The 62263-nt window shown below is 42.7% G+C and overlaps 1 protein-coding gene across 1 annotated transcript; it reads right to left on the minus strand.

The window, feature by feature from the left end:
- Positions 1 to 3989: 3989 nt before the first annotated feature.
- Positions 3990 to 38551, minus strand: LOC139226732 (cAMP-dependent protein kinase type I-alpha regulatory subunit). The gene is made up of 10 exons (XM_070857704.1): positions 38090 to 38551; positions 21861 to 22034; positions 20973 to 21064; positions 17127 to 17188; positions 15809 to 15855; positions 13747 to 13905; positions 11419 to 11479; positions 10708 to 10829; positions 8834 to 8915; positions 3990 to 8411 (listed from the first exon to the last, which is right to left on the minus strand). The coding sequence occupies exons 1-10, from the start codon at positions 38258 to 38260 to the stop codon at positions 8239 to 8241; spliced, it is 1143 nt and encodes a 380-aa protein (XP_070713805.1). The 5' UTR covers positions 38261 to 38551; the 3' UTR covers positions 3990 to 8238.
- Between the last annotated feature and the right edge of the window lie 23712 nt (positions 38552 to 62263).

A 62263-nucleotide genomic window follows, 5' to 3' on the forward strand; every position in this document is an offset into this window, starting at 1 on the left:
ATCTTTTAGTGTTCCAAATGCATTACTATGTATAAGCCTACATGACTGTTTTAAAACTATTAGAAAAGTCCTCATTCATTTATTCTGTACATTAGCGCACCCCCAATTCTAGCCTCTTGTGCATCCCTGATTTTCATTGTTCCACCATTGCGGCCGTGCCTTAAGCTGCCTGGGTCCTAGGACTCTGAAATTTCCTCCCTAGGCCTCTCCGCTTCCTTTAAGATGCTACTTAAAACCCAACTCTTTGACCAAGCTTTTGGTCACCTATCCTAGTATCTTATGTAGTTCGGTGTCAAATTTTGATTGATAACACTCCTGTAAAGTGGCTTGGGACGTTTTAACATGTTAAAGGTGCTATATATATGCAAGTTGTTGTTGTTGACATATTTTACAACTGTACCATGAAACAAAGATTGCAAAATTCTTAAGTCACAACCAACAGATCTAGTGTGTTTCCAACCATCATAGGACAAAGATGTGATCTATACATAAGACCTGCATTGGGGAGACAAGATTACAGCTAGCTGAAGGTGATTGTAACACCGAAACAGATGCCCGAATGGTCTGTGCGGATATGCTGCAGCCAGAATCCAAGTATTTGCCTCCTATCTGTAGTTGCAATTGGTTGTCTCTCTCCACCCCTGTTGTCTAATAAGCAATCTATTTGGATGGAAGGGTGGTAACACCATCACAAATAGCAGAATGGGGATCAAATATACCTGCAATGCTCTAACCAAGACATTCTGATTAAAAAGATATATCTAAGTTGTTCATCACCATATTAGCAAACACAAGGGAAAAAATATACTTGAGAACATTCATCTCGACAGTCTGGACCCAACCATAGACGTTTATTTGATTTATACTGTTTTTCAACTCGGCAGAATTCTTGAGCAACATCTTGCCAGAAAAGAACACTTTCTGAACAGTTTGGCTTGCAAGGAATTTTTTTTTGTTGTCGTAGCAATGGCTCCATTTCAGTTTGCTGATTCAACTAAAAGATAAATCATGGCCCATTCACATTTCTTACCAGCCAAATGTTTTTTCCCCCTCAATAGTGAGAAATGAAGCCAATGGAATGCATATATATCCACAGTACCAAATACAAATCAAGCCCAGACATAATTTAAAGTATGCGCGCGTGCAAAATTCTATTATATTCCAGTAGGTCCTGTTGTAATTCCAGCTCCTAACATATGCTTTATCTCCCACACTACACCACCTCCATCCCCTTATGAACCAGAGCATGACATTATGCACAATGATGTATTTGTGAGTGTAGCATGCTGGTAGTGAACAATAAATCCCTCAAGTGATACACTAACTGGAAATAGTATAAGCCTCATACTCTCTTGGTCTCTCCGACCCATAGAGAAATAACCGAGACCAAATATATTAAGTTATAAAGTAAGAAAATGAGCTGAAGCAAAAGTCAAACAACAAAGAGGAATTACAAGAGCAGCAATCTCACGTCCAAGTTGCACACCATCCAGATTTCAACATATTTTGCTATTCCATCATCGTCATTGGGCAATTATCATGAAATTTCCTAACACCACTGTGGAAGCAGCACCACCACATGCAATGCAAAGGTTCATTTCAGCAGCCAAATTACGCCTTCCCAACACAGCTAGGGTTGGGCAATAAATACGGCCATGCAAATGTTGTTCACACCCAAAACAAATAAAAAGCTTTTGCTTAACTTACAAAATCTGCTTCAAACTTGCATAATTCTCATTTGGAACACAATGAGAAACAGTTTATGCATGAAATCAGATAGTGTTTCCAATCAGATCAGCTAAAGTAATTGGCAGAGCCTTGATATGGGACTTCCAATTAGACCATTTTATGGCTTTTAAGGCCAAATTCTGAAATAATGATCAGAAATGCTTTTACAATTGACAAAGTTTTTGATCAACACAAGGCTCAAAGGTAACAATTAGCCTTACCAGATTTCCTGATACAATGTTTATACCCATGAAACAAAGCAACTCTAGAGCAAGGTCGAATTTTTCTACCCTGATGGGCTGGTGATCCAAATAATGAGCTGTCTTTTCACAGCCATATCACTAACATTATGCTTCTGCCATCTATGTGGATTTCGCAATTAACACTCAGTCCACTCAGACAGTGACTCCTCAACATCAAGTTCAGGATACTTTGGGCAGTTTTCTCTCCAGAAAAATCTTGCCTAAAAGAACCTAGTTTCCCTAAGGAATCCTGTGTTGAGTTGTAAGTTGGTAGGCAGACAAATATTAATTATAAAGAGAGATGGGAAGTCGTTTTAGAGATCCAAGCAACAGACAATACATTAGTCATGTCTGGTTATTCAGAAAAACACTTTATACCTTGGTGTTAGAAACCATTTTGTTGATGTCTGTGGGGTCCAAGACAAAGGCTTTTATAGTCGAGCAGCACAATCTCCCTGCGTAGGGAATAGGACAGTGTAGGGAGATTGTGCTTTAAAATTGAGTTTAGACAGCCCACACCTGTTCTTTATTTTTGTAACAGAACGTGAATAAAAATTGTACCAAATCTATCAAGCAACTCTTACTAGTATTGTTGTTTTACCTACTGTAGAATAAAGCAGATTATGGTATAAGTTTAAAGGGGGTGTAGGAACAAAATGACCTTGGGTTCACATATACAAATCTTTGAAGGGAGTAGGACAAGTTGTTAAGGCTGTTGAAAGTGTACAAGGATCCATGGCTTTATAGAGGCAGAGTATAAAAGCAAGGTAGTAAACCTTTATAAATGCTTTTTACTTCAGATTTCCAGCATCCACAGTATGTGGTCACTCGTTCGGCCTCAGTGAGAGTATTGTGTCCAATTCTGGGCATCACATTTTAGGATGTCAAGGCCTTGGAGAAAGTGCAGATTTCCTAGAATGGTACCAGGCATGAGAGACTTCAGTTATGTGGAGATACTAGAGAAGCTGGGATTGCTCTCCTTATCGCAGAGAAGGAGAAGAAGGGGAGATTTAACAGTGTTCAAAATTATATGGGGTATTAGGAGTAGATAGGGAGAAACAGTTTCCACTGGCCGCAGGGTCGGTAACCACAGGACACAGATTCAAGATAATTGGCAAAAAATCCAGGGAGGGGAAATTGGACAAATATTTTTACACGGCAAATTTATGATCTGGTGTTCACTACCTGAAAAGGTGGTGGAAACTAATTAAATAGTAACTTTCAAAAGGGAATAGGATATATACTTGAAAAATAAATTTGCAGGGCACTGAGAAAGTGATGGGGAGTGAGGCTAATTGGATAGCTCTTTCAAAAAGCCAGTACAGAGTTAACGTTTCGGGTCTGTGACCCTTTGTCAGAACCGAAATGTTAACTCTGGTCACAGACCCAAAATGTTAACTGTTTCTCTCCACAGATGCTGTCTGATCTGCTGAGATTGCCAGCATTTTCTGTTTTTATTTCAGATTCCAGCATCCGCAGTATTTTGCTTCTGGAAGGATTACTCCAAACTACCCGATTTTTTTCTGGAGTTAGTCCATCTAGTAATGTGGCCAAGTAGGATCAACTCACAGTGGATGGAGCACCTAAGAAAAAAATTGCAATAGATGGGACATGGCTCCACGTCAGGTTTTGACAAAATACATAAGAAATGCCAGGAATGTACGTTAAGAGCCAAGTTCAAAACACTGATTGTAACTGCAACCTGGTTTCAAACAAAAAATACTTTGACAGTCAGAGACAAGCTAATTAACAGGAAAAAGCATCAATAGCATCCAGGAGAACCTTTTATTTGGCAAACCTTGATAGGTTGAATGACCCCCTTCCTGTTCAATTTTTATTAAATTCTCATGATACCCCAGCATTTACCTTGGGAGGAGCTTGCATTTATGATGACTTATTACATCAGTTTATCCTAGCAGAATGTAAAGAGACTTTACTGTAATATATTTATATTCGCAAGATCAGTGCTTTAGTTGTGTACCTGCGTCATCAGTTCAGATTGAATAAATAGGGAAACAGTTTTCTTTTTAAGAATTAACTTTTATTGCTTGACCTGTCATTAGGACACTATAACAAAAGGATTATTTTAGCACATACAGTAAATCTGATCTCATACAGTCATTGGGAACAATACAAAAAATGGTCCTTGGATAATCTACATATCACGCTGTATTCTCACTTTGCAATTTTTTTTGTAGGTGAGCTAGCCGAGAATGTCTCTAATCCCCATACAAGATAGCTAAGGCAAACTACATCAAACCGTGGTCGTTTGTACGTACAGTTCTGATTGCACACAATAGGTAAAGCTTCAACTGCATCAGATTATTCAATAAACTCATCAGCTGCTTTATAATAAAATCATTTAGGTAAATAAAAACCTTAAGAATGTGCAGCAAGCCAAAGCCAATCTGCTAGGTGCTAGGATTGCCACAGTTGGATTTTTCTTTTAATATGAAAATGGTTTCAAAATCTCTCAATTTATTACTGGAATACATTAATCTCACTCTTACTGGTAATCTAAGGTACTCGTAAACTCTATCCTGGAATGACCTTCACCTATTTTCTGTCAATTTGTCCAATTATCAAGATAACAGAAAAATTAAATAACAAAGTACCAGATTTCACTTGCACAACAGTTATATCTAGAGAGGACACCTCCCATAAGAAGCAGCTGACTTAATTTTGTCCATACCAGGAATATCAAAACAAATTAGACCAATACATCTCAACCTTACTCTCGACTCAATTTTTCATGGAATTTAAATTGATGAAACAGGAATTGGCAATTGGCTCTCATTAGGAAGTAAATTCAATTCAACAACAGGCATGAAAAGCTACTCATAATAGAAGACTGTAAATTGGACTATAAAAAAAGCTCAACAGATGCAATTCATTGCCACAACCTGGAGAATTGGACATGACATTCCATGATTGCCATACCATGATTACTCAAGAAGCATTACTTAGATCCCAAGCAAAAAAGCTAATGAGAAAATTCTTTAGCAACACCTCAACTGTTCAATAAAATAGATAATTGGCCATTGTCGACATCAACTCCTACTCAACTGAAAGTCATCATGCTCTCAACACATAACTAGTCTTTCTTCATGGATTTTTATGCAAGCATTTTCTTTGCCCTATACAGCATCTTAAGGGAAGTGCACTGACAAACTGATAAAAACATGCAAGTTACATCTAAAAGTTTGTACTGTGCGCATCATATAGAGATAGCTGAAGTGGTTTTGCAAGTTTTCATCAGGTAAATCACTTAGAACAGTATTTAGTACATAATAAATCTGGTTTAATTCTCTATGGAAATGAAATACTGGCAGAGCAAAATCTACAGGAAGCCTATGCCCAACCCAACTCTCCAAGCAATTTTGTTTTAGCTTGCTGTACAATCCAAACAATAATTCTAGTCTAAGTCATTCTATATAGAATAATGGATATAATTTCATCTAATTACAGCAGTGTGGAATTTGTAAAATGTGTGTGTAATGGATGCACATATAACACAAAGCTGTGAAATACTGAAATGCCATTAAGACTCAGCAATGAGATTCCCCCTTTCTTGAAAGCCTCAAAATAAAATTGCATGTCATACCTTACCAAAAAACTGTTGTAGTACATTTCAGAATGCCGACGCATCGGCTAGTCAGGGATCAATCGTCCAATTTTTGGTTTCTACCTTTTACTAGTGTGTCTGGGTGCACATCTGTTTAATACCAGCTGAGCTCTGGTGTATGCCAAGAATGGAACCACAGCGCCAGCTACTGGGAGCTGCAGGTACGTGCACTACAATCAAACCCAAAATAACATGGGCACTAGAGCACTGCACTAACTTAAATATCAACTATTAATCTTCAATTAAATAGATATCACATTGCACCACCCTAGTCTAGTGTGGGACACTTATTTAATACCTATACATGTTCAATGTGATTAGTATAGAACCAGAAAACAATGGATAGTTTATAAACTGGGTCAGGACTGCAGTGGATTTAGTGATGCCATCGCTCAACCTTGTGCTGCCAGTGCTGGTCAAGTACTAGAGCACAGAGTACCTGCTACTAAAAGGAATGTTTACTTTTTTGGCCCTTGGAATGAAATTACATCTGGTTAATATATAAGGTTTCATTTTGCAACCCTTTCACTAGCTCTGTGTCGGCAACAGATTGAAAGCCATGTAAGGTTGGGGAGTAAATCCACAGATTATCTAGTCTGCGCTAACTAGTTCTCGTGTTCACTAGCAGGGTTACTTTGCTGCAATTGCTGTAGAAAAGTCATGTTAAAATCAGCTAGCAGTGTCAATATATTACCCACATCTACAAAAGAATACATTATATTTCCAACTTTTTCATGATGTGATTGTTACTGGCTGAAGTTGATATTTCAAATTATGTTTCTCCAGCAAATAGCACCAACTGACATGGAGTTTGCAGTCCCACTTCAAGAAAGGTCAATAACTTTTATAATAATCACAAACAAGGGTGACTGAACTGAAAAAAATACTTTACCTCTACTTCATGTCAGTAAATTTCAAATTTGTGCCTGGGGTAAACATAAGCCTTTCAAACGAATTTGCTACATTCATTGCCTGGCGCAGAGCAGACCAGACCAATATATCAGGCTCTGTTTCTCCCTCTCTACAGCATTCAACACTTGGTATCCTTCTCAATTTAGGCTGCAGAAGTTTCCACAGCTTATGCCAATATAGCTCCACAATTGGCCACCAGGAAGCACAGTTCAAGTGTAGCAAGACTATTTTAATTTTCCTGCTGCCCGAGATGGAATGACACACTACACCTCCATGCAGTGTTCCATCAGAACTGACAAAATTTACCCAAGGAAAGCAAACTCAAGCGACACATAGCTCAGAGATTCAGAACTGGTAATATTCTGGCTACAAGTCAAATACACCCAAGGCTATTGGTACTCAGCAACAGTTATGTTAGGAAGGGAGGCTAATGAGAAAGGACTTTACTAATTCTCAGTTCACAAAAGCACATTTTGATATAGGCTCAGAACTTGATATTGCAGAAATCTTGCATACATACAAAATCTCTACCATTAGCAAAGCCTGTGCCCACAAGAATAAGATCTGATCATCAATGGCATTTCTGGTTGCCAAAACAAGCTGACCCTTTAGCTAAACCCCATCAACTAAAGCATCACTGAGTCATAATGATGCTGCAATACTGTTGTTTTGTTTGAATCCAAATAAACCAATTTGTATTATATATTCGGTACATAAAAAATCATGACTAAAGTGTACACTAACTAATCTTTCCTCCAGAAAAAATTTGGGCTCCTTACCCACTGCAGAGATAAGCAGTTATTCAGTGATATTCGGGAAACGACTAAATAAGAGTCAGACATTGCTGACAAAAATTAAAATGGGCTTTTATTTTATGGATTTTGTTTTTTTTTTAAAAAAGGTCCAAATGTAACTTCATGTGCAAATGGAGTATATATTAATTTGGCAAAACCACAAAAGCCAATAGGATCCCTCACTAAGCAAGGCCTAAAACTATTTTTTTAAAATCTAGATTTTAAATAGTTTTTCAAACTGCTTCCAAAAAAAATTAAAAGGTAACATTTATCTCAAAACCTAAATGTATGTGACCTACAAAAAGTCGAACTCAATTTGGTTGTTAGGTGCAAACCGTACACAGAAATGATATTTTCAGAGCATGTTTACATATAAGCTTTTTCAATCCTAGCCACGTTAAAATAAACACATATTTTGTGGTAATCTGCACATACTGTGGGGTTTGAAGAGTCCTCAAAATAATTTTGAAGTTGCCCACCCCAGCCTAAAACCCAAGATTTCCTATTGGTACACATTCATGGGATTCAAGACTCACAAATGCACTACAACATACCTTGAAACAGAGCAAGCTAAAGGGTTCAAAAATCCTCTGCTCATTTAACCAAACTAAAGCTTAATTATCTGGGTATTAATCACACTGTTTAATTAAAACAGCAGCGTTTTAATTTTTAGAAACAAAAAACAATGGGAAGAATTCTACACGGAAGCATCAAAGCAAAAAAAAAATCTTTAACTGAAGCTGGATTGACTGTAGAAAGCTGGTGCAGTGTGAGAAAGATGCAAAGCAAATGAGGCATTGAATGCTACAAAGGGAATGCGTTCTCTGATGGACAGGAAGCTGTGGGACTGGTGGTGGTCTTGCCACAGGAAGCGGCATTTTAGACAGACATGAGGCAGTTCGCTCTGGCGGATGCTGCAGCAGAGGAAAGGAGGATTTCAGACAGACAGCGATACAAAGCTGTTATACTGCTGGATGTTTCGTTTGAGTATGTCTGAACAGGGACCCAGGACACGTTCAAATCGAGGTCTGTCCAGTTTCACACACTTCAACGGACCACGTGCTACCACTGTGGCAGCGCGAGGACGGTTCATCAGAAGAGCAATTTCACCTGAGAGAGAGAAAGAACAAAAAAGAAAAAACATAAAATTTCAAATCCATCGAGTCTTGAAAAAATGAAACCTATGTAATGCAGAACTAAGCCCGCATTCTTGATGGCTTAGCAGGTAAATGTACCTCATTTATAATATAACATTAAACTTTACAGACAAATTTCCAGGTTTGAGTCCAGTTATTTGACATTAATCAATCTAAGTTGCAGTGAAACTACAATCACTTCAATATCCTACTGTTAATACGAAGGCGATCATATTTTAGCAACCAACTTTCAACTCCTGTACAATTGAGGAGCTTCATGGTCAAAAATCCATCAATTAACTTTCCAGTTACCTTTACTTTTAACAACTTCAAGTATGAAAAGGAATTTTACTTACTGCATTAAATCTTAAGATTTCTAAGCCATGACAAACTCACCAAAATAATCCGATGGCCCCAGTCTTCCAACTTCTACGAACTCTTCATTTTCTGACCTGCGCTGTAACACAGCTGCTGTACCCTACAACACAAATTTCCATATAAAGTACATTTGAAGCAATGTTACCAATAAGTCCTGTATATTCCTAGAATATTCTCAGTTTTGATTTTGACCACTAGAAACACAGTTCAAAACACATCTAGCAATACAGTGCTTGGTAATGGGGTCACTTATGACAAGTGAAAATATTTAGATTCATGTATATCTGTAGTGCTCTTAATTATACTAATAGCAGTAAAGACATCTATGCAGTTGAATCTACATTCAATCTAAGGAAAGCATTGGCAGAAAAAAAATTGGTCAAACAGCCTCTAAAATTGGAAACTTGGAATTATTAGGTTAAAAGTTCAAATGACATCTAAAAATAGCTTGATCCAAGTAAAACACTGCAGATTATGGTGAAGTGTGCCTGGATTAAATTGGACACCACAAAAATGACATGGCTGGAAAGGAGCACACACACATGCAGAATATTCTCCAACGATGTCAAGAATTTAAAAAAAAGGCCTGATCACAAGATCACCTGTACCATTTTTTTTCAAGAAAGGTGGTTGAACAAGTGCAATTGGTCACAAAGTAAATTCTAATTGACTTGTATTTAAGACTTCAAATCAGAAAGTGCAAATAAATATTCCTGAGGAATTTTACAACACTATTCTCCAATTGGCTTTAGATTGGAAGATTTTCCTGACTGCCAGCAAAATAGAGCGATGGTAAGAGGTAAAAGAATTGGTTCCTCTCAGACGTTAAAATATTAATGGAAAGCTTCAAAAGGAAACAGCCTGAATTTAAATGTGTGTGGCTTCTGAACACTCAGATGCCAAAGATGTACAACAGAGAATTAAGCCTTCATTGATGCAAAGCATATTCCTTTTGTTGATTCCAGGAGATTCTAAAGAATTTGGGGGATTCAAAAGCAGAGTTTATCTAAAGAATAGCTTCTTTGACAAACAATTGAATAGTATTCAACAGGCTTCACCCCGCAATATTGTGAATAGCTTTATAAAAGCAACACATTTTTTCCAAAAAAAAAACCATGATCTTGTTTAGCTTGAATGTATTTACTTGAAATAATTAATCTTCTGGAAAGAGAGAAAGTATTTTGAATACTGGTGGTGTACAAGTCTTGGAGGAAGTTGGATTCCCAATGCAAAACAACCTCACATTCAAACCCATGCAAGGTCCTTCTTGCCTAAAGATAAATAGCTGTTGAAGGAGATGTGTAATGTGTTAATCTTTATGCTGACAAATCGTGGTTTCTATAAACTGATGCCAGTCATCACAGCCTGGATTATAGGAGATTTAATTATTTCAACTTTCTCTGGAGTTACTGACAGAATTTAAACAATCTGCACCAAAAACAAATCAGTGGCAGAAGGCAAGATGATCCAAAAAAAAAATCCGTCTTTGTAAAAGGAAGCAGAAATTAGGGTTGCACAACTTAAAAGGGAATGATATTAGAGCTGAGAAATCTCTCGTTTAGTATAGGAAATTAGAATAGATGCTGAAGAGAAAGCTCTTGGGAAGGTCGTATATGTCTGGCGGAATTCTTAAAAGGGATAGACGTCCTCCAGATTTTTGATTTAATCAACTACTTTACCAACAATTTAGGTAGTATACTAAGGATTTACTTCCTGCATGTTGAACAGGCAGTGATTAACAAAATAGTCATAAACTGTTGTTATGCAGCTACTTAGAATTGTGCAGACATGTATGACTTACAGAAACATTCTAGCACAATAAACTAGTTTACTCAGAATATTTTTCCATCCTCAAATGGGTTATTTTCTTTCTATATTTTAACTATTCATACCTCTAAAATAATGAAAAATTCATCGCCTGGTTCGCCTTGCACCACAATCTTCTGTCCATCTTCAAACTGCACTGGCTCCAATGCATCAGCCACAGTCAAACGCTCCCATTTATCCAGAGATTCTACAAGGGAGAATTTTCCTTTACATTTTGAACAGCATAAATTTAAGTTTTGCTCCTCATACACACACCCCATACACAAAATGTTGATCTAATAATCTTTGCAATACAGCATTAATCCCAGTCTTGCTCAAGTTATAGATTTGCCTGACATTAGAATGTGGCTATGCACTATTGACAAATTTTGTTTGTTCTTTGCCAGAGTGGCAGAATGCTCCGTTTCAGGGAGAGACTCGCCCACAGAAATCTTCAGTTCCACAGCAGAAGTAAGCAGGACAAGTGATCTAGTTAGAGACGACCTCAAACTGTCTGTTCAGGTGGATAAAATATTCCATGACACTTTTTCCAAAGAAGAGCAGGAGTTCTTTGTGTGCAGGACAAAGTATCCATCAAAGAGTAATTGTTGTGTACAAATTGGTTGCCATATTTGCCCATTTTTAAAAGTTATTTATAATTTGGGACATCCTGACAATTTCAAAGGCACTATATATAAATCCAGCTTCTTTCTTTAACGTGCTTTAAAATTCTCTCTGCTGGGCAGGCTTTTGCACATAAAGGAGAAAAACAAGTACAGAGCATGTTTTCTGCTTACCTAAAATGGAGACCTTACTGAGGAATTCTTCATACATCTTTCTCTTTCTCAGTGTACTTCCCTATAAAATTAAAAACATTTTAATAATAATCCAGGAGTATAGTTCACATCCAACATTTAACAAAACTCGACACTTTGACAATTTTACTCAGTAAAATACTTAAAATTGCAATTCTTCAACAGATTAACTAGTATATAAAAATCCTTGAAAATATTATTTGCATTTTTAAAGACAAACACTGCATGTTCTCTTTTGCATGCACTAGGTAATGTTGTGTTATACACGGAGTCAAGAGCAAGTGCAGTCTTCAGGTAAAGCAGGGTTGAGGGCAGGGTTGGGTGATAATTTGACCATATTTTTATATTATTTAGAGTGAAATAGCAAAAGTTATAGCAATTTGGAAAGCAAAGAAACAGAGTTGATTCAAGGAATTTCTCTGCAGTCTAGGCTGATCAGCTGAGAGGTGCAAAAATGAGGCAGTACAACTGATGGGAGGGTAGAATTACAGCACAAGTTTACATAGGCAGTTTTCATTATAAATGTGGATACAGGAGTTTAATGGAAAAGTTGACAAAAATGAGAAATACAACAGCAAGTCAGGTTTTTTTTTTAAAAAGACAGGAAATGCAAGAATTTATATATACATATATATATATATATGCACAACACAAATGCAAGTATACGACTTGGACTTCAGCATTCGGAACATAGGGAGGTAGGAAACACGAGACTAGAGATAAAGGAGCATTCTCTGATTAGCGGGATTTGACAAGTGGAACAACAGTTATGAGCAGTAGGCTATCTCTACTACAACCAAGAGAGCTAACAGCCAATTTACATAGAGTGTACAGCACAGAAACAGGCCATTCAGCCCAACTAGTCTATGCCAGCATTTATGCTCCACATGAGCCTACCCCCACCCTACCAGCATGACCTTCTATTCCTTCCTAACTCATGCGATTATCGAAGCAATTTGTGGTCTCCGTATTCTTCCTACCACAATGCACAATCTTACACACTATATTGAAATTCATTTGTCAATTTCAATTGATTATTTGAATTACACTTTACAAATCCTGAATGACCCTGAAATAAAGCAACAATTTCTAGAACAGATCTTAATTCATATAGTTTGTTAGGACAGCTATCTAAAATCCTTGAGATCTGCAATCATTTCAAAGAAATTATTAAGTAAATACAAAATGATTAATCATTCATCAGTTTAGTTTGTACAATAATGAGCTGTTATATTTAAGTCCTCTCTTTCAATTTGCAATGTGGCAAGATATACAAACCTTTTTTTTTAAATCTTGAAGTGGACAACATTGCTCCCGAATGCCAGGGGTTCAATTTTGCCCGTAACTCAGCCGAAGGAAGTCTTTCTGTTCTTGCTGGTTAACCTGGCTTGATACAGCTCTGCCTTCCCTAGCCCATGGCAGGCCAGAATATATCTACCTTACCTTGCACGAAATCCAATAGATAACAAATTATACCCATCTGAGTAGCAACAGGACAGCTGGGAGATCCAGTGGGGACAGTAGAATCATACTTACCAGTTTAAACAAGTTGCAACACTGGTTTGATATCAGCTAAATAAATGGACTCCTCAAAAATGGTGTGAATTTAAATCTCCAAAAGGGAAGGTACACACAATATATTTTTTTTTTTTGGGGGGGGGGGGTGCGGGGAGAGCACAAGAGATTGCAGACTTCACCAATCTGACAGAAGCAATCACTGGAGACCTGAAAATTCAGTAATTTAAGATGTGAATAATTTTAAATATGACAGTTAAGGGTTTTAGAATTATGAAGGTTTTTGATAATGTGAATAGGAAAATACTATTTCCTCTAAATTGAAGTCATGTGATAAGGTGTCATCAAGTTAAGATAGTCAAGAGTGCGAAAGATTAGAAGACATTTATTTACACTGCTACAGGGAATAGCTTAGTCAAAAACCATTGCATCTTTTAAGGGGAAAGTAGATAAGCATTTGAAGTAGAGGGATACAGGACCATGGAGAGACAGCACAGTTAAACCATTAGTTCTAGATTGCTCTAGCCAAGAACCAGTACAGACACAATGCTGGATCGAATGGACTCTGCTGCAAACTTCTATGAATCTTCATTTTGGGATGGATGTATACATATATAGACTGCAGAAATGTCTACAAATGCAGTATTTGTTTTGCAGTCATGCTCTAATTGTCAAACCCAAGTGACTAGCACATGTTGACTAGAAAAGACGTTGGAAGGCCAAAATAATTCAATTCTAAAATGTTATTCACAGTAAGCCAGTTAGTATAAATTTGTGAACTAATCACTCTCTTACCATTAAGATTCTCCTATAGCTGTCTCGGTCAATACCCCACAATTTCACATTGGTCTTTGCTCTGACAGTTGCTGCTCTTGGGGTTCCATAAATCAGTGCGAGTTCTCCAAAACTGCCACCCTCTCCAATACTGGTCACCCATTCATTGTTAACATAAACCTAAAACAGAAGGATTCAGCAAAAATAATTAGAATCAAAACTAGTTTCAACTGTCATCATTTGAAGTTCCACGGTGTGGATTTTTGAGAAGTTATCAGGTATAGTATACAGCAAAATGTAGCTTTAAGTTAACATTTTAAATTCTATTGGGCATGTGGAAAATATGTTAGAAGCACTATCCAGGCAGTAACACCAGTGTTAATAATTCTGCTCACTTCAGAAATTCTACCGCTCGTGTAGAAAATTACAATTTTATTTGGTTAAATCTCAACACGTACAACTAGCTTGCTGAAAAATGTTACACAAGGTCTGGATTTCTATAAAGCTGGGGTGGCAGGAAATAGTTAGCATATTTTTTAAGTTCGTACCAATAATTTTTGGAACTGTATTTCCTCAATTATCAGCTTGGCACCAAAACTGTGACTTACACTATTATCCCAGAAGCATAATCGTTACCAAAGCAATGGAGACGCTACCCGCAGTAAAAGATCCCTACTTCCTCCATAATGACAACACACACAGCCTTAGCACTTGTATTATGCACTTATGACCCCAGAAGGTTACCGCCCCCAAGATGGGAGCCTGTGCGGGGAGGCAGAGGGAAGTTGAGGGGAGACGGGGGCGGGGGATGGAGGGGAGAGTGGTGGAGGTGGGGGGGGGGGCGGAGAAACCCAGGGCAGGGGACAGGAGGGGCCACATTGCAGCGGAGATTTGGGGGAGGCGAAGTATGTTGGAGGGGTGGGCCTGGGGGCTCTGTGCCTCGGTGTGGGGAGTGTTCAGAGTGGGGTGGACGGGTTGACTGCGCAGATGGCAGTTGGTGGATGTGGTGTGGTTGGCATCGCGGGGGCGTGGCTCCAGGGTGGCCGGGGCTGGGGGCTCGACATCCGGGGGTGTTCATCATTTGGGAAGGATTCTGACGGGACTGGGCGGGTTTGGGGGGGGGGGGGGGGGGGGTGTTCCCGGTGTTGGGTGGGTCCAAAGCCGCGGGGGGGGGGGGGGAGGGGGCACGCTTTTGGGATGGGGGGTGGGCTGTTTGGGGCTGGGATGGGAGAGACTTCTTCACTCGGGGGGTTGTTGGCCTGTGGGGCTCCCTGCCACGTAGAGTTGTTGATGCCAGTTCATTGGATGTATTCGGGAAGGAGTTGGATGTGGTCCTTGCGGCTGGGGGGGTCGGGGGGTGTGGAGGGGGCGTAGTGGAGGTGCTGGGGTGGGTGATCAGCCATGATCTTGTTGAATGGCGGTGCAGGCTCGAAGGGCCGAATGGCCTACTCCTGCACCTATTTTCTATGTTTCTATGTACGTGACTTTGTATGACTAGCATACTTCCCAGAGAAAGGAGCACTGGCTTTTTCTTAACTTTGGGGTGTTATTGCACACATATCACTTAGCCAGAAACATTAAGCTTATTTATCAACAGGAGTTTACTCATCTGCTTTTAGGAAAGGGAAAAATGTGTAGTCAATCTTTTAGATATTTAACCAACAGAGCAACGCTTGATGTTTTTTGAGCAGTATATTAGCTCCAACTGTTATACTGGAGTTGTACACTACTACATATAGCACAAATTCAAAAACCCAGTGGCGTTTTGACAGAGTGTAAGCAAGCAGCTATCAAATTTCTGCACTTAAACACCACCAGTTTGATATGGATTTGCAGCTTGGTATCAATTTGACACTAGATTTTAGTACAAGGGCATTTATTTGCCTTGTACTTTGGTGTAAAGCACGTCTCCGAAATGAAGAAATCCAACTTGCACCAAGTTTCATAAACAAGCAGAAATCAAGATGTCACAATAGAGATGCAATGGATGTAACTCTGTACACCCATTTTGAAACCGTAGTGCCAGATAGAAAATATAATCCCACTGTATTGTACTGATTCATTGAACAGCCTGCAAACTTACATCCATCTCTCCTTGATCAATAACATAGAAATTGTCCCCTTCATCACCTACAAGAACAAAAATATACATGGTCAAAATCACTGCACAGTACAATAGTCTAAATGGAAATTCAGAGCTCCAAGTTGTGTTTTTTATTAATTCACCCCCAATATACAATGCCTACCCTCACCCCCCACTAATCAAGTTTACAGCACTCTATCACTCCCCTCACTGAACAAAAGTTTGGATAGCAAACCCCACCTGCCTCCAAACAGGTTTCTGGCTCTCGACCCTCTTCATCCACTGAGCAAGTCAAGTCTCTTCTTTCTTTCTTTCTCCCCCCGCCCTCACAGATGCATTTGCCCTTCCAGCCCACCAACTGGCTGCCAATCCACTCCCCCAAACCATCCACTGGCCATAGCTGCCCCCCCACAGGCTACCCTACCTCGACTCATATCCTCTTTTACAGTAACCCCACCCTAAGGGGCTGTATTTCTCCTTCCCCGATGGCTGGCTGTTCCATGCCTTAATCCATCCTACCACTGGTGGTACCTCAGTAGTTCCTTCCTCTTCCTTCCACTGTCTTCTCCCTCCCCCTTGCCCCCTCCACTTCTCCCACATTTGGTTCCATTACTCCCCACCCTCTAACCCTGCTTATCCTGCAGAGAAATTCAAAATATTCTCAACTATTTGTGTGCAACACCACAGGAGATCAACTAGTAATGAGTGCACTTCAAGTAATGAATGACATGTAGGACTGACTTCTGTAACACTGCATTACGGAGTGTGCATTATATCTGCGCACTTCTTAATATTCTTCATACTGTTAACGCAAGAAACCTGAACTGAAATTCAAATATTAAAACAAAATGGAAGGGGTAAAATGTGATTTTGCTTTGACTATCTATTTGTGGCCATCAAGTGTACCAAGTTACTTTCCCTCAACTGCATCCCTTTATCTTTCCTTATTCCGAGTTTTATACCATTCACATGCTACTTTCCTTGTTATATTTGAATGTTACCTTGAGTAAACACGTTCCAAGATAAACAGTGCTACATGTAATTATGATGGCACCCAATTATGGACAGAACCAGTAGCAATACTGAGCTATTGTATCGCACTCTATAATTTGTTACGGAGAGGGAAGCTCGGAGGTCAGGCCAATAAGAATCCCCTTTCCGGATTCAAGAGAAATTTAAAAATCATAACTATCTTCATTTTGACTCCATCCATTCTTAAGTTTAGAACTACATGAAGTAAAAGTACAAGCTTAAAGGAGGAATTAGACTGTTAATTCAGACATTTACTTCCAATGGTCGCACACAGATGTGTTTTTACCTTGCTGTATGACTGTTTCGCCAGCGATGTATGTGACTGGGAACATAGCATCAAAAATATCACTACAAGAAATAAAAGTAAAGTCATGTCAAAACTTGCTTCTCAACAAAATTATTTTAATAAACATAGCCAAGACATTTGTAGATAGCAGATGTGGGCTCTTAATATGAATTGAAGGTTAAGTTCTGTATCAAAAAAGCCCACCATGTTTTCATCCCATAGGTATCCATTCCCATCAGAAACAATACAGCATATTAGTTCAGAGTATCCACAGAAACTATACACAGGTACGAGTACTTTGGCACAATTTCAAAGCAGCACTTCTGTCCCAAAGAATAATTAATGGGATGAGGGGGAAAGGAGAGAATTTGTGCAGATCAAATCTGCATATCAAGTCCCCAGATGTTAAAAATTTGCATATAACAAACCTTATCCAAATAAACTAATCCATGTGAAAAATGGTTCAGTATTGGAGGCTCTTCAGAAGTCAAGATCAAAGCACATTGTTGGGGCAGTCTCTAATTAGTGATCTACTTGACTTGAAGTGTGTGTGTGTAGGCTCTAAGGCATCAAAAGATTGAACAAATATTATTTTCCTAGAACAGTCTCGCATTGTTGAATCCAAAAATCTGCCCCTCCCAAGGCTGGGAACTCAACTTCCAGGGATATTCAACATTCAGGAAGGATAGACAGAAAGGAAAAGGAGGTGGGGTAGCATTGATGGTTAAAGAGGAAATTAACACAATAGTAAAGAAGGACATTAGCTTACACGATGTGGAATCTGTATGGGTAGAGCTGCGGAATACCAAAGGGCAGAAAACGTTAGTGGAGTTGTGTACAGACCACCAAACATTAGTAGTGAGGTTGGGGACAGCATCAAACAAAATTAGGGATGCGTGCAATAAAGGTACAGCAGTTATCATGGGCAACGCTAATCTACATATAGACTGGGCTAACCAGACTGGTAGCAATATGGTGGAGGAGGATTTCCTGGAGTGTATTAGGGATGGTTTTCTAAACCAATATGTCGAGGAACCAACTAGAGGGCTGGCCATCCTATACTGGGTGATGTGTAATGAGAAAGGACTAATTAGCAATCTTGTTGTGCGAGGCCCCTTGGGGAAGAGGGACCATAATATGGTAGAATTCTTTATCATGATGGAGGGTGACACAGTTAATTCAGAGATTAGGGTCCTGAACTTAAGTAAAGGTAACTTTGATGGTATGAGACATGAATTGGCTAGAATAGACTAGCGAATGATACTTAAAGGGTTGACGGTGGATTGGCAATGGCAAACATTTAAAGATCACATGGATGAATATCAACAATTGTACATCCCTGTCTGGAGTAAAAACAAAACGGGGAAGGTAGCTCAACCGTGGCTAACAAGGGAAATTAAGGATAGTGTTAAATCCAAGGAAGAGGCATATAAATTGGCCAGAAAAAGCAGCAAACATGAGGACTGGGAGAAATTTAGAATTCTGCAGAGGAGGACAAAGGATTTAATTAGGAGGGGGAAAATAGAGTATGACAGGAAGCTTGCTGGGAACATAAAAACTGACTGCAAAAGCTTCCATAGATATGTGAAGAGAAAAAGATTAGTGAAGACAAACGTAGGTCCCTTGCAGTCAGAATCAGGGGAATTTATAATGGGGAACAGAGAAATGGCAGACCAGTTGAACAAATAATTTGGTTCTATCTTCACGAAGGAAGACACAAATAACCTTCCGGAAATACTAGGGGACCGAGGGTCTAGTGAGAAGGAGCAACTGAAGGAAATCCTTATTAGGCAGGAAATTGTGTTGGGGAAATTGATGGGATTGAAGGCCGATAAATCCCCAGGGCCTGATCCCAGAGTAGTTCAGGAAGTGGCCCTAGAAATAGTGGATGCATTGGTGATCATTTTCCAACAGTCTATCGACTCTGGATCAGTTCCTATGGACTGGAGGGTAGCAAATGTAACACCACTTTTTTTAAAAAGGGAAGGAGAGAAAACGGGTAATTATAGATCGGTTAGCCTGACATCAGTAGTGGGGAAAATGTTGGAATCAATTATTAAAGATGAAATAGCAGCGCATTTGGAAAGCAGTGACAGGATCGGTCCAAGTCAGCATGGATTTATGAAAGGGAAATCATGCTTGACAAATCTTCTAGAATTTTTTGAGGATGTAACTAACAAGAGTGGACAAGGGAGAACCAGTGGATGCAGTGTATTTGGACTTTCAAAAGGCTTTTGACAAGGTCCCACACAAGAGATTGGTGTGCAAGATTAAAGCACATGGTATTGGGGGTAATGTACTGACATGCATAGAGAACTGGTTGGCAGACAGGAAGCAGAGAGTCGGGATAAACGGGTCCTTTTCAGAATGGTAGGCAGTGACTAGTGGGATGCTGCAGGGCTCAGTGCTGGGACCCCAGCTATTTACAATATACATCAATGATTTAGATGAAGGAATTGAGTGTAATATCTCCAAGTTTGCAGATGACACTAAGCTGGTTGACAGTGAGAGCTGTGAGGAGGATGCCAAGAGGCTGCAGGGTGACTTGGACAGGTTAGTGAGTGGGCAAATGCATGGCAGATGCAGCATAATGTGGATAAATGTGAGGTTATCCACTTTGGTGGCAAAAATACGAAGGCAGATTATCTGAATGACGGCAGATTAGGAAACAGGGAGGTGCAATGAGACCTGGGTGTCATGTCATTGAAAGTTGGCATGCAGGTACAGCAGGCAAATGATATGTTGGCCTTCATAGCAAGGGGATGTGAGTATAGGAGCAGGGAGGTCTTACTGCAGTTGTACAGGGCCTTGGTTAGGCCTCACCTGGAATAGTGTGTTCAGTTTTGATCTCCTAATCTGAGGGAATGCAGCGAAGGTTCACCAGACTGATTCCCAGGACGGCAGGACTGACATATGAGGAGAGATTGGATCGGCTGGGCCTGCATTCATTGGATTTTAGAAGGATGAGAGGGGATCTCATAGAAACATATAAAATTCTGAGGAGACTGGACAGGTTAGTTGCAGGAAGAATGTTCCTGATGTTGGGGAAGTCCAGAACCAGGGGACACAGTCTAAGGATAAGGATGAGGAGAAACTTCTTCAGAGAGTTGTTAACCTGTGGAGTTCTCTACCGCAGAGAGTTGTTGAATATATCCAACGAACTGGCATCAAGAGGGAGTTAGATATGGCCCTTACGGCTAAAGGGATCAAGGGGTATGGTGAGAAAGCAGGAAAGGGGTGCTGAGGTGAATGATCAGCCATGATCTTATTGAATGGTGGTGCAGGCTCGAAGGGCCGAATGGCCTACTCCTGCACCTATTTTCTACGTTTCTCTCTCCCCCTCCCCCCAAAAGACCTTGCATTTATATAGAATCATATGACATCCCAGGACATCTCAAACCACATTACAATCAAAGAATTATTTCTGAAGCATTATGTAGATGGACATGGAAGTCAATTTGCACACAAAAAGGTCCTACAAACAGTAAATTGGATGAATGGTTCATTAATCTGTGTTGTGCGATGTTGGTTGAAAGAAGAATGTTAGCCAGAACACCAGAACTTCATATCCTTCTTCAAACAGTATTGCGGGATCTTGTACATCCACCTGCAGGCAGAAAGGACTTCAGTTTGACATCTCAGACAATACAACACTCTGCACTATACTGAAGGGTTAATTACATCTGGAGATCTAAAGTGGAACTTGAGCCCACAAATTTCTGATTCAGAAGGGAGTTCGACCAACCGAGTATAGTTGACACTGAAACAAATCAATCGTATAGAAAAGAAAACAAGTTAAATAATCTTAGCAATCAGACGGAACCTCGTAAAGCAGAAACTCCTCACCTTCTTTCATTGTCATCCAAATGTGAGAACAGCACATTCTTTTCAATGGCTTTAGCCAGGGCAGCCATAGTCTTGTAATCCTTTGGAATTACCTATAGAGTTACAAGATAAACAAGTACTGCTTTTAATAGGTAGTTAGCAACAAAAGATTAAAACACTGGGGTAGAGTATCCGCTTTGGGCGTAACTGGGAAATCGCGCTGGTTGGGGGTACAGTTCGAGTTTCTGATAAATTCATTTGCATAATCACAAACGTAGTATCTTCAATGAACCTGTGCAATTAGGCTGCATAATAGAACACAAGTGGTTTTTTTTCCATTAAAAAGTATTCATTGATGTACTTAAGAATGGTAAGCATTTTTAATAAGCGCCCAGTCCTCCACCCAAGAGTAACCAGATTTTAAATCACTGAAAATAATTTTAAAAAACAATACTGAACCATTTAATAGTGTTATTGGTGTACACTAGTCAGTTTCTTTGGCACATTAAAGTATTTAATTTACTAAGAAAATTGAGCACAATTTGAAGAGCCCAATCTCGCAATTTTGACCTGGGGATGTGGCCAGTTTTGTCGGCAGGGCCTGATCCGGTGAACTGAATTTAAACCACGTTTGTGGAAAACACTGATGCAAGTAGTTTTGGGCGCAACTCACTTACATTTAATATCTTCTGATCTTTTGTGCTGGTTTGGCAGAGAACGCCCGGATTACGCCGATAGCTGATACTCTACACCGTTTCCAATCGAATGTCACAGTTAAGAAGTAATTTCACTGCATGACCAGCAAAAACCTGGAGTAACTAGGCACTGGAGAGCTGTCTCCAACACCAGTGAATTACTGGTCAAGAATTATACTAAGCATCCTATAGTCTGGACAGGGTATGTTTCTACCTTTCTCACATATGATGCAGCATCCTCCTCCGTGTAGACCTCAGCACTGATTGCCCCACGCCGTCGTCGCCCCTTCACTACCGGGTTCATGGGTGGTGGTGGAGAGATTTCATCCTCACGAGAGTCAGATCGAGAACCCGATTTCTGCTGATTGTGCATCTGTTTGGCCTCCTCCTGTTTTTTTTTTATATAAATGAAGAGGGTAAAAATAAGAAATTGTATTTTCATTTCCAGCACAGGCATAAGGGGCCAAATGGCCTCCTTCTGTACTGTATCATTTTATGATTCTATAAACAAATAGATAAGTGAAAGCAATCAACTGCCATGGTTTGTGCTAACTCCCTGCCCATTTTTTTTCTAGTACAGTATGACAACTGTACACTCAATGCAACATAAAAATTATAAATCATTTGCAAGATATGAAGCTGGATATAAAAAAAACCTACTCATCCTCAGTTATTTGAAGGAACTGTGCAACAGCCAGTCTGACAATTTTGCACAAAAAAAACACTGGAATGTTTTCAGAATGTGCAATTCAGGATTCTTCCCAATACTTTTGACTTGTGCACAATGCAAAAAGACTGCTTCCATAGGCAAGTCAACGCTTCCCGCAAACCAAGACAAAGGACCTTGGATAACATGACACCATGTGAACCATTAACTTCTTTTACCATTAAAGTATACATTGGAAATGATGCAGGCTGCAACTCTTGATCTCTTTAAACTGATGAAAAACACACAAACTATATAAATTGAGTTAAAGACTATAAATTAGGTTTAGTAAGTAGTAAGATTGTATAGAAGCAATTTAAGACACCCTATTTCCACCTCCATAATATTGCCTATCTCCATCCCTCCCTCAGCCCATCTGCTGCTGAAACCCACATCAATGCTTTAGTTACCTCTAGTCTCGACTATTCCAATGCATTCCTGGCTGGCCACCGATCGTCCACCCTCCATAAACTTGAGCTCATCCAAAACTCTACTGCCCAGATCCGATTTTAAAATTCTCATCCAAGCATTTAAATTCCTCCACGGGCTCGCCCCTACCTTTCTGTAACTCCCCCAGCCCTAGAAACCCCAAGAACTCTGCAATCCTCCACTTCTGCCCTTTTGTGCATCCATGACTTACTGTGTCCCAACCCCAAGCTCTGGAATTCCCTCCGTAAACCTCACTGCCTCTGTCTCCTCCTTGAAGACACTCCTTAAAACCTACCTCCATGACCAAGCTTTTGATCAGCTCCGCTAATGTCTCCTTCTTTGGCTTGGTGTCATTTTTTTTGTCTATTACATTCCTGTGAAGCGCAGGAAGACCTTTTACTACATTAAATGTGCGATATAAACTAAAGTTGTTGTGGATTAAATAGCAATATATTACTTAACTTTCACATGTACATTAATGTATTCACCAAGTCCAATAAAGCAAATAGCCAAGCTCCTTCAGAATGTTCTAATAAGATTATGAGTGACACGCAAGCCGAAGAATGTGGAATTCTGGCTCACACTTGTGTTGGGGAGCTATACTGTTGAAAATGTGATCTAAAGTATTGGCTAGCATTTTTATTCCCAAATTCAGGCAATTTCTGACTAGAGAACTATCAATTAAAATCAGATTAAAGACACAATGGCACCATACATATTCATTGGCAGGGACAACTGTGATGGCCATGAAATACTAACGTTGATAATATATGTGCCTGCCCCACTATACAAATACAGAACCTCCTTACCTGATTAATTACGTGTGTACTTCCAGTATATGGCAAAAAGTTCCTGTGTATGTTAACCTTACTTCCTAAATCATAATTTTACAGCCAAGCATTACATATCAATATTTATATAGTCAACATTCGAGTCTGTTAATTCATAATTCAGTATTTGGCTTTCATATATCTTCTATAATATTAAATATAGATTGGAAAGGTGAAACAAATCAATTCATTCAAAACACATCATCTTATGACATCGAAAATAAGGTTTTCATTAAAACATCAAAAAAGATTCACAAAGAAAAAGATTTGCATTTATATAGGGCCTTTCCCAACCTCAGGACACCCCAAAGCACTTTACAGCCAATGTAATAATTTGTGAAGTGCAGTCACTGTTGTAATGTAGGAAACACAGCAGCCAATTAGCATACAACACAATACATGACTGAATAACGTTTTTAGTGCTGTTGGTCGAGAGACCAATGTTGGCCAGGTCACTAGGAGAACTCCCTTGTTCCCCAAATAGTGCCAAGGAACCTTGAAGTACAAGTGAGCGCAGACAGAGTCTTGATTTAATGTCTCATTCGAAAGAATATACCTCTAACAGTGTAACAGTCCCTCCCACAAACAGCAATTTGATAAGGACCAGATAATCTGTTTCTGGTGGTGTTGGTTGAGGGATAAACATTGGCCAGGATACCGGGGAGAACTACCCTGCTCGTCTTCAAATAGTGTCATGGGATCTTATGTCCACCTGAAAGGGAAGACTGGACCTTGGTTTATTATCTCCTCCAACAGTGCAGTAGAGGCTCCCTCAGTACTGCACTAGGAGTGTCAGCCTAGACTTTGCTCTCAAGTGGGGCTTGAACCCATAACCTTCTGACTCAGAGGCATATGTGCTGCCAACTGAGCCACAGCCCATATCAGCTGATCAGTTTTATACATACACATGATTAAATTTAACCACTGAATGGTCTTTTTTGCATTTAGTTACCTTCACTAAGTTTTTACTTGAAGACATCGGCTTCTCTGAAGAGCATGGATTTGAATGTGATATTTTTGTCCAAAACTGGGACTCCATTTAGAATCACTGAAATTTACAGCACTGAAATAGGCCATTCGGCCCGCAATGTTTGTGCTAGCTCTTCGAAAGAGCCGTCTAATTTAGTCCCAGGCCCTAGCTTTTCCCCCCATAACCCTATAAAGTAGTGCTCAAGTAAATATCCAATTGCCTTTTGAAACATCCGATGGAATCTGCTCCACCACTCTCAGGTAGTGCTTTCCCACATCTTAACAACCCTCAAATAAATTCTCCTCATTTCCCCTCTAATTCTTTTGCCAATTATTTTAATTCTTTGACCTCTGGTTACTGACCCACTTGCTGAATGAAACAGTTTCGCCCTACATGCAAGACCAAAACCACTCATCATTTTGAATACCTCTATTATGTCTCCACTTAACCTTCTCTGTTCCAGTGAGAACAATCCCAACTTCCCCAATCACTCCACATAACTGAAGTCTCCCATCCCTGATATTGAGCCTGGTAAACCTCCTATGTAAACTCTTCAAGGCCATGACCTCCTTCCTAAAGTGTGGTGCCCAGAATTAGACAAAATACTCCAGCTGAGGCCTAACCAGTGATTTGTAAAGGTTTAACATGACTTCCTTGTAGTCAACTGTTTTTGTATTTAATGCCCCCACCCCGCCCATTTACAAAGCCAAGTATCCCATCGTCTTATCAACTTGCCCTGCCACCTTCAAAAGATTTGTGAATATGCACCCCCAGCTCTTGCAACCCCTCAACATAGCACCATTTACATTATACTGCATCTCTATGTTGTTCCTCCCAAAGTGCATCACTTCACACTTACCCACATTAAATTGCAGCTGCCATGTGTCTTCCCATTTCACCAGTCTGTCAATGTACTCCTGAAGTCTGCTGCTATCCACTACGTTGCCAAGTTTTGTATCATCTGCAAACTTTGAAATTGTACTTCCAATACCCAAGTCCAGGTCATTTATATACACAATAAAAGCAATCGTCCCAATACCTGTTGAACCCCACTGCACACTTCTCTCCAGTCAAGTCAGACAAACATCCGTTCACCACTACTCTGCCTCCTATCCCTTAGCTAATTATGTACCCAAGTTACCACCGTCTCTTTAATACTACACTCTTCTAATTTACAAAGAAGTCAGTTATGTAGTACTTTATCAAATGCCTTTTGAAAGTTCAAATATACAACATCTACGACACTTCCTTCATCACCCCTCCCTGTTACTTCATCAAAGAACTCATTCAGGCTAGTCAGACACAATTTGCCTTTAACAAATCCATGCTGGCTGTCCCTTATTAACTCATGCTTCTCCAATTGAGAATTAATGTTGTCCTGGACAATGGTTTCTAGTAGTTTTCCCAGCACTGATGTTAGACTGACTGGCTTGCAGTTACCAGGTTTATCCCTCTCCCTTAAAAAAAAAGGGTGTAACATTTGCAATTCTCTTGTCCTCTAGCACCCCTCCCATATCCAAGGAGGTGGATCTAATTATTTGAAGAAAAGCTAGAGGCCAAATTTGAAATACTTTATTTAGATAAATTTTATATTGGAGCATTTATCAAAACAGGAGAGGATGGGTATGCAAGTGAGAGAACTGAAGAAAGGGATGCAAAAATGAGAAGATAAAACACTGTACCCTGTAATGATCTCGTACTCTCAGCCTGAAATATTAATATTCTATTAGTTTCAGAAACCATATTAAGGTGAGGCAAACAGAAAGCAGTCAGAGTGCCTTTCCTGATTGAGTCCTGTTAGCACCTGTATTATGTTGAGTTGGAAAATTAAAACATTCTAGTTAGTGATGGCTTTATTATATTGTACAAGATCCAAAGGCACAGAAAATACTTGGGAGAAAAATAAAAATCATGGAATCATAAGAGCACAGGAGGCACCCAAATGGCCTATCTGGTCTGTGCCGGCTCTTTGAAAGAGCAATTAGTCCCACTCCCCAACTCTGCCCGTAGCCCTGCAAATTTTCCCTTTCAAGTTAAATCGCTTTTAAAAAAAAAAATTTATAAAAAGACTTTGGATCCTGTTGCACCTAAAATTTTAGGCTCGAATTTACAGCCTACTCAAAACTGACTTGCAAATTCAGGAAATTTGTGATCTACATTTTTGCATGGGGGCAGGGCTATGCTAATGAATGGCAGATGGTTTCAGCAGAGATTGTGTAGAATTAGGTAAAAGATTGAGGGAATTTAGGTGTTAATGATCTATTACACTGAAAATTGGCATTACATTGTTTCGACGCAAGTTTTCAGGAAATTCCAGGCCAATATTCCCTTCAATTGCAGAGACTAAACATAGAATGGTAGCAGAACTGAGAGGCTGTGTACAATTCTGGATGCCATATTATAAAAAGGATAGAGGTGTGCTGAAGAGGTGCAAAAAAGATTTATTCAGATGGTGAGAAAGTACACCCATCAGGAAAAAATGACTAGGCTAGGTCTCTAGTATAGATGCATTTAAGGGGAGGCTAGATAAGCATATGAGGGAGAAGGGAAGAGAGGGTTTTTCTGATAGAGATTGATGTGGAAAGATGACAGGAGGCTCAACTGGAGCATAAATGCCGGCATGGACTGGTTGGGCCGAATGGCCTGTTTCTGTACTGTATATCCTATGTAAAAATAAATGTAACATTCGAATTTCCTGTCCATCACATGAAGTACAAGTTTGACTTCTCTGAAAATAAGTGTCACCTGAGTCTAAAAATGTTTAAGTCATTCTAATAAGCATTTGGTACACAAAAATACGTTTCTCCAGATTAGAGATTGTTATATTACACATAGGAAAGAATTTAAAAAGAACATACTTTGATACAAGCTTTCCTATGGTTGAAAGTCATATAATTTAATTTTTGCACCATAAGAAATAGGAGCAGCAGTAGGCCATTTGGCTCCTTGAGCCTGCTCCGCCATTCAATAAGATCAGGCTGAACTGATCATGGGCTCAGCTCCACTTCCCTGCCCACTCCCCATAACCCTTTACTCCCATAATCGCTCAAAAATCTGTCTATCTCCACCTTAAATATATTCAATGACCCAGCCACCACAGCTCTCTGGGGCAGAGAATTCCACAGATTTACAACCCTCAGAAGAAATTCCTTCTCATCTCAGTTTTAAATGGGCTACCCCTTATTCTGAAACTATGCCCCCTAGATCTAGATTCCCCCACAAGTGGAAACATCCTCCCTGCACCTACCTTGTCGAGCCCCCTCATTATCTTACATGTTTTAATAAGATCACCTCTCATTCTTCTAAATTTCAATGAGAATAGGTCCTACCTACTCAACCTTTCTTCATAAGTCAACCCTTTATCTCAGGAATCAACCTAGTGAACCTTCTCTGAACTGCCTCCAATGCAAGTATATCCCCTCCTTAAATAAAGAGACCAAAATTGCACACAATACTCTAGGTGTGGCCTCACCAATACCCTGTACAGTTGAAGGACTTCTCTGCTCTACTCCCTTGCAATAAAGGCCAACATTAAATTTGCCTTCCTGGTTACTTGCTGTATCTGCATACTAACTTCTTGTGTTGCATCCACAAGGACCCCTAGGTCCCTCCCTACTGCAGCACTTTGCAATTTTTTTTCCATTTAAATAATAATTTGCTTTTTTTTTATTGTGTGCCAGACAGGCACACAAGGACACCACTGCATCTTAAGGGAAGAGTAGATAAACATTTGAAGCAGAGGCAAATACAGCACCAGAGAAAGCAGGGCAGTTGGATTAATTTGGATTGCTCTTGCAAAGAGCTGGTGCAGACATGAGCAGATTGGTCTTCTCGGTACTGTTAAGTTCTGAGAAATGGAGAGCTTACAGTCCCAACCTCTCTTCGGCAGCCACACATTCTTTCACCTCAGTACTTGCAGATAAGCCTTCACCATGCTTTGAAATTCCTTGTTTAACCCTTTCCTTTCTCCAGCTTCCTCTCCTCCTTTAGGATCCTCTTAAAACCCAATTCTTCGACCAAGCTTTTGATCACCCCATCTAATCTTGGATTCTTCTCCCACCACCAATGTTATCACTGACAACGTTTCAGACTGTGAACAGGGAGATGTCCAAACATTCATATAGTGAACACTGCAAATAAGGCTTTAATATCCTAAGCAAACAAAATGTATGGTGCATCAATACAAGAGTCGGCACGGGCTCGGCAGGTCGAATGGCCTTCTTCCGTGCTATAACCATTCTATGATTCTAAGCAGTACTCAGTTTTACTTTCTAGAAAGTTAGACATTTACTGTCAAGCATGTAATAATAATTCCAGAGAATTTTATGTTGATTCAAGACTGTCACACAAACTGAATTGGCTCACATTAAGTTGTAAAAAAAATCTTAAAAGTAAATTGCTTGCCAAAAGTCTGGGAAAGTAGTACATGCATGATACAGAAGTAATCGATTTTTGAGAAGCAATTTACAGGTAAGCTACAAGTTATTAATAATGAAACCTTACAACTTTTAAAAATGCAAAGTTCTTCCAAAATGTAAATTTTTTCCCTAATCAACTAAAGGAAGCAACACTTTTTAAAAAAAAAAAAAAATCCTTGCACCTAAGAGAAGAAATTTCAAATCCTTGTAATAAGAATGGAGCCAGCTGGGGGCTTGCCACATCAGCTTTTCCTGCTGTTAGCCATCACTTGGTGACGCGTGCAGCAGATTTATCTTTGGCCACCTCTAATTGTACTGGCCAGGAATTGGCATTCTTCCTGACTATAGAGCTGCAATTGAATTCATCTGCAATACTTGTATTTACATATCACCTTTCAAATGAAAGCATCTGAAGGCTTAGTACACAACAAATTACTTTTAAAAGGAGTGAGTGTTACATGGCTCACAGCCACCCGATGAATAAACACTCAATTTGGTGGACTCCCTGCTTTCTTCAAATAGTGCCCTGGGATCTTTTATGTACATCTGAACAGATAGATCCCCTATTTAATTTCTCATCCAAATTCATCATCAGGCTAGCACAATAGGTTGCTGAAATCATACCCACTATGTACATGTTATTAGCAGACCTTCTTCACCTGGGAGTCCTTGGCCATACACCGCCCTAAGTGGAGGAAGTGCATTCAGAAGGGCGCTGAGCTCGAGTATCGTCGCCAAGAGCATGCAGAAATCAAGCGGAAGCAGCGGAAGGAGCGTGCGGCAAACCAGGCTCCCAGCTCACCCTTTCCCTCAACGACTATCTGTCCGACCTGTGACAGAGATTGTGGTTCTCGTACTGGACTGTACAGCCACCTAAGAACTCATGCCAAGAGTGGAAGAAAGCCCTCCTCGATTCCAAGGGACTGCCTATGATGATCAATCTAAACCAGACAGTATGAATTACGGGCATGGGTAGCATAGTTGTGTTACTGGACTAGTAATCCAGAGGCTGGGCTAATGATCCAGACAGTTCAAATTGGGGAATTTAAATTCAATTAATTAAATAAATCTGGAATAACAAGCTAGTATCAGCAATGCTGACCATGTAGCTACCGGATTGTCGTTAAAAACCACCTTGTTTACTAATGTCCTTTAGAGAAGGAAATCTGCCATCCTTACCTGGGCTGGCCTTTATGTGACTCCAGTCCCACAGGAATGTGGTTGACTCTTAACTGCCCTCTGAAGTGGCCTAGGAAGCCACTCAGTTGTACCAAACCGCTATGACTAAATACAATAATACCAGACATGGACAGAGCACCCAGCATCAACCCAAGCATTAGGTTTTGGACACGACAAAGGCACATCCATCCCAGTCGACCCTGCACTATCCTCCTCACTAACATCTGGGGACTTGTACCAAAATCAGGAGAGTTGCCCCACAGACTAGTCAAGCAACAGCCTGACAGAATCTTTCAGTCAACATCCCAGACTCCTCAATCACCATCCCTGGGTATGTCCTGTCCCACCTGCAAAACAGACCTGCCAGAGGTGGCAGCACAGTGGTATATAGCCAGGAAGGAGTGGTGCTAGCAGTCCTCAACATTGACTCCAGAGCCCATCAAGTCACATGACATCAGGTTAAACATGGGGAAGGAATCCTCCTGCTAATTACCACCTATCCTCCCTCAGCTGATGAATCAGTACTGCACCATGTTGAACACCACTTGGAAGAAGCACTGAGAATAAGTATCAAGAGCATAGAATGAACTCTGGATGGGGGACTTCAAAGTCAGTGCTGAAGACGTGTGCTCCAGAATTAGCTGTGCTTCTAGCCAAGCTGTTCCAGTACAGCTATAACACTAGTATCAGCACGACAATGTGGAAAACTGCCCAATTATGTCCTGTCCACAAAAAGCAGGACAAATCTAATTCAGCCAATTACTGCCCCATCAGCCGACTCTTAAATCATCAAAGTGACAGATGGGGTTGTCAACATTGCTATCAAGCAACACTTACTCACCAATAACCTGCTCACTGATACTCAGTTTGGGATCCGCCAAGACCACTCAGCTCCAGACCTCATTACAGCTTTGGTCCAAACATAGATAAAGAGCTGAATTCCAGGGTTGAGGAGAGTGTGACTGCCCTTGACATTAAGGCAGCATTTAGCCGAGTGTGGCATCAAGGAGCCCTAATAAGATCGAACTCAATGGTAATCAGGGGAAAAACTCTCTACTGGCTAGCCATACCTAGCACAAAGAAAGATGGTTGTGGTTGTTGGAGGCCAATCATCTCAGCCCCAGGACATTGCTGCAGGATTCCTCAGGGCCTTTTCCCATCTTCAGCTGCTTCATCAATGATCTTCCTTTCAACACTAGGTTAGATGTACGGATGTTCACTGATGATTAGTGTTTAGTTCCATTCACAACTCCTCAGACAATCAGGCAGTCCATGCCCGCATGCAAGACCTGGACAACATTCAGGCTTGGGTTGATAAGTGGCAAGTAACATTCACGCCATGGCTGTTTATAAGAACATAAGAAATAGGAGCAGAAGTAGGCCATATGGGCCCCTCGAGCCTGCTCCGCCATTCAATAAGATCCTGGCTGATCTGATCATGGACTCAGCTCCACTTCCCTGCCCGCTCCCCATAACCCTTTACTCTCTTATCGCTCAAAATTCTATCTCCACCTTAAATACATTCAATGACCTAGCCTCTACAACTCCCTGGGGCAGAGAATTCCATAGGTTTACATCCCTCAGAAGAAATTTCTCCTCATCTCAGAAAATTTTAAACCAAGACTATGTCCCCTAGTTTTAGTATCCCCGATGAGTGGAACTATCCTCTCTGCATCCACCTTGTCAAGCCCCCTCATAATCTTATACATTTCAATAAGATCACCTCTCATTCTCAGAACTCTAATGTGTACAGGCCCAACCTATCCTCATCAGTCAACCTCCTCATCTCCAGAATCAACCTAGTGAACCTTCTCTGAACAGCCTTCAATGCAAGTATATCCCTCCTTAAATAAGACCAAAACTGTATGCAATACTCTAGGTGTGGCCTCACCAATACACTGTACAATTGTAGCAGGACTTCTCTGCTTTTATACTCCATTCCCTCTTACAATAAAGGCCAACATTCCATTTGCCTTCCTGATTACTTGCTGTACCTGCATACTAACTTTTTGTGTTTCATGCAAAGATTGCAAAGTGCTGCAGTACAGCGGGACCTGAGGGTACTTGTGTATGAAACACAAAAGGTTAGTATGCAGGTACAGCAAGTGATCAGGAAGGCCAATGGAATCTTGGCCTTTATTGCAAAAGGGGATGGAGTATAAAACCAGGGAAGTCTTGCTACAGTTGTACAGGGTATTGGCCTTGCTACAGTTGTACAGGGTATTGGCGAGGCCACACCTGGAATACTGCGTGCAGTTTTGGTTTCCATATTTACGAAAGGATATACTTGCTTTGGAGGCAGTTCAGCGAAGGTTCACAAGGTTGATTCCAGAGCTGAAGGGGTTGAGGAAAGGTTGAGTAGGTTTGGCTTCTACTCATTGGAATTCAGAAGAATTGGAATTTAAAACTGAGATGAGGAGAAATTTCTTCTCTGAGTGTTGTGGATCTGTAGAATTCTCTGCCTCAGAGAGCTGTGGAAACTGGGACATTGAATAAATTTAAGACAGAAATAAACAGTTTCTTAAACAATAAGTGAATAAGGGGTTATGGAGAGCGGGCAGGGAAGTGGACCTGAGTCCATGATCGTATTAAATGGCGGAGCAGGCTCGAGGGGCCGCATGGCCTTTTCCCGCTCCTATTTCTTATGTTCTTATATGCACAAGGACCCCAAGGTCTCTCTGTACTGCAGCACTTTGCAATTTTTCGCCATTTAAATTATCATTTGCTTTTCTATTATTTCTGCTAAAGTGGATAACCTCACATTTCCCCACATTATACTCCATCTGCCAAATTTTTGCCCACTGACTTAGCCTGTCTATATCCCTTTGCAGATTGTTTGTGTCCCCCTCATAATTTGCTTTCCCACCCATCTTTGAGAATTTCTCAAAATTAATTTATCAATTTTCAAACATTTCAAAATTATTTTGTCTAATGTTAACTTTCTGTAAATCCATTCCAGTGATATCCAATTCTGTGGCAAATTTTACTTACTTTGTGTAGACAATCAACTTGTTTGCAGATATTAAAACAAAATGCTCTGACGCAACAGCAAATACTGCTTCAAATATACAATGGTCAGTCAAAATTGGCAATAATTCTGTTAAGCAAAATTAAACTTATCATTGCAATCAATATAATCAACCCCAGTCTATTCACCAATTGGCACCTGCTACAACGACATTAAAACAGGTAATGATTAAGCAGTGGTAAATCTAGTGCAATTATAAAAAGCAGCTCGTCAGGCAATATCTTGTACTACAAATTGATCACAAGATCATACGCAGTATTACAAATATGTTGATTACCAGTAGCCTATCGACTTTGTCATCAAGTGTGATTATTTCTTGATGGTGACTGTTGAGAATCAAAAGTAAAAGAAAAGGGAATGGCAAATTTAAAACTTTAAAAAAAATGGGGTTGCTGAAATGCTAAACATTTCCCCATGAACTGAAATACTGAACAGAAATATCCTGAACGCTAACCACTGTCAAATTTTATTTGCAAGCAATATTTTCCTGCCCTTTTTCTAAAATACACCTGAAATTATACTGGGCCACTGTATCGGCAAATCCTTACAGGCTTCAATGCTTGAGTCACTTTGCTCTCTAAGCTTTAATTCTTGCAGAAAAAAAAACAGTAATGTTCTGTACAAGCAAATTCTGAAGGCAAGGAGTTCACTTACTTTGATCAGTTCTCCCTTTTTAAATATCAAATATTTACTGTATACAAAGCTTCTGCCAACTACAGATATCCAACTAACTGCATTACTGAACAACTTTTATTAAGAAAAAGTATACCACTTCTCTGACACCATTTCCTCACAAATGAAATTTGCAGTGCCAACTACATGTTAATTTTACTACTTTATTAGAATGCCAGTAAAATCACGTGCATATCGCAGGAATCTTGTCAGACTTTTCTTCACAAACCATAGTGATTGGGAGGGGAAGGAAGATGATTAACTTGACATCTCAAATTTAAATTCAATCGTCATGATAGTCATGGGGCTATTGCAGCACAAAATGAATGATAAATGGACATAGTATTGACACCCAGCAAAACACCTTATAATAATCCTCATTTCTCTGAAATCTTTACAAAATTCATGTACAGAATGTATTCTTTTAAATAAAAACTGTGGGTGTTTACAAAATGGCATCATGTGGTGGTTTTCCAAATTAGTTTTGCAAGTTATCCAGATCAGTGTAATATGGAAAGGATCTGTAATTTTTTAATTCTCTTAAATATTTATTTTCAAAATTTGAAAGTCATTAAGGCACAACCTGTATTTAGTGTTATAAAGGAAATTAATGAAAAATGAGTTTTAGAATTTAGGTTTCACTGCTTAAACTCATAACAGCACAAGTTTAAACTAAATGCTGCGATCCAAATCAATCAAATTCTGATCCACTTTTGCCAATGAAAACACTACTTCATTTCACCAGCATAACTACATGTTGCATAAAGATTAATAAACAAATCATTCCAAACCCTGCAAAATCACAAGTTTAATCTGTGCTAATACTGCATTTTATTAAGTTTGAGGATTAATATAAAAGGGGATCAAAACACAGTATTTCCATAGTTCAACCAGTGTCTTACCAACGACTGAAATATTTTGCTACATTTATAGTTTGATGACTTCAAAATTATTGAAGTTTCAGTAATTACTCAATTTTCCAATTTAATTTTAACCCAATAGAAAAATAGAAAATAACTTTGTTTACCATTTTGAGTAAATATAGGGCCCAAGTTTCCACACGCGCCTAGAACGGCACAGTCCCGACCTGGACGCTCGTTTTTCGCGCCACAAAGTGCGCCTAAAAAAATCCTCAGTATTCTCCACCAACTTGCAGGTCCTCTGGCCCTCGGCGCAGCCAGCATGAGCTGTGGGGGGTCGGAGCCAGGTCCCTGCGCTGAAAACAGTGCCGGGACCTCTGCACATGCGCGCTACAGTGGGCACGCAAGTGCAGTAGCTCCAGGCGCCAAACTGTGTGGGAGGGGCCCGAAGCACGCAGCCCCTAGCCCTGGCTGAATGGCCTCACTGGGGCTGCGTGAATAAGGCTCCTCCCACGGCCAGCTCCTGCTTCCCCCCACCCCCCCGACCAGACCCGACACTCGCTCCCCGCACCCTCCCTGCCTCCGGACCAGACCCGACACCCGCTCCCCCCACTGCCTCCGGACCAGACCAGACACCCGCTCCCCCCCCTGCCTCCGGACCAGACCCGACACCCGCTCCCCCCACTGCCTCCGGACCAGACCCGACACCCGCGCCCCCCCGACTGACCCGGCCCGCGCTCCTGTTCCCGCTCCCCTCCTCGCGCTCCTGTTCCCGCTCCCCGCCTCCCCGACTGGACCCGACCCGCCCCGCGCTCCTGTTCCTGCTCCCCGACTGGACCGGACCCGAACTCCTGTTCCCGCTCCCCGCCTCGACCCGACCCGTGCTCCTGTTCCCGCTCCCCGCATCGACCGCGCTCCTGTTCCCGCTCCCCGCCTGGACCCAACCCGACTCCCGCTCCCGGACTGGATCCGACCTTCCTCCTCTCTCCCTCTCTCCTCCTCTTCTCCTCTTCTCTCCCTCCCCCCGCCCCCGAACCGACCCAACGCCACCTACCTGTAAATCTGGTGCTGGGGACAGGCCCTGCCCGAAGTCTCGGGCCGGCCCGTTCAGCCTTCGGTCCCGAAAGGCCTGCCTGAAGCACTTTCACACAGGTAGGAAGATGGTTTATTTAATCTTTTCTTTGCTTATAAATGTTTATTCAGGTTGGATTTATTTGTATAATATTTGTATAAGTATAAATAAGGATTTATTATAGAATTTAATGACTTCCCCTCCCCCCCCCCCTCGTTCTGGACGCCTAATTTGTAACCTGCGCCTGAATTTTTAATGTGTAGAACAGGTTTTTTCAGTTCTACAAAAATCTTCACTTGCTCCATTCTATTTTAGTTTGGAGTACGTTTTCACTGTGGAAACTTTGAAATCAGGCGTCAGTGGCTGGACACGCCCCCTTTTGAAGAAAAAATTCTGTTCCAAAGTAGAACTGTTCTACCTGACTAGAACTGCAGAAAAGAAAATGTGGAGAGTTGCGATTTCTAAGATAGTCCGTTCTCCACCAGTTGCTCCTAAAAATCAGGGGCAAATCATGTGGAAACTTGGGCCCATAGTAACAGTAAACCACATACAAGATAAATCGAAGAGATTGCTAGATCCCAATTCCAAAACAGCCAATAAATTACACTTTGTTGGAGAGATAATTACAACATGCAATTATATAGCACCTTTAACATAGTAAAACATCCCAAGGCATCTCACAGAAGTGATTTAGACAGAAAATAACACAATTAAAAGGAAGAAATATTAGGACCGGTTGGTTAAAGAGATAGGTTCTAACGAGCGTTTAAAGAGAGGTGTTGAGGCAGAGACATTTAGGGAGGAAATACTAGAGCTTAGGGCTTCAATGGCTGGCAGCACTGTTGCTAATGGTAGGGCAAAGGAAGCGTGGAATGCACAAGAGACCAGAAATAGAGAAATGCAGCATTTTCAGAGGACTGTAGGATGTTACAGAGATAGGGTGGGGCAAGGCCATGAGGGACTTGAACATGAGAACGTTAAAAATCGAGTCACTGGTGCATCAGGATCCAATGTATGTCAGTGAGCACAGAGGTGATGGTGAACAGGACTTGGTGCAAGTTAGGATACAGGCAGCAGAGTTTTGGATGAGCTCAAGTTTATGGAGACTAGCCAGGAGAGCATTGGAATAGTAGAGTCAGAAGGTAACAAAGACATGCAGCAGATGGGCTGAGACAAGGAGCAAGCACTCTCTAATGGAGAGGATATGTGGTTGGAAGCTCAACTCGGGGTCAACTAGGATGCCATGGTTGAAAACAATCTGGTTCAGCCAGGGAGGAGGGTGGGATTGGTGGCTAGGGCTTGTAGTGAGGCTGAAAAAATGGCTTCAGTCTTCCCAATGATTCACTGAAGGAAATTGTGGCTCATCCAGGACTGGATGTTGGACAAGCCATCTGACAACACAGAGTCAGTGGAGAGGTCACGAGGTAGAGCTGTATCAGCATACATGTAAAACGTGTATGAAATAGGAGGGAGCCAAGGATCGATTCTTGGGGGGACTCGAGGTACAATGCAGGGGTGAGGAGAAGTTACTGCAGGAGATACTCTGGTTATGACTGGATAGGCACAATTGCGTGAATAACTTCAGTATACTACTTCATTACAACCCTGTTAAATCGTAAGATAGTGGTTTTACTACACTTCTGCTACAAATCAGGATTTACATAAATAGTCCTGACATTCAACGTATTTCATCAACGTATTTCATCAATAGCCCTCGAGTGCAATGTTCCATTGATCTTTGAAACAAGGCTGTGGCCGCTGTGACATGCCAATTGGCGATCCAGACATGGGTAAAGGATTACACTGAATGCATAGTACTTTTGCACTTAGCTAGATAGCAGGCGATTTTTCGTTCCCGAAAAGAACAGAAGGGGCAGTCTTTTTTATTATGAACCTTTTTTGAATGTGCCTTCTCGTATTTGTTCAGGATACAGGCCTACCATTTTGTGACTATCACTGGGGCTGTGTTCATGATTTGAATACTTGTATCCTATTTTACTTTGCCTTTGTTTCTGCTCCATTAACTGGCTCAGCAATGTATGCACCAAGGTAAACAAGACACCTTTTCATGTCTGCATAAAAATTGCATTATCGCCTTCTCCATCAATCACCCCCACGACATTACTGACATGCTACAAACCCGGGGCGACAGGTTAAGTTGTCAGTGTTTACCTTTCCCCCCCCCACCCCCCAAACACAACATAAACAAGGACACTTCCCTTCCCCCTACCCCCTCCTCTCCCATGAGAAAATGAAGACCACTTGCCCTCCTAACTCACTTTCTCGAGTTTCTCGAAGTACTCCCTGAGGTAGGTGATGGGTTTTTCGGGCCTGGCGATGCAGAGCTGGACGATGCAGTCCTTGAGGAGCTGCTGGATGTTGTGTTTGTGGACATACTGCTCGCACTCTCGCAGGCTGCGCTCTTCTTCCCCGCTCCCCGCGGCCGCCATCTTAGCACCGAGCTGGCTCGCTGGGCTGGCTTGGCTGACTGACTCGACTCGGCAAACCGAGGAATACGGCGGCTTATTCGGCGCCCAGCCGCCCACAACACAGCTCGACGACGGCGGCAGCGGTAGTGGCGCTGCTGGCTCTTACTCTGTCTGTCCGGCGGCTCAGAAGAGAGAGGGGAGGGGGAGGGGGGTGGGGGTTGCTGTTTGTGCGACTGGACAGGGGCCGCGAAAGGGAGGGCGAGTGCTCGCAGTCACCGTCACTGTCACCTCTACCGGAAACCAGCCGCGCCGACTGACGTCAATCCGCCTCGCTCTCGGCAGCGCCACCCCAGCCGCCAGCAGGGGGAGGGGAGGAAGCGCAGGCTGGCACTGCACGGAACTTTGCACACACGTACGATGCATGCACACACACACACACACACACACACATATAAATGTGCACCACATGCAGCATGCATATTTATGCACACACAGGATATATGCATTCCACACATCTATCAACTCCACATACATATAAATGTGCACCATATGTACATTTATGCACACACAGGATATATGCATTCCACACATCTATCAACTCCACATACATATAAATGTGCACCATATTTACATTTATGTACATAAGAACATAAGAAATAGGAGCAGGCCATTTGGCCTCTCGAGCCTGTTCCACCATTCAGTAAGATCATGGCTGATCTGATCTTGGGCTCAGCTCCACTTCCCTGCTCGCTCCCCATAATCCCTTTACTCCCTCATCGCTCAAAAATCTGTCTATCTCCGCCTTAAATATATTCAATGACCGCGTTTCCACAGCTCTCTGGGGCAGAGAATTCTACAGATTTACAAGCCTCTGAGAGAAGAAATTCCTCCTCATCTCAGTTTTAAATGGGCGACCCCTTATTCTGAAACTATGCCCCCTAGTTCCAGATTCCCCAACAAGTGGAAACATCCTCTCTGCATCTACCTTGTCGAGCCCCTTCAGTATCTTATATGTTTCTGTCATGTATGTACATTCTGTTTGTAGCCACTAGATGGCGTCATTGTTGGAGGCCACTGAGCAGCACGCACATGGTGCTGTTCAGTTATAAAAGGCCAGCCATTTTGAGAGCCAAGCACTTTGGGTCTAAATAAAGCAGAAGCAAGGTTGTATCTTGCTTAGTTAAACAGTACTCAGTTTGAACCTTTATTGCATACATAACATTTGGCGATGAGAATACAAGAACCTTTGCAAAATGAGCACGGTTGGATTTTTAGAGCGATTCGTGGAGGGAGAAGATTGGGCAGACTTTGTGAGCTGTTTGAGCCAGTACTTCGTGACCAACAAAATGAAGGGGGTTGACGATGCAGATCGGCACGGGCCGTGTTCCTCACTGTGTGCGGTTCAAAGATCTACTGTCTGATAAAGGATCTACTCATGCCTAGTGATCCAACAGAGAAAACATACGAGGAGCTGTGTACATTGGTATGGGAGCACCTCAAGCCAGACGACAGCATCATCATCTCGAGATACAGGTTTTATACACACGTTCGATCGGAGGGCCAGAACACGGCGGAATTCGTTGCCGACCTGAGACATCTAGCGGGACAGTGCAAGTTCGGGATGGTGTTGTTATCGGTATCAACCACAAGGTGATCCCACGCAAACTTCTGGCGGTGGAGGAGTTGGATTTAAAAAGGACCATCCAGATCGCTCAATCATGGATGACGATGGACAGGAGTCTAAAGCAAATAGCGGTGAAGAACCAAACCTTGGCCAGTACTGTAAATGCGATTGATTCAGCAGAGCGGCACAAGGCTGGGCCTATCCGGCTGCGTTTTTGTAAAACCTGTGGCTGCCCAAAGTCCGCCAGCGGGAATGTATCCGACTTCTCCGTTTAGGCGTTGTGGAGGAAATCATTGGCACCAACATTGCCGATTTAGGCAATATAATTGCAAAGGCTGTCTGAGAGTGGGGCTTCTCCAGCGCAAGTGTCCGCAGATGAGCAAGTGAGCTGTGACACACCATGTGAAGGATGAGAGTCAGACTAGCGCGGATCCGGATACGCAATCCGAGATGCCAGAGGAGGAAGTGTATGGACTGTACTCTTTCATAACCAAGAGTAAATAATTTTGATTAATGTGAAGTTTAACGGGATACCGGTATCGATGGAACTGGACACAGGGGCGAGTCAATCGATCATGAACGAGAGGGCATTTAATAAGCTGTGGGATACTAAGACTGTGAGGCCCAGGCTGAGCCCTGTTAACGCCAAGCTGCGCACGTACACCAAAGAACTGATAAAGGTGATTGGTAATGCACAAATTGATGTGTCATTTGATGGTGCGGTTCACGAGTTACCGCTGTGGATTGTTCCAGGCAATGGCCCTATGCTGCTCGGCAGGAGCTGGTTGGAACAACATAAAGGCGTTGTCATCAGAGGAAGATACATGTGCCCAAGTATTGAGCAAGTTCCCCTCGCTGTTCGAACTGGGTATCGACAACTTCACGGGAGCCAAGGTACAGATCCATGTGGACTCAGATGCAAGATCTGTCCATCATAAGGCTTGGGTAATGCCGTATATGATGAGGGAGAAGGTCGAAATTGAACTGGACAGACTCCAGCATGAAGGAATCATAGCACTGGTTGAATTCAATGAATGGGCCAGCCCTGTTGTTCCTGTGCTGAAAAGTGATGGCACATTCAGAATCTGTGGAGACTACAAGGCTACGATCAACAGGGTTTCGAAACAAGATCAATACCCATTACCGAAGGCTGATGACTTGTTTGCAACGCTAGCCGTAGGGAAGTCGTTCACAAAACTGGACTTGACGTCGGCCTATATGACACAGAAGTTGATCGCGACGTCAAAGAGACTTACATCCACTAACACGCACAAAGGACTGTTTATTTACCACAAGTGCCCTTTCGAAATTGGCCCGGCTGCAGCAATATTCCAGAGAAATATGGAAAGTCTATTGAAGTCCATCCCCAGAACCGTCGTGTTCCAAGATGACATCCTGATCACTGGTCGTGACTCCAAGGAACAACCTGGAAGAGATTCTACTGCGTTTGGATAGAGTGGGACTCAGACTGAAAGGCTCGAAGTATGCCTTCATGGCACCGGAGGTCGAATTCCTCGGGAGGAAAATCGCTGCTGATGACATCAGATCTACTGACGTGAAAACCAAGGCCATCAAGAATGCACCCAAGCCGCAGCATGTGACAGAGCTGCATTCATTCCTGGGTCTACTCAACTACTCTGGTAACTTCCTACCTAAATTGAGCACCTTACTAGAACCACTGCACATGCTATTTGAGAAAAGGCGACAACTGGGTGTGGGGCGCATCGCAAGACAGAGCTTTCGAGAAGCCGCCAATCTGCTTTGCTCGAACAAGCTGCTGGTACATTATGACCCATGTAAACATTTAGTTTTGGCCTGTGACGTATCGTCATATGGAATTGGTTGCGTAATCCAACAAGCCAATGAGTCGGGGAAACTTCAACCTGTCGCATATGCATCCAAAAGTTTGTCTAAAACAGAAAGAGCCTACAGCATGGTAGAAAAAGAAGCTTTAGCGTGTGTGTATGGTGTTAAAAAGATGCATCAATACCTATTCGGTCTGAGGTTCGAATTTGAGACAGATCACAAGCCGCTCATTTCATTGTTTTCCGAGAGCAAAGGTATCAATACCAACGCTTCATCCCGCATCCAAAGATGGGTGCTGACATTATCTGCATATGATTATGTCATTCGCCACAAACCTGGCACAGAGAATTGTGCTGATCCTTTGAGGGGATCAATGGTTGCCATTGCCCACACCGGAGGTGGAAACGCCACAACCGGCGGATCTAATATTAATCATGGATGTTTTTGAGAGTGAAGGAACTCCTGTCACGGCTCAACAAATTAAGACCTGGACCAGCCAGGACCTGATTTTGTCGGTAGTAAAGGGTTGCATCCTCAAAGGGGATTGATCTGCCATACCTAAGCAAATGTGTGAGGAGGCCAAACCATACATTCGTCACAAGGACGAACTGTCTATTCAAGCAGATTGCATATTGTGGGGCAATCGCATTGTAATGCCCAAGAAAGGGAGAGAGAAGTTCGTGCGTGAGTTACACAGCACACATCCTGGTATAGTGATGATGAAGGCCATCGCCAGATCCCATGTATGGTGACCAGGAATTGATTCTGAGCTGGAAGCATGCGTGCATCAGTGCAACACCTGCATGCAGCTCAGCAAAGCACCAGCAGAATCGCCGCTGAGTATGTGGTCGTGGCCATCCAAACCTTGGTCCAGGATCCACATAGATTTTGCAGTTCCCTTCCTGGGCAAGATGTTTTTAGTGGTGGTGGATGCTTATTCGAAGTGGATAGAATTCATAATCATGTCATCCAGCACGACCATGGCAACTATAGAGAATCTCAATGTCATGTTCACGACACATGGTCTGCCTGACATAGTGGTGAGCGACGTGCTTCACCAGTCAGGAGTTTCAGGAGTTTGTGAAACTTAATGGCATAAAACATGTAAGGTCAGCACCGTTCAAGCCTGCGACCAATGGGCAAGCTGAATGTGCAGTACAAAATTATCAAGCAAAGCATAAGGAGAGTAACCCAAGGGTCACTGCAGACCCGCTTGTCCTGCATACTGCTGAGTTACAAGACAAGACCCCACACACTCACAGGGGTCTCACCTGCTGAACTCATGATGAAAAGAGGTCTTAAGACCAAGCTATCTCTGGTACACCCAGATTTAAATAATCATGTTGAATACAGAAGACAAAGTCAACAAGGGTACCATGATCGCGCGACTATGTCACGCGAGATTTCTGTTAATGATCCTGTCTATGTGTTGAACTATGGTCAAGGTCCCAAATAGATCGCTGATACGGTCATGGCCAAGGAGGGCGACAGGGTATTCGTTATTAAGCTCAAAAATGGGCAAACTTGCAGGAAACACATGGATCAGACAAAGCTGAGACACACAGATGAGCCAGAACAGTCAGACGAAGAAACCATCGACGACCAACCAACCTATCAGCAGTCTTCAGAGGACTCAAGGGTCATCAGTGAACCCGGAATTTCCATCACGGACCTGTTCAATAAAAATGGACTTGCAATTCCTGACATGGCCACTGCCACCCCCAACAAGTCAGTCATCCAGCCGTCAGCCACAACAGACCCCGCACACTCAAGGCTGGAATTGAACAGAGACGGTCAACCCGGAGCGCAAAGCACCAGACTGTCTCAACCTGTGAAAGACTGTGATAAGATCTCAGAGGGGGGTATTGTCATGTATGTACATTCTGTTTGTAGCCACCAGATGGTGTCATTGTTGGAGGCCACTGAGCAGCACGCACATGGTGCTGCTCAGGTATAAAAGGCCAGCCATTTTGAGAGTCAGGCACTTTGGGCCTAAATAAAGCAGAAGCAAGTTGTACCTTGCTTAGTTAAACAGTACTCAGTTTGAACCTTTATTGCATACAGAACAGTTTCAATAAGATCACCTCTCATTCTTCTAAACTCCAATGAGTATAGGCCCATCCTACTCAACCTTTCTTCATAAATCAACCCCTTCATCTGAAGAATCAACCTAGTGAACCTTCTCTGAATTGCCTCCAATGCAAGTATATTCCTCCTTAAATAAGGAGACCAAAACTATACGCAATACTCTAGGTGTGGCCTCGCCAATACCCTGTACAGTTGTAGCAGGACTTCTCTGCTTTTATACTCCATTCCCTTTCCAATAAAGACCAACATTCCATTTGCCTTCCTGATTACTTGCTGTACCTGCATACTAACTTTTTGTGTTTCATGCACAAGGACCCCAGGTCCCTCTATACTGCAGCATTTTGTAATTTCTCTCCAATTAAATAATAATTAAGTTTTTTTATTTCTTCTGCCAAAGTGGATAACCTCACACTTTCCCACATTATACTCCATCTGCCAAATTTTTGCCCACTCACTTAGCCTGCCTATATCCCTTTGTAGATATTTTGTTGTCCTTCTCAAAACTTGCTTTCCCACCCATCTTTGTATCATCAGCAAACCTGGCTACATTAGACTCGGTCCCTTCATCCAAATCATTAAAATATATATAGATATATTTTAAATGTATTATAAATAAAAATGTATATAGGTATGCATACATAGACACATGCAGAAAAACACAATACACAAATTATATATGTACAAACACAGAGACATGGGAGGCTATTCTGATAATCCAGAATCAAGCACACTTACACCACACACACACATGCGGAGGGCTTGGCCAGAGTAGCAGAGTGTTATGTGCCATATACGCATACGTATGTATATATAGAAGGAGAAATTAATTTAGTGTACATACATAGAGGGGAAAAAGACACAGCAAGTTCAGTTTTGAAATTGGGATATAGATTCATGTATATATGAATTAATTCACTGTCAACAATAGAGAAGTATGCGTCATGTATTCAACTTTCATTGTAACCCATGTATAAGCTGACCTAAGTTGTACACCTTGTGAACATTGACCACAAGGGATTGAACTTGTGGGAGACACTGCTAACCTGGACTTTCAGATATAAAAGGGGAAGCTCCACCCACCTTCATTACTTGAGGCCTTGGTAATAAAGGTAACTGGTCACAGAGTGACCTTCTCTCAAATATGGGCCTCGTGTGCATTTATACTGTATAGTAAGGACATACCATTGGCGACGAGGATGGGATCTGAACCCATGCGTACAAAGCACAATGGATTTGAGCACGCTGTTAGAGCCGCTACACGTGTTCCTACACAAAGGTCGTGATTGGGTCTGGGGGGACAGCCAGGAAAGGGCTTTTGGTAGAGCACGCAATTTGTTATGCTCCAACAAACTGTTAAAGTTATATGACCCGTGTAAGAACCTTGTTTTAACGTGCGATGCGCCGTCCTATGGGGTCGGGTGTGTGTTGTAGCATGTGAATGCCAATGGTCAGTTACAGCCGGTAGCTTATGCCTCCAGAAGTCTGTCCCAGGCAGAAAGGGGCTATGGGATGGTAGAAAAGGAAGCGCTAACATGTGTATATGCAGTAAAAAAAATGCACCAGTACCTGTTTGGCAGGAAATTTGAGCTGGAGACAGATCACAAACCCCCTAACGTCCCTTTTGGCCGACAACAAGGCCATAAATGCGAATGTATCGGCCCGCATACAGAGGTGGGCACTCACGTTAGCCACCTATGACTACACAATTCGGCACAGACCGAGCACTGAAAACTGCGCCGATGCACTCAGCAGGCTCCCACTAGCCACCACTGAGGGGGGCAACTGAGCATGATGCTGTGATGGTCATGGCTGTTGAAGCTTTTGAAAGCGAAGGCTCACCTGTGACAGCCCGTCAGATTAAAGTCTGGACAAATAAAGACCCGCTATTGTCTTTAGTTAAGAAATGTGTCCTGAATGGGGACTGGGCAGCCACGTACGGGGCATGCCCTGAGAAATTTAAACCGTTTCATAGGCGCAAGGATGAACACTTGATTCAGGCCGATTGCCTACTGTGGGGAAACTGAGTAGTCATGCCCCAGATGGGCAGAGAGGTGTTTATTAGAGAACTTCACAATGAGCACCCGGGCATTGTCATGATGAAGGCAATTGTCAGGTCACACGTTTGGTGGCCACGGATAGATGCAGACCTGGAACTTTGTGTTCGCAGGTGCAACATGTATGCTCAGCTGGGCAACGCACCCAGGGAAACCCCCCCTTAGCCCCTGGTCCTGGCCTGCCAAGCCATGGTCACGCATCCATGTGGACTACGCAGGTCCTTTCATGGGAAAAATGTCTTTGGTGTGGTAAACGGCTACTCTAAATGGATTGAGTGTGCCATTTTAAATTCAAGCACATCCCCTGCCACAGTAGAAAGTCTACAGTCAATGTTCGCCACCCATGGTCTACCAGATGTCTTGGTCAGCGACAATGGTCCGTGCTTCACAAACACTGAATTCCAGGACTTCATGGCAGGCAATGGAATCAACCATGTCAGAACGGCACCGTTCAAGCCGGCCTCCAACGGCCAGGCGGAAGAAGCAGTGCAGATAATCAAACAGGGGATGCTCAGAATCCAAGGGGGTTCCCTACAAAGCCGCTTATCACGCCTCTTGTTGGCCAATAGATCCCGACCACACTCGCTCACAGGGGTTCCACCCGCAGAGCTGCTAATGAAAAGGACGCTCAAAACCAGGTTATCCCTTATACACCCCACTATGAAAGAAATTGTTGAGAGCAGGCGTCAGTCACAATGTGATTACCATGACAGGAATGCGAGGGCGCGATGTATTGATGTCAATGACCCTGTTTTTGTCCTTAATTATGCTGCAGGGCCTAAATGGCTTGCAGGCACTGTGATTGCCAAAGCGGGGAATAGGGTTTTGGTAGTTAAACTTACCAATGGGCAAATCTGCCGCAAACACGTGGATCAAACTAAAAGGAGGTTCAGCAACCCCATAGAAGAAGCAGAGGAAGAACACAACGTAGAGTTTATTCCACCACAGGTGACCGAACACCGGAACCAAGTGGAGGAGAGCCCAGTCACTGTGGGCAGTCCAGACAGGCCTGAGGCACCGCAAACAGCAGACACTCAGGCCAGCGCCCAACAACCGGAGCCCCAACTCAGGCGCTCTACAAGGGAGCATAAACCACCAGAAAGACTTAACCTGTGATCCCAATAAGACTTTGGGGGGGAGGTGATGTCATGTATTCAACTATCATTGTAACCCATGTATAAGCTGACCTAAGTTGTACACCTTGAGAACATTGACCACAAGTGGGTGAACTTGCGGGAGACACTTCTAACCTGGACTTTCAGGTATAAAAGGGGAAGCTCCTCCCACCTTCATCACTTGAGGCCTTGGTAATAAAGGTAACTGGTCACAGAGTGACCTTCTCTCAAGTATGGGCCTAGTGTGCATTTATACTGTATAGTAAGGACATACCAGTATGCCCTCACATTAAACACATAAAGAGATCAGAATATTGTTACGGTTGCATAAAGTGTTTCTCTAGTTTAAACTGAATCTCTAGTTGGATATACAAGAAGACAAACTAACAAACAGACAAATAAACAAACAAGCAATATCCTAAACATATTTATCCCCCACAAAATCCAGGTAGCTGTGTTGCCAAGCCTCTCCTATGCACTGTGGATTCAACCAATTAATTTTAACAGCTCTAGAAGCTATAATGTCACTTGAATCCTTTACTTGAGCCATTACTGCACCTGTGTTGAGTATAGAAGTGGCAAAACCAGGAGCTATCCTTAAAGACATGTTCATCAGTCCCTCCATACATTAAAAATTACCTACAGTTCCTTTTTATCCACAACAAGCATCCACAGTTTTCTACTTTTAAATAATCTTCAGTCGTTTGATATGAAAATATGAATGACTGGCATTTACTAGATTTAAGTAACTGCAATATACTAAAAGGTTTGATCTTCTAAAAATAATAGCATGCAGAATTTATTAAAATAGAAATATGGTCAAATCCATGATCTGCTTGTTTCTCTTGGTTCTTTCTAGTGCCTTTTGAACTTCAGGTCTAAATGCGTCTACAGCAATGAATGAAAGGGCTTCAGGATTTAACAGTCCTATATTTTTTCACAAGCCCATCTTTGTGCTGCTTGGATTCTTAGCTTCCTACCAACAGTTAGACCATCCTGAGGAAAACTATGTTTAAACATTGACTTTAGTGGTACATCCTCAGACTCTGTTCCGTTTTGCCCAACAGGTTATATATTATTGTTCTTGGACCTACGAAAGGAGATGAGATGGTCTGCAGAGTGAACCTATTCTGGTTATGTTTTAAGGATTCAGAACCTTACATAAGGGTACAAATTTCAGGGATGCACTGGTTCAAAGGAAATCAACACCAAAAATACTCACAACACCCATTAGTATAGAAAAGGTTTAAACGCAATGATTCAGAAGTGGGAGAACTGTTTTTTTTAATTAGCCGGTTAGAATCAGGGTACGGCAAAGAAATATCAATGTTACCAGTTAAAAGTCAATCAGGAATGGACAAAGAAAGAAAAAATATTAGTGAAATAAGGAGTCAGAGAAATAAGGAGTCAGAGAAATAAAAGAAAGGAAAATTAATGTGAAATACATCAAACATAAGCTCAACTGCAAAATAATTGGTAGCTTGAGTGAACAAAAACCAGGATGGAAGCCGAAAAGTATTATTTAAAACTTGTCAGTTAAACAGATTAAAGGGGAAATACTTAGGGCTCAATTTTCCCCAAGCGCGTTTTCTGGCATATTGGCAGAGTTACTCCCGTTTTTCTAGGCCAGAAATGCACCAGAAATATTTTACCAAAGTTTCCCCGATCTAGAATTCGAATTTCACACCGCGCAGCGTGTCCAGTCGCCTCGAAGGGTGGAGCCTGCTGTCTACGGCAAAAAACAATGCCGCACCTTCTGTGCATGTGCGGGGAAAAAAGTTAGGTTTTTGGCAGCACTCCAATGGACACGCATGCTCAGTACAGCTCGGAATTGGCAATCGGCCATTTTTAAAGAGCCAGTTGTGTGTGTTACAAGTGCTGCATGAGAGTATTGGAAAAATAGCAGCTGCAGCAGTGCAAGATGCAAGGACCAAGAATTTCTTACAGGAAGACGTGGAGGCACTAGTTACTGTGATTGAGAACAGATGGCAGGAGCTGGACACCAGCAGAGGTCACATAAAAGTTCCGCCAAAAGAAATGAAGAAACGCTGGAACCAAGTTGCAGAAGATTACTACGCAGTGGTGAACATCATGAGATCTGGAGGCCAGTGTAAAAAGAAATGGCAGGACCTTGGTCAAGTAGTTAGTGTAAGTAATATTTTCATTTATTCAATGCAATTGTAAACGTGACCAGCTGTTTCTGTCCCACCCAGCAGAAAGACGCATTTTAAAAGATGCATCTTTAAAAGATGCATTTTCATCTTTGCAGAGGAAAGTGGCACACAACCAAAGGGAAAGAACTCGGACAGGAGGAGGCCAGGCAAATCTGCACCCACTGACACCCTTGGAAGAGAGGGTTGCTGCTTTGATGGGTCCTGCCTGGAAAAAAGCAATCAGTACTGCACAAGCTGGGCCCACACGCGAGGGAGAGGGTAAGTCCTGCAAATTCATCGTGGCCCTTCAAATCAACCTGCTGCCTGGCCTGCGATGTGTGAGCCTACTCATGGCACCCATCATGCCCCCTCCTCTGCTGCTAACCATTTGACTGTTCTGTTATATTTTGCAGAACTTGAGGCCAACCCTGCCGATGCAGAAGAATATTCAGACACGGATGAGCCAGAAGAGGAGAACATCTTCCAATCCATCCATGGGGGTGAGGGGGAGGGATGGAGCTGGATGAAGCTCCCACTGTTGTACTGACTTTGGAGGAGGTGCCGCTCATGGAGATGACAACCCCTTCCGTGTCTAGTGGTTTGAGTGATGGTGGGACATTCCATGGTTTCACACCTTTCAAGGTTGCAGGTCCCAGTGGTGTGGTGCAGCGAGGCACACCGAGGACCCCACCTTTCGAGATTGTGGATCCCAGTGGTGTGGTGTAGCAAGGTACACCCAGGGCCGCACCTTCCGAGGCTGCAGGTCCCAGTGGTGGGAGGCAGCGAGGCACACCCAGGACCCCACCATCCCAGGCTGCGGGTTCCAGTGGTGTGGTGCAAGCCACACCCACGGGGATGAGGGGAAGGGGAGCTCGACTGCGCTCTCCTGAGATGCAGGATCTAACAGATGTGATTCAGATGATGTCATTGAGTGCGGAGAGCGTTGACCTTACGCAATCACTCCTGGACACCATCAGTGGGGTGGGTGATGAGGTAGCGGGACTGTCAGGAGAAGTAACAACACGCTCATGAGAAATGGGAATGATATCGGGGACCATCAGTGAGAGAATAGTGGCCATGAGGGAGGGAATGTTAGAGGTAGTGCAAACGGCATCACTGGCCATGAGGGAGGGAATGTTGCAGCCGTTGAGACACTGTCAGGTGCATGAGCGACGATATGTTGGAGATGGCTGCTGCAATAAGGGAACACACCCAGACCCTGCGCCCATTGACAGAATCGACTGCCACTCCCACTCCAATCCCCATACCAGCCTCCAAAGAGCCCAATGCCGGGCCCTCTAACTTGCCGCCTGGGCCTTCCAACTTGCCCCCTGATGCTGATGCTCCCCCACCCTCAAGACGTGCGCAGTACCCGAGATGTTAGAAAGAATAAGCTTGGCATCAAGCCCAGAAACACTGCGCCACCGCCTGCGGGCAAGGGTGGTGGTGTGTCCAAGACCAAGCGCAGCGGGCAGTCTTAGAATATGTAAAGTCCTTAGTCTCAGTGGCACAAAACCCACACGAGGTGCATTCTATGGACAAGGTCACTCTATGACCTGAACCTTTATTCACAGGACCAAGAAGTGATGACCCTGCGTGGGACCTCCCTTTATATACCTGGATGACCAGGTCAGGAGTGTCTCCCACAAGTTCACCCGCTGTGGTCAAGGTGTGCATTACTTAAGTATATACAGTATTGCAGTGGTGTTACATAGAGGTTACATACATGACATCACCTCACCCCCCCCCCCAAAGTCTTCTTGGGATCATAGGTTAAGTCTTTCAGGTGGTCTACGCTCCCTCATGGAGCGCCGCAGTTGGGGCTCTGGTTGTTGAGCCTTGGCGTGAGTGTCTGTCACCTGTGGTGATTCCGGCCTGTCCGGGCTGACCACCGGGACTGTGCATGCTGCTGAATGTTCTTGTTGCTCGTTCACTGGCTGTGGTGTGAGCACCATCTCATGATCTTCCTCGGGTTCCTTAGTGTCTATGCTGAAACTTTTTTTTACTTGGTCCAGATGCTTACGGCATATCTGTTTAACCACGATGACCTTGTTCCCCTCTTTGTCTATTACAGTACCCTCAAGTCATTTGGGCCCCACGGCGTGATTGAGGACAAATACAGGGTCATTTATTTCTATACATTTCCCCCTTGAGTTTCGGTCATGGTACTCATTTTGGGACTGGCGCTTGCCCTCAACTATGTCGGTCAGGACTGGGTAAATGAGGGACAACCGAGTTTTGAGTATTCGTTTCATAAGTAGCTCAGCGGGCGGGACCCCCGTGAGCGAGTGCGGTCGGGACCTATAGGCCAGCAGGAGGCGCGATAGGCGGCATTGAAGGGAGGGTCCTTGAATCCTGAGCATGCCTTGTTTAATGATTTGGACCGCACATTCCGCCTGTTCATTGGAGGCTGGCTTGAACGGTGCTGTCCTGACATGGTTGATGCCATTGCCCGACATGAACTCCCAGAATTCGTAGCTCGTGAAACATGGGCCATTATCGCTAACAAGGATGTCCGGCAAGCCGTGGGTCGCAAAGACTGCACGTAGACTCTCCACAGTGGTAGATGTCGTGCACAAATTCAAAATGATGCACTCGATCCATTTCGAGTACGCATCTACCACAATGAGAAACATTTTTCCCATGAACGGGCCCGCGTAGTCTACATGAATACGTGACCGTGGCCTGGTGGGCCAGGGCCACGGGCTGAGCGGGGCCTCCCTGGGGGCATTACCCAACTGGGCACACGTCGTGCACCTACTAACACAGTGTTCCAGGTCTGAATCAATTCCCGGCCACCAAACATGTGACCGGGCAATGGCCTTCATCAGAACGATGCCAAGATGCTCACTGATGAATGCCTTCCTGCCCCTCTGGGGCATGACTACCTCGCTGCCCCATAGTAGGCAGTCAGCTTGAATGGAAAGCTCATCCATCTGCCTATGAAATGGTCTGACCTCCTCAGGGCATGCTCCGTGTGCGGGCACCCAATCCCCAGTGAGGACACATTTCTTAATCAGAGATAGGAGGAAATCTCTGTTTGTCCAGGTTTTGATCTGGCGGGCTGTGATGGGGTAGCCTGCGCTGTCAAAGGCATCAACGGCCATGACCATCTCAGCGCTTTGTTCCACTGCCCCCTCGGTGGTGGCCAGTGGAAGCCTGCTGAGCGCGTCAGCGCAATTTTCGGTGCCCGGCCAGTGCCGGATGGAGTAGTTATAAGCAGCCAGCGTGAGAGCCCATCGCTGTATGCGGGCTGACACGTTGGCATTGACAGCCTTGCTGTCTGACAACAGGGATGTTAACGGCTTGTGGTCCGTTTCCAATTCGAACCTCCTGCCAAAAAGGTATTGATGCATTTTTTTTACACCATAGACACACACGAGTGCCTCCTTCTCAACCATCCCCGTTCTGCTTGAGAGAGCGACCTGGAAGCATAAGCTACAGGTTGTAGTTGGCCCTCAGCATTACTCTGCTGCAACACGCACCCGACCCCATAGGACGATGCATCACATGTCAGAAACAATTTCTTACAGTGATCGTACAGGGCCAATAACTTATTTGAACAAAGTAGGTACGGCGCCCGATTGAAAGCCCGTTCTTGACAGTCCCCCCAAAACCAATCACAACCCTTATGCAGGAGCACATGAAGCAGTTCCAACAATGTGCTTAAGTTCAGCATCGAACTGCCCTTGCCTACCTGTGGGGCTCTGAGTCACGTTTATGATGTTGACTCCCTGATCCTCCGCCGTGTTGGAGGCAGAATTGCGCGCGTATATTATTTTGGTTTTCTCCTCCCCCGCCATGAAAGTCTGAGCCATCAATGCCGCCGCTTCCCAAATCAAGTCCTTGGTCTCAATTAATGTTTGGAAAATCCCTGCAGGACCGATGCCCTCAATAAAGAAATCCCTTAACATCTCCCCCTGCAGGCGTCAGTGAACTTACAGAGGCTGGCCAAATGCCGGAGGTCCGCAACGAAGTCTGGTATGCTCCATCACAATGTCGGTGGTTATAGAATCTGTGTCGGGCCAGATACGCTAACCTAAAAGAAACAAATGTTGGCCAAACTGCGAACAATTGAAAAAGCCGGTGCAGACATGAGGGAACGTCAAAAAAAACTGGCCTAGAAAAATCGTAATTAAGTCAGTTACGCCAGCGCAGATCGCTGGGGGAAAGTTTGAAAAAAATAAACATGCCAGAAAAAACGGCGTGCGCCAAAAGAACGATGCAAATGACCGGGGAAAATTGAGCCCTGAGAGTGGACCCAGCAGGTCAGACTGGATTACTATAAAACAAATCATATGGGAGTACTGAAAATGTATTCAGCAAAATAAGAACACAGAAGGTGGCAATTCAGTCGATTGTAACTGTGCCAGTGCAAACCCCTCAACTGGTGCTATCTACCCTAATGATATTTCTGTTGCACATGGTTATCTACCAATATGGAAGTTCAGCTGGCATAATCAGGAAATACATTATATTGTTAACCCACATGGGAACAAAGTTACACTGCCAGTATTCAGTAGGTGGCTGACCTCTTTCATTGGCTGTATTCATTGGTAAGGCAACTCCTAACTGTTATTTTGTTTACTTAATAGCATTTCTAAATGTTTAGAATAGTTCCTGAATTTCCCAGATCATCCTGCACATTGAACGGGTGCAATTTTTCAGATCGAAGTCAATGTAGAGCCCAAACTTCCTGAGTTCCCCAACCATAGCAAAAATATAAACATGAAAAAAGTGTGATAGAATGTCAGGCGACAGCTGCTGTGAACTTTCCAGCCACTCCAAAAAGAATTAAAATAGCTTGTAAAAATGAGGAAAATACCAATTATAAAAATCATAAATCCATTTATAAAGGGGTTTCTCATTTTGTTATACGTAACACACAGCTGTTCTTTATATATTCCCATTTCTACAGTCCCAATGCCAATCAATAATAGTTTCCTCTGTCCACTATGTGTCATCATCATCATCATCATAGGCAGTCCCTCGAAATCGAGGAAGACTTGCTTTCACTCTTAACATGAGTTCTTAGGTGGCTGTACAGTCCAATATGAGAACCACAGTCTCTGTCACAGGTGGGACAGCTAGTCGTTGAGGGTAAGGGAGGGTGGGACAGGTTTGCCGTACGCTCTTTCTTCTGCCTGTGCTTGATTTCTGCACGCTCTCGGTGACGAAACTCAAGGTGCTCAGCGCCCTCCGGATGCGCTTCCTCCACTTAGGGTGGTCTTTGACAGGGACTCCCAGGTGTCAGTGGGGATGTTGCACTTAATCACGGAGGCTTTGAGGGTGTCCCTGTAATGTTTCCGCTGTCCACCTTTGGCTTGTTTGCCGTGAAGGAGTTCCGAGTAGAGCGCTTGTGTAACAAAATCATGAACCTGTCTATAAGGATTGAGTTTCCAATTCCTGGACCTTTCTGCCAAATCATCCTGCAGGTTTGGCCTTGTCTGCTGCTTTATTGCCATGCTTCCAGCTTATGAATGGGCTCGATTTTGCTGAAAGAATAAATGCGTCTGAACGTTGCATGCCGTTATTAATGCGCAAATCAGCCAACAACTTGTAGCAAGGAAGAGATACCCCGCAAACTGCGAATGGCCACAAGTTGCTGCTCCTCCGTTAGCTTCTTGAAAATAGCATTTTATGCTTAACCTCCCTGTGATTTTTATGAAGTTGCTGCATTTGCACATTAAACTCACCACAAAAAGTTAAGTCTAGTAATTAGCAGCGTAAGTACTCTTTTAATGACGTGATAATTGTTGCTGACTGCCAATTAGCCTCTCTTGCCCAGAAAGTGAACAATTATAAGTCTGACGTCTCATTACTCCAGGTTGTGAATTGTTTTAGGAGATTTAAAAAATGTAAAATTTTACATTTTATTGTTACTTTTCCTTTCTGTCTATTTTTTTCCCCTCCAATTTTTCGTTCCCTCTTTTTATTTCTCTTTCTGTACCTAATTTGACATTGTATTCGGCCACTCTAATTCATTCTCCTTCTCAGTCCTTTCTCTGCTTATTTCTCAATCCTTAAATCTCATTGGTTAAGGAGTTGCAATGTCTGTCCCATTGTTCATCAAGGTTCCAGATATTCTGTTGATGTTGCTGAGCCATTTTAAGCTCGCACTTCCAGCAACTTCGTGGGCAAAAATTTTCAAAACCTAAATGTGCACGAGCAAGTCTAACTAACGGAACATGCCGCAAGTTGCCTTGCTCTCGCAAAATGTTGCCCTTTGAATGTTAAAGGGTTGTTCTACCTCAGTATCACTGCTTTTTTCTGCTCACCAGCATCTTCGGGACCTTTTCCCTATATCAACCTTTTCACTGTTGCCACTCAAACAGTTTTTTCAACAATTGCACTCTCCATAACTGGATTGTTGACCTTTATGACATTTATGCTAGTTAAATGGCTAGTTAGCTGCTCGAGAAATATTCAAGAATCGTTATTGGAGGTACATCATGATTTGCTGCTTTCTCATTGCCAGTAAAAAGAAAACACATTCTCAGAAATTGCATATTTGAAACCTGTATATTCCTGCAATTTCATTAGCAGTTCATAAATTTTGGAGAAAAACATGTTTTAGCATTAAGAGGATTGTTAAGCTTCTAGATAGTAAATGTTTCACATATATGCACAAACATACCTTGAGAATCCCCACGAGGGTAGAATATTTCATACAGCAGAGGTGGAAGCAGTGGAGCAGTGGAAATGGCAGCTCTTGTAGCGTATCCCTGGGATGGGATTTTGAAAGTTGGGCAATCTGTTAAGATGACAAATCAGGAACCCATCATTACATAGGGGGATGGCACTAAAATGGGCTCATCCTTCAGTTATCTGTTACACAGCTAAGCCATATTTTCACACTTGCCTGCCATTATCACAAGTTGCAATGATACACTGGCTGATAATGCTATCAGTAACAAGTAATGATTGATTTGAACTAAGTCACAAGTTTTACCCAAACATTTTGGTGCTGCAATGGGGGGACAGGATAGTATGTATATATGTGGATCATATGATGTGTGATAGATTTCATTTACTGAGTAAAACATGAGATAGAAATAGGTGTCACGACGGAATTGGGAGGTGGGTTGAGTTATCAAGAGCTTTCACTGCTCGTGATCTGGGTTCTGGGTTCAAATCGAGCCAAACTGAGGGGATGAAGTTTCTGTTGGCTGTAAAGGTCCTTTGTGGAATTATATTGGACAGTCTCAATCTATTTTTGATAGAATAGGTCTGAAATGCAGATCCAGCAAATTCACCAAAATAAATAGGCTTTACTTTTGATCTCATAAAGAAACACTTTACTCATTCTAAAAGGAAGTTGCCTCTGACAAATAATCTTATTACAATAGAAATGTCAATTACGGATTCTTGCTACTTTTGTGATTTAAAAGTATAAACTTTAAGGCATTCCGAGCCCTACTCAGTATGAATTTTGCAGATATAGCACAATTTCTTGTGCTACCTGGCAATGCATGAAAACATCAATTCTATAGTGAAAAAATATAATATCAAAGCTTTACATTAATAACTAACTGGGAAGAAAATGAGGCATGTTTATTTCCAAATTATGATAATGAATCATAACCTCATCCATTAAGAATTGGTTATTAACCATAGCGAATGAGAAGCTGATTTTTGTGGGCTGTTTGCTAATTTGGCTTCGGAGCAAATGTTCAATTTGTGACATTTGGAATTTCATAGACCTGATGTGAAATAATTCAATCAATGCCCAGTATTTATTACCTTTTGAAATGTCTATACCCTTACATTTGAAATATTCAGTTCCTTGGTTTGGTAATCATGGGGAAGACTTCCTCTGTGAGCCAGGTGCAGTAAAATAATTTCTTTATGAATGCTGTTACAATTTTGCTATACCTCATGCACAGAGGAATTATTTTCCCCGTATCTGATTTATGCTAGGCATCTAAGTGGTGATGTGGCTGGAAAAATTGTTAAAGCAGTAAAATCCTCAATAAAGTTTGGGTCTACTTCTCACCATCAACAAGCAATCTACAAACCTTATATTCACTTATTGCTGAAACAGGGCTGTTGGGGTTTCTTTAGCTCAAGGAAAGATGTTGAAACCCTTCTATAATTGCTCCAAATCTTTCTTAACTTTGTGAGACATTTGCAATTTTTACAGTTGTCTCCAACTGCACCCTATTGATATGCCACCTAATACACCAGGCCAACATCCCCAGCACTGAAGCACTGACCACACTTGATCAGCTCCGCTGGGCAGGCCACATAGATCGCATGCCAGACACAAGACTCCCAAAGCAAGTGCTCTACTCGGAACTCCTTAACGGCAAACAAGCCAAAGGTGGGCAGTGGAAGCGTTACAAGGGCACCCTCAAAGTCTCCCTGATAAAGTGCGACATCCCCACTGATACCTGGGAGTCCCTGGCCAAAGTTCACCCTAAGTGGAGGAAGTGCATCCGGGAGGGCGCTGAGCACCTCATGTCTCATCGCCGAGAGCGTGCATAAATCAAGCGCAGGCAGCGGAAAGAATATGCGGCAAACCTGTCCCACTCACCCATTCCCTCAACAACTATCTGTCCCACCTGTGACAAAGTCTGTGGCTCTCATATTGGACTGTTCATCCACCTAAGAACTCATGTTAAAAGTGGAAGCAAGTCTTCCTCGATTCCGAGGGACTGCCTATGATGAATACACTAAAATCAAAGAAGTAATATTGAATCATTTGTAATGTGAAAACACATCACGAATGAAAGATTAATGGGGCACATATTATGAGGGTTTAAGATCAATTACCTTACATTACTGAGATGCAATGCAACTGAAAAACAGCAAAGACTTATTCATAGGCATTTCTGAAGCAATTTACTCTTGGGTTTAATGCTGTAGAAGCAAATGGAGGAAAATGTTCATAGACTAAGCTTCATCTTAAGTGATATTCCCTGCTAAAGTGAAGTGGCTTCTATATATAGGTCTACTATTTTTCAATGTTCTTTCGATAAATTAATTTGTTACTGTTTTTATTTTTATTAAATATTACATACTTGTGGCCTCCCACTTTGCAGCAACTGTTTATTTTCAATAATTCACAGTCAAATCTTTAATCAAACCAACTATTTTTAAACAGTTTTTAATTGAAGGTATGGCCGTTGAACAATAGTGAGACTTTTCATTTTCAACCAATTTTATTCAGTAAATGAATACAAAGGTTAGTACTGCTCTGCCCTTTCAATATGAGCAACATTTTCCCATGTGCAATGGAACGTTCAAACACAATCAGAGATATCAACATTTATTGTTGGAAATGGTGTGTCAACTCAGGTATTTTTATAAAGCAATAACATACTGTCAAACATGATAGAAATGTAAAATTTATACCAGTTCAATGTACATGGAACTGAAAAGGCCATCAGAATTTTCTGGACTTTATTCTGAAGCCACAGGTAATTCCTCTTGAAAGGATGTGAGGAAACCCAATTATGGTAACAGCTTATGCCTGTTCATAGAAACATAGAAACATAGAAAATAGGTGCAGGAGTAGGCCATTCGAGCTTGCACCACCTTTCAATATGATCATGGCTGATCATGCAACTTCAGTACCCCATTCCTGCTTTCTCTCCATACCCCTTGATCCCTTTAGCCGTAAGGGTCACATATAACTCCCTTTTGAATATATCTAACGAACTGGCCTCAACAACTTTCTGTGGCGGAGAATTCCACAGGTTCACAATTCTCTGAGTGCAGAAGTTTCTTCTCATCTCAGTCCTAAATGGCTTACCCCTTATCCTTAGACTGTGACCCCTGGTTCTGGAAGATATGTGGGTAATCTAAAACCATTCCAGTTTTATTTCCGTTCTACCCAAGCTAGTTTCCAGCAGACTACTAATCACACAGATCTGTGGTAAATGGCTTTGCACCTCTTTACAGAGAGTCTGAGATGTTTATAGTTATTCACAAAACTGATCACAATGGAAAAGTTAAGTGCTCAGGCTTGCAAATACAGTAAAAATAGACGATAAGAAAATCCCAAACAAGAAACGTGAGATTAATATGAGCCAACTGTACGAAATGAGTGGGTGCGAATAAGTATTTGATTCTTTGCAATTTTTTCCAGCAATTTTTCTCCCTCCTCCCTGTAATAGTACGATGCCCTGGATAATGATCACTCTCTAGTAAGTGGTCATTATGCATCTATTGACCCTTGACAGTGAATGTCAGAAGGCTATTTGACCACAATAGGTGGGGATGGAGGTGACCTGTACAACTATGTCTGATCCTGTCACCCAGTGTCCAAATTAATGCACTTATAAGTGATCGAGAGTGGAAAACCTGGCTGATTTTCTGCTCCTTAACCAGGGGCACTGAAGCCATCTGTAGTGCTGCAGTTATGCTCAGCTAACTCAGCACAGACTAAGAAGAGAACCTTGGACACTCCAGATCTATATGGCTCAGTTATTCCCTGGAAAATCACAAAACCACTGAAGGAGATTGAATGAGCCTGTTACCAATTTTGAATCTGCATTAGATATTTTCTCAGGTACAAACAACATCACTGGTCCCTGTGGCAGTGGGGCTGAGGCTCATCACTTCGACTAATCTGCGGAAGAGCAGACTACAGAAGATAGCGAACTTCTCCCAAGCCCCTATCCATTCAGTCTACCAATTTGTCCAAGCTGGACAACTGGCTCTCCAAGCTGGAGCTGGAGCTGGAACCTAGAGTCTAGAGCTTGCATGGCACCCAATTGAACTAAGACCAAAGCTGAAAAGCATGCAAACATAGACTACTATTGTCAGAGTCCAGCTGCAGCATCCCCGGTGGTGACCACACTCACCAGAGTGCTGATGCCATGTGTGATGATGCCACAGAGGCTGAAAATGTTAAGTATCGAATAACTCCACGAGGCTAAGTATGTTGAGCTAGTTCAGGCATGACCTTACTCCAGTTTATTTTTTTTTCTCAAAGTGAGGATTCAACATGGCTGCCAACATTATATACTCGGCTTGCACATGTCTGCCAGTGACCATTAGGACTCCGACAGTCACGCCCTCCGGTGGCAGGTAAAACTCAGTTAACTACATAATATCATTCCCCCCCCAAAGTCCTTGGTATAGGTTGTACTTGCAAGTTGAGACAGTCCGGGGCCTTCCGCTTCCTGGTTGATCTTCTCAGTTCGAACCCAAGCTTGGGTGAGTTAGTAGGACCATTGCTGCATTGCAGAGCAGTCGGTCTGACAGGACTGTCGGGGATGGTAGGTTCGTCTTCGTGAATGACACAAGGGTCAACTGATGGTTGGATGTCTATTGGTTGGTCAATGATGAAGTCATCTTCAATTTGCGCTGCGTTGTCTGTGAATCAAAGTTTGGTTTGGTCGATGTGCCTCTTGCACGTTTGGCCATTTAACAGTTTGACTGCAAACACCCTGTTCCCCTCCTTGGCCAAAACAGTGCCAGCAACCCACTTTGGACCATGACCATATTTCAGGACAAACACAGGGTCATGAACAGCAATGTCACATGATACGGCCGCGCGATTGTGATACCGTTGCCTTCTGGTTTCGACGTGATCATTGAGATGCGAGTGTACAAGGGAGAGCCTGGTTTTGAGGTGACTCTTCATTAACAGCTCGGCAGGAGGGACCCCGGTGAGCGAATGGGATCTCGTCCGGTAACTGAGCAGAATGCGGGACAAGCGGGTCTGTAGGGAGCCGTGAGTCACGCGTTTTAGGCTCTGCTTAATGGTTTGGACAGCCCGCTCTGCTTGACCGTTAGACACGGGTTTAAAAGGGGCAGACCTGACATGCTTGATGCCATTATGGGTCATAAACTCGTGGAACAACGAACTGGTGAAACATGGCCCGTTGTCGCTGACAAGGACGTCGGGCAGGCCATGGGTGGCGAACATGGCCCGGAGGCTTTCAATAGTGGTTGTGGACGTGCTGGATGACATGAGTATGCATTCAATCCATTTGGAGTAAGCATCCACTACCACGCAAAATACTTTGCCGAGAAAGGGGCCGGCAAAGTCTATGTGGATCCTTGACCATGGTTTGGATGGCAATGATCACAGACTCAGCGGAGCCTCCACAGATGCGTTACTCAGTTGCTGCAAGTGTTGCACTGATGCACGCATGACTCCAAGTCCGAGTCAATGCCGGCCCACCAAACGTGAGACCTGGCAATGGCCTTCATCATGACAATGCCTGGGTGGGTACTGTGTAAATCTCGCACAAAAGTTCCCCTGCCTTTTTTTGGCATAACAACACAATTACCCCATAACAGACAATCAGACTGAATAGATAATTCATCTTTGCAACAGGAATTTCCCTGGGAATGGCAGACCAAATTCCATTTAGGACACACCGTTTTACGCTTGACAGTACAGGATCTTGGCTGATCCACGTCCTAATTTGACGAGCCGTGATGGGTGACCCTTCGCTCTCAAAGGCATCCATGACCAGGAGCAAGTCTGCGGGTGCGGCATTTCCACCCCGGTTTTGGTCAATGGTAGCCGGCTAAGCACATCAGCACAGTGCCTGGTCTGTGGCGGATGCCATAATCATATGCGGATAATGTCAGTGCCCATCTTTGGATGCGGGACGAGGCATTGGTGTTTATAACTTTGATCTCAGAAAACAATAAAATGAGCAGCTTGTGGTCTGTTTCAAGCTCAAACCGAAGCCCAAACAGGTATTGGTGCATTTTCCTAACCCCATATACGCATGCTAAAGCCTATTTCTCTACCATACTATAGGCTCTTTCAGCCTCAGACAGACTTCTGGATGCGTATGCAACTGGTTGGAGTTTGCCTGATACATTGGCTTGCTGGAGCACACAACCGACCCCATATGATGAGGTGTCGTAGGCAACCACTTACATGGGTCATAGTGTACCAGTAATTTATTGGAACATAGCAGGTCCCTGGCCTTCTCAAAGGCTCTGTCTTGAGATTTTCCACAAACCCAGTCGTTACCTTTTCTCAGCAACATGTGCAAGGGCTCTAGCAATGTGCTCAAACTCGGTAGAATGTTACCAAAATAGTTGAGAAGACCCAGGAACGAATGCAGCTCCGTCACACTCTGGGGTCTGGGTGCATTCTTGATGGCCTCTGTCATTGAGTCCGTAGGCCTGATGCAGTCTGCTGCTATCTCTCTCCCCAGGAATTCGACTTCTGGTGCCATGAAAATGCACTTCAAGCGTTTTAGCCT

This window comes from Pristiophorus japonicus, chromosome 16 (assembly GCF_044704955.1).
Source record: "Pristiophorus japonicus isolate sPriJap1 chromosome 16, sPriJap1.hap1, whole genome shotgun sequence".
NCBI classification, from domain to species: Eukaryota; Metazoa; Chordata; class Chondrichthyes; family Pristiophoridae; genus Pristiophorus; species Pristiophorus japonicus.

Excerpts from the sequence above, each read along its gene's own strand:
- LOC139226732 (XM_070857704.1), bottom strand. The coding sequence starts at position 38,260 with ATGGCGGCCGCGGGGAGCGGGGAAGAAGAGCGCAGCCTGCGAGAGTGC. Across the intron at positions 17,189-20,972 it reads TTGGATGACAATGAAAGAAG|TGATATTTTTGATGCTATGT; the intron begins GTGAGGAGTTTC and ends TATTTCTTGTAG. Across the intron at positions 8,916-10,707 it reads AATTTTTCATTATTTTAGAG|GGTACAGCAGCTGTGTTACA; the intron begins GTATGAATAGTT and ends TTTGTGTTGTAG.